Source organism: Haliotis cracherodii, unplaced genomic scaffold (assembly GCF_022045235.1).
Source record: "Haliotis cracherodii isolate W230 unplaced genomic scaffold, xgHalCrac1.p SCAF_8, whole genome shotgun sequence".
In the NCBI taxonomy this organism is placed as follows: Eukaryota; Metazoa; Mollusca; class Gastropoda; order Lepetellida; family Haliotidae; genus Haliotis; species Haliotis cracherodii.
In genome coordinates this window covers 29,448,321-29,520,409 of record NW_027266341.1, presented here as the reverse complement: position 1 = coordinate 29,520,409, position 72,089 = coordinate 29,448,321, and the positions used below count along the sequence as shown (strand labels likewise).

The 72,089-nt window shown below is 40.7% G+C and overlaps 1 protein-coding gene and 2 pseudogenes across 1 annotated transcript; 2 read left to right on the top strand and 1 right to left on the bottom strand.

Annotated features, from left to right (window-relative positions):
• The first annotated feature begins 16,895 nt into the window (after window positions 1-16,895).
• LOC139450921 (histone-lysine N-methyltransferase SETMAR-like) lies at window positions 16,896-20,257 on the top strand. The gene is made up of 3 exons (XM_071232746.1): window positions 16,896-16,997; window positions 19,008-19,181; window positions 19,595-20,257. The coding sequence occupies exons 1-3, from the start codon at window positions 16,896-16,898 to the stop codon at window positions 20,255-20,257; spliced, it is 939 nt and encodes a 312-aa protein (XP_071088847.1).
• A 5,481-nt stretch (window positions 20,258-25,738) lies between these two features.
• Window positions 25,739-57,916, bottom strand: LOC139450920 (uncharacterized; annotated as a pseudogene).
• On the top strand, window positions 42,914-44,339 carry LOC139449759 (uncharacterized; annotated as a pseudogene).
• Window positions 57,917-72,089: the final 14,173 nt, after the last annotated feature.

Here is a 72,089-nt window from a genome sequence, read left to right as displayed (position 1 = left end):
AAGAGTTTGAAGAGGATATTTCGACTCATTGATTGCTATGAATACATTCAGTGACACTTCACTGTCATGAAAACACCTTGGATGCAGAAGAGTTCCATAACATCTCGAGGCATTGATTGCAAAGATTATATTGAGTGGCATTTCATTGTCACGAAGACAACCTTGAGAGAGAAGAGTTTGAAGAGGATATTTCTATTCATTCATTGCTCAGAATACATTCAGTGACACTTCACTGTCAGAAAGAGACCCTGGTGGCAGAAGAGCTCCATGACAACTCGACGCATTGATTACCAAGATTATATTGAGTGGCACTTCATTGTAACGAAGACACCCTTGAGACAGAAAAGTTTCAAGGGGATATTTTTATTCATTCATTGCTAAGGAATCGTTCAGTGCCACTTCACTGTCACAAAGACACCCTGGAGGCAGAAGAGTTCCATGAGGACATTTCGATGAATTGATTGCTAAGAATACATTCAGTGACACTTTACTGTCACGAAGACATCTTGGATGCAGAAGAGTTCCATGACATCTCGAGGCATTAATTGCCAAGATTATATTGGGTGGCACTTCATTGTCACGAAGACACCCTTGAAACAGAAGAGGATATTTCTATTCATTGATTGCTAAGGAGACGTTCCGTGACACTTCACTGTCAGGAAGACACCTTGGATGCAGAAGAGTTCCGTGACAACTCGGCGCATTGATTACAAAGATTATATTGAGTGGCACTTCATTGTCACGAAGACACCATTGAGACAGAAGAGTTTGAAGGGGATATGTCTATTCATTAAATGCTGAGGATACGTTCAGTGACACTTCACTGTCACAAAGACACCCTGGAGGCAGAAGAATTCCATGAGGACATTTCGAGGCATAGTTTGCTATCAATACATTCAATGACACTTCACGGACAAGAAGACACCTTGGATGCAGAAGAGTTCCATGACATCTAGACGCACTGATTATATTGAGTGCCACTTCACTGTCGCAAAGACACCCTTGAGAGAGAAAGGTTTGAAGAGGATATTTCGACTCACTGATTGCTCAGAATACATTCAGTGACACTTCACTGTCACGAAGACACCCTTGAGACAAAAGAGTTCCATGAGGACATTTCGATGAATTGATTGCTAAGAATACATTCAGTGACACTTCACTGTCACAAAGACACCCTGGAGGCAGAAGAGTTCCATGAGGACATTTCGATGAATTGATTGCTAAGAATACATTCAGTGACACTTTACTGTCACGAAGACACCATGGATGCAGAAGAATTCTATAACATCTCGAGGCATTAATTGCCAAGACTATATTGAGTGGCACTTCATTGTCACGAAGACACCCTTGAGACAGAAGAGTTTGAAGAGGATATTTCGACTAATTGATTACTCAGAATACTTTCAGTGACATTTCACTGTAACAAACACACCTAGAGGCAGAAGAATTCGATGATGACATTTCAAGGCATTGATTGCTGAGAATACATTCAGTGACACTTCAGTGTCGCGAAGACACCTTGGATGGAGAAGAGTTCTATTACACCTCGAGGCATTGATTGCCAAGATAATATTGAGTGGCACGTCATTGTCAGGAAGACAACCTTGAGAGACAAGAATTCGATGATGACATTTCGAGGCATTGATTGCTAAGAATACATTCAGTGACACTTCACTGTCACGAAAACACCTTGGATGCAGAAGAATTCTATGACATTTCGTGGCATTGATTGCCAAGATTATATTAAGTGGCACTTCATTGTCACGAAGACACCCTTGTGACAGAAGTGTTTGAAGAGGATATTTCGACTCATGGACTGCTCAGAAAACATTCACTGACACTTCACTGTCACGAATACACTTTGGATGCAGAAGAATTCTATGACATCTCGAGGCACTAATCGCCAAGATTATATTGAGTGGCAGTTCATTGTCACAAAGACACCCTTGAGGCAGAAGAGTGGCAATAAGTCCACTAGAGGCAATGATTGCCAAGATTATATTCATTGATAATTCTCAACGACAACTTGGAGGCAGAAGAGTGGCATTTATCATCAGGAGGTAACGACAGCCAAACATATATTCGGCGTCAAAACAATGTCATGAAGACGCCCTTCAGGCAGAAGAATTCCATGAGGACATCTCGAGACATTGATTGCCAAGAATATATTCTTTGATATTTCTCTGTCACACCTCGAGGGAACGACTGCCAAGAATACATTGAGTGGCACTTCACTGTCACGAAGACACCCTGGAGGGAGAAGAGTTCATTTCGAGGCATTGATTGCTAAGAATATATTCAATGGCACTTCTCTGAGCTTAAGACGGCCCTGAGGCAGAAGGGTTCTAAGAGGACATTTCGAGGCATTGATTGCTTAGAATATATTTAATGAAGGCAGAAGAGCGGAACAAAGCATCTTGAGGCAATGATTGCCCATAATATATTAAGTGCCAATCCACTTTCACTGGAGGCTTAAGAATTCCATGGGGACATCTCGAGGCATTGATCTCCTTTTCGAGGCATTGATTGCTAAGAAGATATTCAGTGACACTTCACTGTCATGGAGACACCTTGGATGCAGAAGAGTTCAATGACAACTCGACGCATTGATTACCAAGATTATATTGAGTGGCAGTTCATTGTCACAAAGACACCCTTGAGGCAGAAGAGTGGCAATAAGTCCACTAGAGGCAATGATTGCCAAGATTATATTCATTGACAATTCTCAACGACAACTTGGAGGCAGAAGAGTGGCATTTATCATCAGGAGGTAACGACAGCCAAACATATATTCAGCGTCAAAACAATGTCATGAAGACGCCCTTCAGGCAGAAGAATTCCATGAGGACATCTCGAGACATTGATTGCCAAGAATATATTCTTTGATATTTCTCTGTCACACCTCGAGGGAACGACTGCCAAGAATACATTGAGTGGCACTTCACTGTCACGAAGACACCCTGGAGGGAGAAGAGTTCATTTCGAGGCATTGATTGCTTAGAATATATTTAATGAAGGCAGAAGAGCGGAACAAAGCATCTTGAGGCAATGATTGCCCATAATATATTAAGTGCCAATCCACTTTCACTGGAGGCTTAAGAATTCCATGGGGACATCTCGAGGCATTGATCTCCTTTTCGAGGCATTGATTGCTAAGAAGATATTCAGTGACACTTCACTGTCATGGAGACACCTTGGATGCAGAAGAGTTCAATGACAACTCGACGCATTGATTACCAAGATTATATTGAGTGGCAGTTCATTGTCACAAAGACACCCTTGAGGCAGAAGAGTGGCAATAAGTCCACTAGAGGCAATGATTGCCAAGATTATATTCATTGATAATTCTCAACGACAACTTGGAGGCAGAAGAGTGGCATTTATCATCAGGAGGTAACGACAGCCAAACATATATTCAGCGTCAAAACAATGTCATGAAGACGCCCTTCAGGCAGAAGAATTCCATGAGGACATCTCGAGACATTGATTGCCAAGAATATATTCTTTGATATTTCTCTGTCACACCTCGAGGGAACGACTGCCAAGAATACATTGAGTGGCACTTCACTGTCACGAAGACACCCTGGAGGGAGAAGAGTTCATTTCGAGGCATTGATTGCTAAGAATATATTCAATGGCACTTCTCTGAGCTTAAGACGGCCCTGAGGCAGAAGGGTTCTAAGAGGACATTTCGAGGCATTGATTGCTTAGAATATATTTAATGAAGGCAGAAGAGCGGAACAAAGCATCTTGAGGCAATGATTGCCCATAATATATTAAGTGCCAATCCACTTTCACTGGAGGCTTAAGAATTCCATGGGGACATCTCGAGGCATTGATCTCCTTTTCGAGGCATTGATTGCTAAGAAGATATTCAGTGACACTTCACTGTCATGGAGACACCTTGGATGCAGAAGGGTTCAATGACAACTCGACGCATTGATTACCAAGATTATATTGAGTGGCAGTTCATTGTCACAAAGACACCCTTGAGGCAGAAGAGTGGCAATAAGTCCACTAGAGGCAATGATTGCCAAGATTATATTCATTGACAATTCTCAACGACAACTTGGAGGCAGAAGAGTGGCATTTATCATCAGGAGGTAACGACAGCCAAACATATATTCAGCGTCAAAACAATGTCATGAAGACGCCCTTCAGGCAGAAGAATTCCATGAGGACATCTCGAGACATTGATTGCCAAGAATATATTCTTTGATATTTCTCTGTCACACCTCGAGAGAACGACTGCCAAGAATACATTGAGTGGCACTTCACTGTCACGAAGACACCCTGGAGGGAGAAGAGTTCATTTCGAGGCATTGATTGCTAAGAATATATTCAATGGCACTTCTCTGAGCTTAAGACGGCCCTGAGGCAGAAGGGTTCTAAGAGGACATTTCGAGGCATTGATTGCTTAGAATATATTTAATGAAGGCAGAAGAGCGGAACAAAGCATCTTGAGGCAATGATTGCCCATAATATATTAAGTGCCAATTCACTTTCACTGGAGGCTTAAGAATTCCATGGGGACATCTCGAGGCATTGATCTCCTTTTCGAGGCATTGATTGCTAAGAAGATATTCAGTGACACTTCACTGTCACGAAGACACTCTGGAGGCAGAAAATTGCCAAGAGGACATTTCGAGGGATTGATTGCTAAGAATATATTCAATGACACTTCACTGTCAGGAAAACACCCTGGAGATGCAAGAGATCCAAGAAGATATTGATTGCCAAGAATAGATCAAGTGGCACTTCACTGTCACGAAGACTCCCTGGAGGCAGAAAAGTTCCATTAGGACTGTCACGAAGACATCCCGAAGGCAGTGGATTTCTCAGAGGACATTTCAAGGCATTAATTGCCAAAAAGATATGCAGTGACACTTTGGAGGCACAAGATCCAAGAAGACTTCTCGAGGCATTGATTGCTGAGAGTATATTCAATGACGCTTCACTGTCACAAAGACAGCCTTGGGGAAGACGAATTCTATTAGGACTGTCACGAAAGCATAATGTGGAGGTAGAAGATATCTAAGAGGACATTTCGAGGCATTGATTGCTAAAAAGATATTCAATGACACTTAACTGTCACGAAGACCCCATAGAGGCAAAAAAGTTCCATTAGGACTGTCACGAAGACATCATGCAGGGAGAAGATTTCTAAGAGGACATTTCCAGTCACTGATTGCTGAAAAGATATCCAGTGACACTTCACTGTCACGAAGACACCCTGGAGGCAGTACAGGGCCAATAAGTCATCTATGAGTTATGATTGCCAAGAAGATTTTTCAGTGACAATTCACTTTCACGAAGACGTCCTGAGGCTCATTAAGCAATGATTTCCTAGAAGATATTTGGTGACAATTCACTGTTAAGAAGACATCCTAGAGCTCTTGAACCAATGATTGCCAAGAAGATATTCAGTGGCAATTCACTGTCACGAAGGCACCCTGTATGCAGAAGAGTTCCAAGAGGACATTTTGAAACATTGATTGCTGAGAATATTTTAAGTGGCACTTCGCTGTCAGAAGTGACACAGACGATTTGCAAGGAGACGTCTGGAGCCAATGCTTGCCAAGAAGCTGTTCAGTGGCAATTGACTGTCACGAAGAAACACTGGAAGTATCAGGGTGCCAACAAGACTTCTGGGGGCATGAATGAACAAGAAGACCTCTACAGGAATATGTCTGCCAATAAGACATCCTTTAGGCAAAAGGCATCACCAGGAGACTCTCCAGAACCAGGTTTCCCACCTCCCATGGTCACTGGTACCCAAATAAGACCTCTGGAGACCTCGATCTAGGGGTCGGGTATGCTTCTAAGGCACGTTAGGTTCAGAGACTTAACACTGCACTAACCTGCACCAACTCGCACTAACAATCTGCACGTAGATGCATTACTTTAAAGAAAGACACTTCCAAATTCTTTAGATTTAGGTTAAAAATCTGGGATTGTTTGGTTGTCAGAGGCAGTGTCAGCCTCTTTGTATCCGCCTGAAGCATGCCCGACCACTGGACAACAACGGTCACACAGTGGAGGCAAAAGAGGGTCAAGAAGACTTATGAATGCAGTGATGCTGCTAATAAGATATTCAGTGGAAATTGAATGCCACAAAGACACTCTGGACACTTCTATATATTTAGTGGAACTTCACTTTCACGATTACATCCTGGAGACAGAAGAATTCCAATCGGACGTTTCGAGGCATTGATTACGAAGAATATTTTCAATGACACTTCACTGTCATGAAGAGGTATGAGAGTTCCAAGATTTAATCTCGAAGCATTGATTGCTAAGAAGATATTCAGGGATAATTCACTGTCACGAAATTATTCGAGACCTCTTGAGGAAATGATTGCCAGAAGATATTCAGTGTCACTGTCACGAGGACACCCTGGAGGCAGAACAGTGCCCTTCAATTCGGTGTCTATTTCTGCAGATATTTGTTAGGTCACAGTGACCTATTTTCAATGAAAAGCATGTAACATATTTTAGTTGTGACATTGGATTACCCCATGAGACTTCATATTTGGTTTTATATACTGGTTAACCCTTGAAAATATTGCAGTTGATATTGATAATGTCAAGGTCACATGTTCTCAATAATAAAAAGCGTTCAATGTAGTACAATTAATTGAAATGACGAAGACTTACTGGAAGGTCCAAATGACCAGGCAATCAAATGCAATTTTCCATAATAATCCCCAAAATGTTTTCAGGTCGAAGGTAAGCATTTATGTTTGTTTGTTTGTTTGTTTTTGTTAAGTGTATTCGCGATTCTCTGGACATGGCACTGGAAAACATTAAAATGACACAAACCAATTAATTCCTACGATCGATTGGTTGGCATGTCACTCATTCAGCAATTGTGATTTTACAACGAGTTATCATCCCCAATAGTGGAAGGACGACGTCCTGAGGGCGGCGCTTTGAACTGGTGAGGTTTTGAGTGACCTTCTAAGAAGATCAAGGTCACTGGATTGGTCTGTCTTAAGGTACTTCTGCTCCTTTCTGTACTGAGGAAAAAATGTGTGTGTATAACATGTTTGTAAGAGCTTACACCTATGTTTTCAACTAAAAATAATCAAACATGTGATTCTCTTAAATTGAGGTCAAGGTCATTACACCAAAAGTGCTTATAACTTTCTGTTTATGGTAGCTAGTGGAATAGCACTTTCTGTTTTGAAGTTGTCTTTCTTTTATTTAACTGGAGGTGCCATCAACTTTCTTAGTAATGTTGGTGCAGAACTGTTTTTAAGTTGTGATGCATTAAGCTTATGTTATGTTTGGCCTTTACTATAATTAAGTCAGTTTGTCTGTTTTCCCATTACAGAGGTGAAGTTATCAAACCAAGAATGCTTACATTGACAGCTTGAGGCACAGGACTAATTTCTACTGCATTTGGCAACATGAGGTATCCGAGATGAACATAAAACATGTATTGATGAGGTCATCTGTCACTTGAGTAGATGGAAGTTAAAATGGGTCATGATACACGTTTGTTGTGGTAAAGCTTTCGCTATTCAAGAAAAATTATGATGGGACTAGTTCTGTATTGCATGTAATTTAATATATTTATTCTAATATGTTTTACATGTTTATCCATGCATCTGTAGGTAGTTGTAGAATAGCATTACTGTTGTAAATATGTAAGCTTAGTGCCATAAGGTAGAAATGGATCCCATACACCTGGGAATATTGTAACAATTTAAACTTTTAAAATTATGGTCGCGGTTGTTTGATCAACAGCCATGGCGAGATGAAGTCTGAAATGCATTGCTTCGATGCTGTCAGTGCCATTCAAATTGATAAGCAGAGACAGAAAGCATTAATCATGAGAAACAAAACGCGCTGATGGCAGAAAATCAATGTTACGACAATTCTAATTCTACATGTCACACATTTTGTAAGTGCTTTCTTGTAACGTTGTCTTTCTTTTTCATTCAGTATGAATCACTTGATTCACCAAGACTTGAACGAGCTGTGGAGGACAAGTAGTTGGTACGTGACAAAGGCCACTGTGATGGACATTACTTGGACTGGGTACCACCTGGAAAACTCGCAGTTGTGGCCTGAATGATTGTGCACCATCCTCTAATCACGCGAACGTGATGCCACACTTACAACTACTGTGAATACTACCACTGTAGGTTTTCGCTGGGGACTAGGTAGTTTCAATATCATACTTGTGAGGCTGATTTTCATGAACTATAGTGTCACGCCATTTTTCTGTATCAAACCATGTATAATAAAAGTATGAAAAATCCACTAATTGGTTTTCATTGTAGCTAATCGGGCATTTGAAGCCATGTGAGAGCATGAAATGATGTGTTGAAAATCTTGATATTATTCCCTAGTCTATCAGGCCAAATGATTTTCTCTCACTGCAAAATATATTGATTGACCACAGAGCCTAATGTTTCAACACCAACTTGTTGTTTACTACAAAAATGACTGCTGAGGGATGTTTTAAGTACATAATACAAAGTGGTAAATAATAAATGTCTGGCAGAAATTTCTGGAGGTATAAAAAAGATTCTTCCAGAAATGTCTGCAGTACAAAACAAATAAGTCATAATTTACTTCAGAAATGTATTTGAGCTCATTTGAGGAACATAAACTTTCCAATGTTATTAAGTGTGTTCCTGTAGGCTCGATCCCTTTATGGTCATGTTCGGACTGCTGACCATTCCAAAGTTGTATCGCCTTTCCTTCATGTAAGTTATATCCCAGAGTGTTACATGTAGGTTCATAGCGGAGGAAACGTCTGAAGCGGTACAGAACGTAGGAGAACCCAAATGTCAGTAAAATGATAAAATATAAAACCTAGCAAATTCGAAAATTAGGCTACAAAAAATACAGTGCTCTCGCTGTCAGTTGACAATGCATTTGTTTAAAAACTAAAGTCCATTTGTTTGCAAACAACTCTCGCAATGCAATTTAATTTTGATTTTCTAACAAAAATGATCACACATATCTTCACACCACCATTAAGTGGTATTCAAGGTGAAATATTCACGTGAAACGTGTGACGCACCACCTGAGAAGGGATGTATCAGGGTGTTTCTGTTCAAATAATATGTTTTCTCATCAACTGACCTGACATAAATGATAAAACGTGCTCCATTCATTCAATGTTTGGCAAGAAATAACATATGTTCTCTTCTATGGAAACTATTTGAAACACAAAGAAAGTAGTTCATGCAGCTTCGTTTTATTGAAAATGTCTCCACTGACGCGTACAGCAAAACTCAGCGTTCTAAATGAGCAAACACCACAACATGGACAGATCAGAATATTTTAGCGAAGTGACTTACGCTCTGAGGACAAAAGACGCATCAACAGCCACTGTTTTATTCGACTATTTAACGTTACAAAAACATCAGTTGAAAAAAGAGGAAGTAAGAAATATAAGGAAACAAAAAGTCAAACATAAAAAGTAGCCATTTCCTGGGACTACATATCACCAATTCTGAGTCACTCGGGTGAATTAGAGAGCTCAGCATTATTCCGGATGTAAAATGTTAAAATTGCAGAATAATCAATCAATGTAGTTTGAACTACGTGCTGCTTGTTGATCAGTTCGGGAAACATGCGTCTACAGGTAATTGATGGGTGATGACACCAGAAACCCTGGATGTGCCTTTGCCTCTGCTTGCTACACAATAATATAAAATACAATTTCCGTCGCTAGCTTGTCAGTTTTTGCTGACTGTGTCGTTAAAGAAAATTCAACATAATATACCACACATCACTTCACGTACAAAAGAATAATTGTGGATATCCTATATTGTGTAAACGGCACAATTATGATAGCTTTTCGTCACAGGGATCAAGTTTTACACATGGTTCTTATTATTGATCATAAGAGAGAAATGTTCAGAGGAGATAATGCCGGACTGCACGTTCCATACTTGCCTATGAATACAATACATTACCACTTTCACATGGCTGTCCAAATCGCCAGACATTAACTCCACAGAACATTTGGGCTAGCTAGGACCCAAAGCCTTCTTCAATCCATGCCGGGACGATGCGGATCAGTTTTGGAGTCACGTAGTGGTGTCAATAGCTACCGAGAACAAGGCCCATTTGTGAACTGACATTATCACTGCTTGAACTTTTATTGACTTATTTACAATTACTAACATTCTCACATTCAGACCATTTTCATGCGAGACGTTGACTTGCCTTTACACGTGTTCGCAATGGGTGGGGCAGAACAATCGCACCTTTTCGCAAACATCTGATGTCATCACTACTTTTCACAGTTACTCATGAACACTTGATATGGTCGCACTCGTAGAATGGACACGAATATCACTTTTATTTCCAAGTTCTAATTTTAGCGGTTACACTGTGTGTAACACTCACGTACATTAATTTAATTTATCAGGGAATGGTGTTGGCGTTTGCAGTATATATCAAGATACATGTGGAATGGAGCAATGCCTTTGATCCCGTTTGTGACATGTATAACACGTTCATCAACTATCCAGTGGTATTATAACAGTGATTGATGATTAATGAACTGTTATAAAAATATCGAGAATCGACATCTGATGTGGACATGGCAAACGTTGAATTACGAATTGTTGTATAAGAGCACCAATTACTGCATTTTTAAGATATCACATAATCCCCAAATTATTAACGATGCATCCAACAATGGGTATATATCCAATCAACAACATTAGTAATCTATGTTAAAATAGAAAACATGTAAGTCTCCTAAAAGCAAGGTTTGACCAACTTACTGGTACATTAACATCAAATAGGATATCAATATGGTCTAATCAATGTATTGATGTACGTGGGGAAACCTGGCCAGCATACATGTGTAATAATATACAAAGCAATATGTCATCAGGTTGGTTCGTGACCAGTGAAGATCCGGGGTAGAATAGATCTTCAGCAGCCCATGCTTGCCGTAAAAGGCGACTAAGCTTTTCGTAAGAGGCAACTAACGGGATCGGATGGTCAGGCTCGCTGACATCGTATCCCAATTGCGTGGATCAGTGCTTCTGATATCAGTCATATATCATGAAACACTGAACATTGAACCATATATGTAATCATATTTGAAGTCAGGATTTGTGTGAGTCAGTGTGTTGGGTTTAACGCCGTTTTGAACAGTATTCCAGTTATATCACGGCGTGCCAGCTAGACGTGGGAGGAAAGCCCATAGTGAGGCAGGTTTCAAACGTTTATCACCTTGGTGAAACCCACAAGCACGGGTGTGGTGCAGACAAACCTAGAAAGGTAATCGGGGCGAACCGGGATTCGATCTCACAATCATATGTTTCCAATGGACCTAACTCTGCACAGTGAATTGCTGCGCCTTAGACAACAGGGCCACCCATGGACTCAAATCAGAATTTGATCAACAACTGTTTATGTTTAAAGCAACTGTTTAAAACGACGTCCAAGCTAATACTTGATTATCTGTTATTCTATGCATTGAACCAATGACCTGCATGCACAAAACATGATAATGGTGTATGATGAAACTATTCCCTTGTCAGAATGGATGTTATGTGTGGATAGTGCTTGAACAGGATCAGACCCGTGCAGATCCGGGGTCGAATAGGTCTTCTGCAACCCATGCATATCGTAAGAGGCGACTAACGGGATCGGGTGGTCAGGCCCGCTGACTTGGTTGATGCATGTCATCGTATCCCAATTGCGTGGATCGATGCACATGATGTCAATCACCGGATTGTCTGGTCCAGACTCGATTATTTACAAACCGCCTTCATATAGCTGGAATATTTCTGAGTGCGGCGTTAAACAACAAACAAACAAACCAACAAACAAACTGTTGATAGAATTTTAGATCTTCACAATCCCCGGATGTGACCATGTAGACAGAATCTCGTTAGGGTTTGTGATTTTTACATTTGCCCAATGACAATGGTGAGTAAGTATTGTTGGGGATACCAAGGGTGACAGTTTACTACTAGCGGAAATTGGTTGTGAGTACTTATACCATTTGGATAGGATATCTTTAGGATTTTAATCCTTTCTTTCTCTGTGGGTAATCATTTCACGTTGATGTAAGGAAGTCACTCAACATGACATGTCATGACAATGGATATTCGCAAGGCTCGGAATCGCGAAAAGATCACTGAGGTGTTGATGGAGGCTGGACATGCAGCAAACAGAATTTCCAATGTAGGCGGGCACTTCGTCTGTTTTAAGTGGGTTAAAAATCATCGTTTTCCGATATAAACATATTTATTTCCATAAAGTGGAGGGATTGGCAAACAAGCAAATTTTGCTTATCTGAATGCCTCTCCAAAACATGATACATATACAAATAGCAATGTATTGATAGTGACATGAGAAAAAGCATACATTGCATAATTGACATTAAAGGTAAGTATTGTTCTGTAAGTGTTTAATTACTGGATTATCCTCCATAACTACAGTTACATTATTATTTACATTCAGCACAACAGCATCGCAATATTATATCATCATCACAGACAAAATCTCTAAAGAAGATAAAATAAAACTGTGCACCGATTTCAAAATTTCAAGATTTGTTACTGTCGTTACATTTGAATTACCATTTAGAATTGAATTTAAATCGTAGCCTTTTACGAAATAATACATGTTTTGCCTTACTGTAGTGTTTAAGGGACACGTAAGAAAGAAATGAAGTGCATCTTCCGTATGATAGCCACAACAACATCTCGGGCTGTCGGATATAAATCTGGCAAATGTGTCGGCGTTTAGATCACTGCAGCCAAGCCTGAGACGGGAGTGTATAATCTGACAGAATCTTGATCCATAATTTGTATCAAAGTATATACCATTCCTATCATTGCGTTTTATAAAACTTTTGAAAGTTCCTAAGCTACTGGCATTGGTATATTCAATAGGTAGTGAGTTCCAAATATTAACTGTATCTGGAATAAATGATTTGGCATAATTAATTGATTTACACTTTGTGGTTTGCAGCTGTGAGCAGTTTCTCAAATTATAATCAATTGCATCCGACACTCTATTTGGAACTAAGAATGAGAGATAGTCCGGTACAAGATTGTTAACCATTTTATAAAAAAATATTAAACTTTTGAAAATGCCTTCTTTCTTCTAATGACGTAAGATTTGTTTCTTTATAAAGTTTACCGTGACTTGTGCCACGAACAGCCCCACAAATAGTTCTGAGTGCATCTAGATTTATTTTTTCAAGTAGTAACGCCTGTTCTTTTGTGCAGTTGTCCCATATGTGGCAACAATAAGCAAATATCAGTAATATGAAAGATTTATACATAGTTTCCAGTGTTTTTACTATTTAAACGATACTTGAAACTCCTGAGACAGTTAATCATTGGGCTGACTTTCTTGACTAGGCTATCAGTGTGATCGTTCCACATACAATCTTCTTGGAGTGTAAGTCCTATATATATATTCTTTATTTCCTCCAGAAGTTAATCCGAAGATTATACATAATTCATCAAACGTATTCACACAAACTCATATTACCTTTACATATATACAATACAAGACAGTAGCACCAGTGTCATGCCATCCACACAGTACAAAAGGTTAGATCAGATTACATAATCAAGGTAAGGCTTTAGTGTAAGTACATAAGCAGAAAATATCAGTATAACAGATTCCCATGTAACTATATCAATACATTGTGAGAAGTGAGTATCAGCACCAAAGAATACTGACAACATATCTTCTTCATCTTGTAATTACAACTGGACATAGGTTTCAACATCAAGCAGATCAATAAAAGTTGAAGACAGTCAGTCATTGTTGGAAACTGAAACACCGCCACCTTACGGGCTATTCATAGTCAGGGTGAGGTTTTAATTGCCATTGCTTGTAAAATACCAATACTCATTGTTAATTCTCAAAGTGTACATTTACTCTCAGCCAGTCTAAACGATCTGTGCAGCTATGTCACTTCTCATCCTAATTATTACATGAACAAATGTCACCCGTGAAGATCAGGGTTAAAACAGGTCTTCGGCAACCAAGGCCGTAGTTAATTTGCATGGTATTAACAACGCGTGTCGGTCTGACGTTGATTAATGAACAATTTGCATACTCGTATATGCAAAGGGGCCGACGTATGGTTCTCAGTAGGAAGTGACAACTTGGAGACGATGGCATGCGGTATATACAGTTTTACTTTATACATGTTGATATATACGTACAAAAGACACTATGTGCCAGGTCAGCACATGGTGGTAGTGGTTGTTGTCTAGGTGCCCCGGAGCACCCAGCCTAACCCTAGCTAGGATAAGGGTAAGAACTTTTTTTCTCCTTTCTCCTTCGCTCCTCCTTCAATCTCTCTGGACCAAGGCTTATTTAGCCAAGGTCACCTGACATTTAGTAAGTAATAAATATAAATGTAAACAGTAAATCATCAGTGACATACTTGCACATCCTGTTCAGGATGGCAGACGGTCGATGTACACAAAAATAGGGATTAACAAATAGGATTAGCATCTAATAAATAACAGCAATTAAGTGTTTCAAGGCATATAGATGTCATGGCTCCAGGGTAATGAGCCTTTGCAATCAAATGTTCTTCAGACAATGGATGACGTAAATCAGTCGCTATGACAGTATCTCAGAGGGCTAGCACTATAAATCGCCATCAGTCCGGATTAGTATAAGCACACACACACACACACACACACACACACGCACACACACACACACACACACACACACACACACACACACACACACACACACACACACACACACACACACACACACACACACACACAGCTGCATGCACGTCGCTATGTAAGTGCAATAATCCAGGACGCGACGTGAAACCCCATTTCACCATCACGACCACCCAAGGCCACACCTAAGGAAATCTGGGGCTGGAACCATCCTAGCATGCATCTCGAACATTATGCTTTTATTCTTGTCAACTTGCACTTATGCATTCAAAAATGCACGACCATCTGTTCTTTTTCACACCACAAGGGACGGTCGGGTAGCCTAGTGGTTAAAGCGTTCGCTCGTCACGCTGAAGACCCGGGTTCGAATCCCGACATGGGTACTAAGTGTGAAGCCCTTTTCTGGTGTCCCCCGCCGTGATGTTGCTGGAATATTGCTAAAAGCGGCGTAAAACCATACTCACTCACTCACTCACACCACAAACAAAGCTTCAGTGCAGATATGTTGAAATGTCTGTTCCTAAACGCAAACATGTTATGTCAGTGGTGAAAAACTATTTTGATTTTCTGTAACAATAAACACAGAAACGTATTTTAAATGCACATCCGCCGTTCGTTAATATTAAGTCATAAACAACATAATAGGAATGGTTATTGCGACTGTTTTTTCGAAATCATGTATGAATAAACTGAATTTACATGATTTAACTCATCTATTTCATCTGAAACCGACGCTTCTTCCAATATTTGCCCACGGACCTCATGTGATACAGTATTTGGAAAATAAAGACCCTGTGACTGATAGTTTCAAGCTTATATCAAGTATTTATATGGCCAGGTGTTTTCTTTGTGTGATGCATGCCACATCTATTCACCAATAAAGGCGACAAAACCCTCTTCATATTCGTAGTGAACTTCTCTGCTAAAAGCAGAGAGCGTTTTCCGCAAAGCAGTATTTTGTCTGTCACGTTGTTTAGTATTAAAATGAATAGCTTATCTAAGGTTTTAAACGATTCAATTGCTGGATCTCTATTCGTGGATGATTTCAATATTTCATGTCGTGGAAGAAATATGAATACTGTCGAAAGGCAACTAGAATTGTGTCTGAATAAAATCAATAAATTGTCAGTAGAAAATGGTTTTAAATTATCAAAATCAAAAACTAATTGTATCCACTTTTGCAGACAATACAAACCTCATAAAGACCCTGATTTAGTTTTAGATAGCACTCCAATAAAAGTTGTAAAAGAGGCTAAATTCCTGGGTAGTATTTTTGATCACCATTTAACTTTTTTACCACACATAAAGTATTTGAAAACTAAATGCCTGAAGGCCCTTGACTTGTTGAAAGTTGTTTCAAATTCCAAGTGGGGAGGGGATCAGAAAACCCTCCTCCAACTCTACAGAGCCCTTATCCGCTCCAAAATGGATTATGGCTCCATCATCTGTGGTGGAGCCTGTAAAAGTAATTTAAAAATATTAGATGCAATTCATAATCAAGCCCTGAGACTTTGCCTTAGTGCATTTAGAACACCCATTGATAGTCTGTACGTGGAGGCTGATGAGCCATCTCTGAAACAACTTCGTGTAAAACTATCATTACAATAGCTCTCAAAACTATTTTCCAATCAATCTTATCCAGCCTATTACTGCGTTTTTCGTCCTCTGTATGAGGATCTGTATCAAAAGAAACAATCCATTATTCCACCCCTTGGAATAAGAATAAAACCTGGAATATCTGCTGCAAAAATTGACCTCAATAACATCTCTCCTACCCAAATACTGTCGTCTCCCCCTTGGCAACTGGTAAGGCCACAAGTAGATCTTTCCTTAACTAAATTCAAGAAATCAGACACAAACAAACTAATGTATCAACACGAATATAATCAATTAAGAAGCCCTTCCAAATCTATATTTACTGATGGATCCAAAGATGTTGCCAGCGTAACTGTCATTGGTTCTAGAACAATATCATCCAGATAACCAAATGACAGTTCAATTTTTACAGCAGAATCACGGGGAAATTAACAACTCTCAAATATATAACTACTCAGTCTAAATATAAGCAGTTCAGCATATTCCTTTTCCTGTTTTCAGGCAACTAAGAATATTTCATCTGAACATCCACTTCTACGCGAAATTATAGAATTACATAACGATATTGCGACTGGCCAGTACGACATCGTCTTTTGTTGGTTACCTAGCCACTTTGGAATTATTGGTAAGACAATGGCCGATGCTGCTGCAAAAGCAGCACTCAACAAATCTGTGACACCACTCCTTATCCCATACAGTGATTACAAACCTGTAGAAAAGAAGAGGGACACCCAAGTAGGTATCAATAAATAAGATGAAATAAAACGAACTATTGGTTACACCTACTTGGGTTGTCAGTCCAGATTTGAAGAGGTCATTTTACGACGATGTCGTATTGGCCATTAAAGATATACACATGAATATTTATTAAAAGGTGAAGATCCTCCATTCTGTATCCCTTGTGATGAGAGAATCACGGTCAAACATGTCCTTCTTGACTGCGTTGATTTTTCCATCATAAGGGATAAGTATTTCAAAATTACACCCATAAAGGATATTTTTAATCAAATCAGTGCTCATTCAATCATCGTTTTTTTTAAAAGAAATAGAATTAATAGATAAATTTTGATTATAATATGTATAGTACAAAGTAAATGATTTTTAATTTAGTGGAATGAAATCATAACTAAGATTGCTAGTGGCTGTATCTTCACAAGGGGTTGAAGTATCTTAAAACAATTGTACCCCTGGGAAGGTACGTAAGACCGGTATCATTCAACGTATCTTTTCATTTCTCTGTGATTTTAATCATAGTATTTTTGTTGATTCTAACTCTTTGGCTAATCTTTCTGACCATGGCCTGCAGTGGCCAGAGGGATGGTGTTAATCCTGCTGGGGTACCATGTAGGTAGCAGAAGTACTGTTCGTCCCCATGGTCCCTAGTGTGGCGGACTAACTTTGGTTGCTGGTGATCTACAGCTCGTTTTTATATTGTATCGTCTGTTATAATCTGATTATTTTATTGTTCTAAAACTAGTTTTACAATTATAATCTGTGATATATTGCTAGTTGTTGTACTGTCCTTCGACGACAGGTCTTAATATATTAGATAAATACATAACTTGATCAAGTCACGATATGGCTGAAATAATGCCGATGTGACTTTAAATATTAACTCACTCACTCACTCACTAAAAGCAGAGCCCATTGTACGATTCCGGCTATATCATGAGCATGTGTTGATGAATCACTATCAAACAGCGATGGTGCCAGGTGTTTGCGGAAAGGTAACGTAACAAACAAATGCAAAGGCAAGACATCTGCTCACCTGAAAAAGCAAATGGTCAAAGACATGAGTCAAAATAAGGAATTGCATCGGGATTGTCATCTTCCCGAGGCAAGCGAGTTAACTGACTTTAAAAGTCCAGTTTCCACCCTTGCCGAACTAGGCTTGAATTCCTGGGCTCGATAGTAGCATCAAATCATGTGAGCACCTGATTAAAATCATGAAAAGATTTGGAAAATATCTGTTAACAACGAGTTAGCAGTGCACATGCTTTGCAAATCCTGCAATCGATCGAAATCAGCACGATAGTTTACGAACAGGATTTCGTTGCGCGATTTCGTTGCGCGATTTTGACTCGTTAGCACAGCCAAACTGTAACTCCATAATACCAGCCTAGTTCGGCAAGGGTGGAAACTGGACTTTCATAGTCAGTTAACTCACTTGTCTCTCCTCCACAGGTCTACCATTAAACTTTTTGAAAGCTTCATTGATGCCTTGAATGCCGTAGCTGAGGTGTTGTGTGGTGAGGTGAAATAGGGATTAACGTCGCGTTCAAGATTATTGCACTTATATAGCGACGTGCATGCGCATGTGTGTGGATGCTTGTTCTAGTCCAGACCAATGCCGGTTTAATGGTGCCATGGCCCACGCCGTGCCGCAGTTTAACATGAATACCCACTCAAAGTATTCTTTGTTTCAGCCCCTCAATGACGATATACGAGGGCCATTCAATATATAACCAGCCTACGCTATTTTTATCAGATCTTAACGGTTGCATGTTTGTCACGTGCTGTGCACCAATGTATGTCACGTGCATAGACAAAGTTTCACTGAGGAAATTGTATTTGAAGTCACACACGTGATCTATAAAGATGGCAAGGGTAGATTCTGCCAAATTTTCGTCAAAGGTTGAATACAGGGCTGTTATTAGGTACCTCTACTTAAAAGAGAAACCGGGAAAGGAGATACATGATGAATTGCCAGATGTTTATGGTGACAGTGCACCTTCGTATGCACAGGTCAAATTCTGGGTTGCAGAATTTAAGAGGGGTCGGGTGAACCTGGAAGATGAGCCACGCCCTGGCAGGCCTGTAGAGGTGACCAATGACCAAACCAGTGAAGCTGTGAGACAACTGGTTGTCAAAGACAGGCGAAAGAAGGTGTCAGAAATGGCCAAGGCCTTGGTCATTTCAGTGAGTGAGTGAGTGAGTTGGGTTTAACGCCGCTTTTAACAGTATTCCAGTTATATCGCGGCGTGTCAGCTTAATGTGGGAGGAAAGCCCGAAGTGATGCAGGTCTCAGACGTTTACCACTTCGGTGAAACCCACGAGCACGGGTATGGTGCTGACAAACCTAGAAACATAATCGGGGCGAACCGGGATTCGAACCCACAATCATAGGTTTCTGGCGTGTCCAAGGGACGCAACTCTGCACAGCGAATCGCGGCGCCTTAGACGACTGGGCCACCCGTGCCCCCTTGGTCATTTCAGAGGGAAGTGTCCATACCATTTTGCATGATTGTCTGGGTATGAGGAAGCTGTCTGCCCGATGGGTCCCGAAATGTCTGAGTGATGATCAGAAGGCTGTACGTGCGTCAATTTGTCAGGCACTTTTGACACAATGCAGTTGGGATGCAGACAACTTTATGGAGAGAATTGTTACTGGTGATGAAACCTGGGTACACCACTATGACCCAGAAACCAAAGAACAGAGTAAGCAGTGGACTGGCTTTGCTTCACCCCGTCCGAAAAAGTTTAAGACTCAACCATCGGCTGGCGAAGTCATGGCAACCATCTTTTGGGATACCAAAGGGGTCTTGCTCATTGACTACTTGCCACGTGGCCAGACTATTACTGGAGAGTACTACTACGATCTCCTGGACCGTTTGCGGACTGCTATTCTTGCCAAACGTCGTGGAAAGATCACAAAAGGTGTGTTGCTCCAACATGATAATGCCAGAGTGCACATATGTCGACTTGCGGTTGCCGCAGTGAAGCGGAACGGGTTCAAAGTATTGCCTCATCCACCTTACTCACCAGACCTGGCACCAAGCAACTACTTTCTCTTCCCAAACTTGAAGAAAGAACTGCGTGGACGTCATTTCTGGTCCGATGATGAACTCACGACAGCAGTGGAGGGGTGGTTACACGAACAACCCCATGGTTTCTATCACAACGGGCTTTTAGCTCTCACACATCGCTGGACAAAATGCATAGACCTCAATGGTGATTATGTGGAAAAAGAAGAAGTGAGGAGCAGTAGCAAATAGGTTAGGCTGGTTATATATTGAATGGAACTCGTATCATCGTCACTCAACCTGTGGGATATGGAATACTTGTTATGACTCATTAGCCATGCTTAGCAACATTTTCGTCAAACTGTTTAAATATAAGCACATGTGTAAGAAGAGGGGGGTTGAGTTTGAGTTGTCTGACTTGTGGTCCTCCAACTGACTACATGAGTTAAATTCTGTTTGTTTGATAAGTTATTTAACGCAGCCTTTCTTTGGAGGGTTTAGATCTTGTCGCAAATATCCAACCTACTCTAAACACCTCCAGCACTAGTTTGGGCTTTGGGCATTACCACATAGAGAATTGAGGTTGAAATGTTGGGATTAAAAAAGCAACTTGGCCTTGAGCAGCGATTTCATGGATCAGGATTAGACACAGTTGATAGTGTGTCATTATACCCCAGTGGCATGTTACGTTATTCATAATATCAATCAATGGATTGTCAGAGTGAGTGAGTGAGTTGGTTTTAACACCGCTTTGAACAGTATTACCCTGATATCACGGCGTGTCAGCTTAATGTTGGAGGGACGCCCGATGTGATGCCGGCCTGAGACGTTTACCACTTTGGTGAAATCCACGACAACCTACACACATAATCAGGACGAACCGGGATTCGAACCCACGACCACAGGTTTCTGGCTTGCCCAAAGGGTCGCAACTTCACACAACGAATTTTGGCGCCTTAAGACTTGGCCACTCTTTCACCCATCCACATGTGATTATATACAGGCTATCATGATATAGCAGGACCATGCAAAGTGCGTCTGTAAACAATCAACAAAAATATTGTCATATTTGTCTCAAAGATTTCATTCATTCATGTCTGGCTGCACCAGGCACTTGCATTCTACTGGGATGTCGTCTTCCATTCTTGGGTAGAATTGCCTGTCGTACAAGCTGCTTAATTACGATTCGGTGATCAGACTATGCGTCTGACCTTATTTCCTTTGATTTCGTTTCCTGTGGCCAAATACCATTGTTGGTGAGTTACATCACTACCATTGTTAAGATGCAGAACAATGAAACCATTGTTGTCCATTTAGTAACTACCACTGTTGGGCTTCAGTTGGCAATTGTAGTCACTATCATTGTTGGTTGGCTGTACTTTTGTACCATTGTTCACAGTTTCAGTCACTACCATTGTGAGCATGCAGTACCACTGTAGCCTTGTTGGTATTCCATATATGGTTTGACCATATATACTCCCTAGTCCTTAGTCGTTAGAGTGAGTGTGTTGGGTTTAACACCGCTTTTAAGCGTAATCCAGTTATATCATGGCGTGTCAACTTAATGTGAGAGGAAAGCCCGAAGTGATGCAAGTCTCAGGCATTTACCACTTCGATGAAACCCACGAGCACGGGTATGGTGCTGACAAACCTAGAAACATAATCGGGGCGAACCCACAATCATAGGTTTCTGGCGTGCCCAAGGGACGCAACTCTGCACAGCGAATTTAAGCATTTGAGACGACTCGGCCACCCATGCTCCTTCATGTAATGGAACATACTGTCCTGTCAGTGTGGTTTGAATACATCATGGAGTCAATAAGGTCTGAGATGAAGAAATATAATTTATATTTTTTGTTTTTTGTTTCACGGCGCCTTAGTTGTTAGAATAAGTAAGCGACAAATTATACAGTAATTAGAAAAAAACATAAACAGTTTGTTTATTATCACCAAGTGCACATGGAGTTCAAGAAAGTGACAAACAATCAAGTGAAAATAAACAGGAATATGGAACCTGTCAAAGAGGAAGGACGAAGATAATTACAGAGAAATGTACACAGTACAAATTATGTCTAATGTTGGTCAATAATTATACAATGATTATCAGTACATCTTAATTATGTCTCAAAGTATCAATTTAACTCCAGTCACGCAGGTCCAATCATATAAACTTGCCAAACAATGACAATGCAAAGTGCCAATCGACTACACAGAATCCAGTCTCTTACGTGCTTATGTAAGGTCAAGTTTGCTCCTGCAAATACATTTACACATTTACCCGTATACAATATAAAAAGTCAACACCAGAGCACAATCATTCCTGAATTGCTGCCGAAATAATGTCTACAGGCTTCTAGTGGTGAAAATTATATGTCAGGATCGCTAAAAATCACTGATGACACCAGGTGTTTGCAAAAAAGTTCGCTACCCGTGAGTAGCAACCGCCACTCAAACAATTTGCATGAAAAATAATGTGTTTGTTGCCTAACACCAAGTTGTGGCCAGACAATCAAGTGCGAGAGAGTCTGAACCAGACGTGTCAATTTTACTACAGTCAGTACATGTAGTTTCATGTACTATGTGCCTGACCCGTTCCGGGGTAGAATAGGTCTTCAGCAACCCATGCTTGCCGTAGAAGGCGGCTATGACTGTCGTAAAAGGCGACTACCGGGATCAGGTGGTCAGGCTCGCTGACTTGGTGGATGTATGTTATTGCATCCCAATTGCGTGGATCGATGGTCATGATGTCAATCACTGGATTGTCTGGTCCAGACTCGATTATTTACAGACCGCCGTCATATAGCTGGAATATTGCTGAGTGCGGCGTTAAACAACAAACAAAACTATGTGTCTATTTGGAAAGCGTAAACTTTACTGTAGTCGGTACAGTAGGATTGTATCTTTCTATAGTCATTACATTTCCAGTGTGTCCATATCAACACTCTGCTACAATAATTAAAGTCAATATTCACAATGTGTACAAAAGTATAATGTAAGCATAGTGTCAACTTTGTCCTAATGGGTACAGTCACAGTGCATCTGTCTACAAACTCTTTTACTTCATCCAACATATGAACAATGCATCTATGTACAACTTCAATCTAGCTGTACATATATTTACAAACTATAACAAAGAAATATTATTTTGTGAGTCAACTTTCCTCTGGTGAGTACAGCCACCATACATCGGTTACACATTTATGTACAACGTGTTAACTTTACTCTTGTCAATACAGTAACAATACATCTATGTACAAAGTGTCAACTTTACTCCTGTCAATACAGTTACAATGCATCTATTCACAAAGTGTCAACTTTACTCTAGTCAATACAGTTACAATACATCTATGTATAAAGTGTCATCTTCATTCCTGTCAATACAGTCATAACGAATCTATGTACAAAGTGTCAACTTTGCTCCTCTCAATAGAGTTACAACACATCTACATGTATGTTCAAAGTGTCATCTTCACTCCTGTCAATACAGTTACAATACATCTATGTTCAAAGTGTCATCTTCACTCCTGTCAATACAGTGACAATACATATATGTACAAAGTGTCAACTTTACTGCAGTCAATACAGTGACAATACATCTATGTACAAAGTGTCAACTTTACTCCTGTCAATACAGTTACAATACATCTTTGTACAAAGTGTCAACTTTACTTCAGTCAATACAGTTACAATACATCTATGTGCAAATTGTTACCTTTATTCCTCTAAATACAGTTTCAATGCATCTATGTACAAAGTGTTACTTTTACTCCTCTCAATACAGTTACGATACATCTATGTACAAAGTATAAACTTTATGCCAGTCAATACAGTTACAATACATCTGTGTACAAAGTGTCAACTTTACTCCTCTCAATACAGTTACAAAACATCTATGTCAAAAGTGTTACCTTTTCTCCTCTCAATACAGTTTCAATGCATCTATGTACAAAGCGTCAACTTTACTCCTGTCAATACAGAGTCAATGCATCTATGTACAAAGCGCCAACTTTACTCCTCTCAATACAGTTACAATACATCTATGTCAAAAGTGTTACCTTTTCTCCTCTCAATACAGTTTCAATGCATCTATGTACAAAGTGTCAACTTTACTCCAGTAAATACAGTTACAATACATCTATGTCAAAAGTGTTACCTTTTCTCCTCTCAATACAGTTTCAATGCATCTATGTACAAAGCGTCAACGTTACTCCTGTCAATACAGACTCAATGCATCTATGTACAAAGCGCCAACTTTGCTCCACGCAATACAGTTACAATACATCTATGTACAAAGTGTCAACTTTACTCCTGTCAATACAGTTACAATACATCTATGTACAAAGCGCCAACTTTACTCCTCGCAGTACAGTTACAATACATCTATGTACAAAGTGTTAACTTTACTCCTGTCAATACAGTTACAATACATCTATGTACAAAGTGTCAACTTTACTCCAGTAAATACAGTTACAATACATCCATGTAAAAAGTGTTACCTTTTCTCCTCTCAATACAGTTTCAATGCATCTATGTACAAAGCGCCAACTTTACTCCTCTCAATACAGTTACAATACATCTATGTCAAAAGTGTTACCTTTTCTCCTCTCAACACAGTTTCAATGCATCTATGTACAAAGCGTCAACTTTACTCCTGTCAATACAGACTCAATGCATCTATGTACAAAGCGCCAACTTTGCTCCATGCAATACAGTTACAATGCATCTATGTACAAAGTGTCAACTTTACTCCTGTCAATACAGTCACAATACATCCATTGTGTCAACTTTACTCCTGTCAATCCAAAACAAACCCTTCATCCTCACAACTGATGCATCTCAAACTGCAATGGGGTACATTTTAGGCCAACATGATTTTCATGACAGAACTTGTTTGATGTACATAATGATGTTAACATTTCATATCTTTTGACAGTGAACACATCTTCCTTGACATGGGTCCTGTTCTGTTTTTAGGAATAAACAATGTTGGTTGGTAACGTTTCTATTGCTCGCCAATTTAGGTTATTGCAATAAACTATTTATCTTTATACATATGTTTATATTGTATTTCTTTTCCAAGTTAGGGTAAATGATGCTGTTTTGGTCATTTCACATCGCAGTCAACAATTGTTAATGGCCTCTTGAAATGAAAGATTTGAAATTATTATTAATAAATGCAGTTACAGGCATACTGTTTCTCATGATCATTTCTCACTGTCAAAGATTATGGCTTTGCTCACGATATACTCTGTATTGATTAGCACAGCCATATCGCGGTCAGGACTATTTTATTGAGGCTTAGTTATATTTTTTCAAGCAGATGTAGGCTGAGTTTCTTATTTATACACAATTATGAGCTGTGTTTTTTCTCCAAACCCCCTCTGCACCAGTGATGACACCAGGTGACAGAAATTTGATTTCAAATTATGATTACATAAGCATCGAACAAATTAAACAGTTTCATTTCATAAAGATAGAATATATATGTTTACTTTCCCGTCAAACAAATTTCACCCGCTTGTCTTGCTTCTGTGATATGAACAGCAGGAAATGCCAAATAATTATTGCCTCTGCTGCCACATGAATTGTCTGGGTTTTTTCTTGACCTGGTGTGTACATCTGCCCCTTGTCAAGAAAGAGATGACATGTTTCATGGTCTGAATGTTTAAGCCTTCCACAAACAATGAATGACTGCAACTTAGATAGTGTAGTGTTCCCCATCCTGATCATTTATCAGACAATGGTAGCAAAACATGTTTCACAATTTCCCTTTGCTGCCAAGTGCAGAGCTGTCTGTCCTTCCTTGTTCTTTATGTGCACATCTGCCCCACTGTCAAGAAAGAGCTGATATGTTTCATGGGCTAAACATTTATACCATACATAATAATATGTTTCATTGTGAATGAGATAGTGCAGTGCAGTGTTCCCCACCTCATCCTGATCATTTACATCAGACATTGGGAGAAATATTTCCACACATCTTTCACAATTTGCCTTTGCTGCCAAGTGCAGAGCTGTCTGTCCTTCATTGTTCTTTATGTGCACATCTGCCCCACTGTCAAGAAAGAGCTGATATGTTTCATGGGCTAAACATTCATTCCTTCTATAATGATATGATTCATTGTGAATGAGATAGTGCAGTGCAGTGTTCCCCACCTCATCCTGATCATTAATATCAGATATTGGGAGCAATATTTTCACACATCTCTCACAATTTGCCTTTGCTGCCAAGTGCAGAGCTGTCTTTCCATCCTTGTCCTTCATGGTCACATCTGCCCCGTTGTCAAGAAAGAGCTGATATGTTTCATGGTCTAAACATTCCTTCCTTTCATAATAATATGATTCATTCTAAATGAGATAGTGCAGTGCAGTGTTCCCCACCTCATCCTGATCATTTATATCAGACATTGGGAGCAAATTTTTCGCACATCTTTCACAATTTGCCTTTGCTGCCAAGTGCAGAGCTGTCTTTCCTTCCTTCTTCTTTATGTGCACATCTGCCCCATTATCAAGAAAGAGCTGATATGTTTCTTGGCAAAAACGTTTAACTTTGGTCGGATAATAGCTTTGATAATGATGCAGATAGTGCAATGCAGTGTTCCCCAACTCATCCTTATCATTTATATCAGACATTGGGAGCAACATTTCCACACAGTTTTTACAATTTGCCTTTGCTGCCAAGTGCAGAGCTGTCTGTCCTTTCTTGTCCTTCATGGTCACATCTGCCCCGTTGTCAAGAAAGAGCTGATATGTTTCATGGTCTAAACATTCCTTCCTTCCATAATGATGTGATTCATCAAAATGTGATACTTTGGGAATGAGATAGTGCAGTGCAGTGTTCCCCGCCTCATCCTTATCATTTACATCAGACAGTGGCAGCAACATTTTCACACATCTTTTACAATTTGCCTTTGCTGCCAAGTGCAGAGCTGTCTTTCCATCCTTGTCCTTCATGGTCACATCTGCCCCGTTGTCAAGAAAGAGCTAATCTGTTTCATGGTCTAAACATTCCTTCCTTCCATAATGATGTGATTCATCAAAATGTGATACTTTGGGAATGAGATAGTGCAGTGCAGTGTTCCCCGCCTCATCCTTATCATTTACATCAGACAGTGGCAGCAACATTTCCACACAGTTTTTACAATTTGCCTTTGCTGCCAAGTGCAGAGCTGTCTGTCCTTCCTTGTTCTTTATGTGCACATCTGCCCCATTATCAAGAAAGAGCTGATATGTTTCATGGGCTAAACATTCATTCCTTCCATTATGATATGATTCATTGTGAATGAGATAGTGCAGTGCAGTGTTCCCCACCTCATCCTGATCATTTATATCAGACATTGGGAGAAATATTTTCACACATCCTTTACAATTTGCCTTTGCTGCCAAGTGCAGAGCTGTCTGTCCTTCCTTGTTCTTTATGTGCACATCTGCCCCACTGTCAAGAAAGAGCTAATATGTTTCATGGTCTAAACATTCCTTCCTTTCATAATAATATGATTCATTGTAAATGAGATAGTGCAGTGCAGTGTTCCCCACCTCATCCTTATCATTTACATCAGACATTGGCAGCAACATTTTCACACATCTTTTACAATTTGCCTTTGCTGCCAAGTACAGAGCTGTCTTTCCATCCGTGTCCTTCATGGTCACATCTGCCCCGTAGTCAAGAAAGAGCTGATATGTTTCATGGGCTAAACAATCCTTCCTTTCATAATAATATGATTCATTGTAAATGAGATAGTGCAGTGCAGTGTTCCCCACCTCATCCTTATCATTTACATCAGACAGTGGCAGCAACATTTTCACACATCTCTCACAATTTGCCTTTGCTGCCAAGTGCAGAGCTGTCTTTCCTTCCTTGTTCTTTATGTGCACATCTGCCCCATTATCAAGAAAGATCTGACACATTTCTTGGCAAACACATTCAACTTTGGTCAGATCATAGCTTTGATAATGATTCAGATAGTACAGTGCAGAGTTCCCCAACTCATCCTGATCATTTATATCAGACATTGGTAACAACATTTCCACACAGTTTTTACAATTTGCCTTTGCTGCCAAGTGCAGAGCTGTCTTTCCTTCCTTGTTCTTTATGTGCACATCTGCCCCATTATCAAGAAAGATCTGACACATTTCTTGGCAAACACATTCAACTTTGGTCAGATCATAGCTTTGATAATGATTCAGATAGTACAGTGCAGAGTTCCCCAACTCATCCTGATCATTTATATCAGACATTGGTAACAACATTTCCACACAGTTTTTACAATTTGCCTTTGCTGCCAAGTGCAGAGCTGTCTTTCCTTCCTTGTTCTTTATGTGCACATCTGCCCCATTATCAAGAAAGAGCTGATATGTTTCTTGGCAAAAACGTTTAACTTTGGTCGGATAATAGCTTTGATAATGATGCAGATAGTGCAGTGCAGTGTCCCCCACCTCATCCTGATCATTTATATCAGACATTGGTAGCAACATTTCCACACAGTTTTTACAATTTGCCTTTGCTGCCAAGTGCAGAGCTGTCTGTCCTTCCTTGTTCTTTATGTGCACATCTGCCCCATTATCAAGAAAGAGCTGATATGTTTCATGGGCTAAACATTCATTCCTTCCATAATGATATTATTCATTGTGAATGAGAGTGCAGTGCAGTGTTCCCCACCTCATCCTGATCATTTATGTCAGACATTGGGAGCAAATTTTTCGCACATCTTTCACAATTTGCCTTTGCTGCCAAGTGCAGAGCTGTCTGTCCTTCCTTGTTCTTTATGTGCACATCTGCCCCATTATCAAGAAAGAGCTGATATGTTTCTTGGCAAAAACGTTTAACTTTGGTCGGATAATAGCTTTGATAATGATGCAGATAGTGCAGTGCAGTGTTCCCCACCTCATCCTGATCATTTATATCAGACATTGGGAGCAACATTTCCACACAGTTTTTACAATTTGCCTTTGCTGCCAAGTGCAGAGCTGTCTGTCCTTCCTTGTTCTTTATGTGCACATCTGCCCCATTATCAAGAAAGAGCTGATATGTTTCATGGGCTAAACATTCATTCCTTCCATTATGATATGATTCATTGTGAATGAGATAGTGCAGTGCAGTGTTCCCCACCTCATCCTGATCATTTATATCAGACATTGGGAGAAATATTTTCACACATCCTTTACAATTTGCCTTTGCTGCCAAGTGCAGAGCTGTCTGTCCTTCCTTGTTCTTTATGTGCACATCTGCCCCACTGTCAAGAAAGAGCTGATATGTTTCATGGGCTAAACATTCATTCATTCCAAAGTGATATGATTCATTGTGAATGAGATAGTGCAGTGCAGTGTTCCCCAACTCATCCTGATCATTTATATCAGATATTGGGAGCAATATTTTCACACATCTTTCACAATTTGCCTTTGCTGCCAAGTGCAGAGCTGTCTTTCCTTCCTTGTTCTTTATGTGCACATCTGCCCCACTGTCAAGAAAGAACTGATATGTTTCATGGTCTAAACATTCCTTCCTTCCATCAAAATATGATACATTGTGAATGAGATAGTGCAGTGCAGTGTTCCCCGCCCAATCCTGTTCATTTATATCTAACATTGGTAACAACATTTCCACACAGTTTTTACAATTTGCCTTTGCTGCCAAGTGCAGATATGTCTTTCCTTCGTTGTTTTTTATGTGCACATCTGCAATATTGGCAAGAAAGAGCGGACACATTTCTTGGCAAACACGTTCAACTTTGGTCAGATGATAACTTTGATAATGATGCAGAAAGTGCAATGCAGTGTTCCCCAACTCATCCTTATCATTTATATCAGACATTGGGAGCAACATTTCCACACAGTTTTTACAATTTGCCTTTGCTGCCAAGTGCAGAGCTGTCTGTCCTTTCTTGTCCTTCATGGTCACATCTGCCCCGTTGTCAAGAAAGAGCTGATATGTTTCATGGTCTAAACATTCCTTCCTTCCATAATGATGTGATTCATCAAAATGTGATACTTTGGGAATGAGATAGTGCAGTGCAGTGTTCCCCGCCTCATCCTTATCATTTACATCAGACAGTGGCAGCAACATTTTCACACATCTTTTACAATTTGCCTTTGCTGCCAAGTGCAGAGCTGTCTTTCCATCCGTGTCCTTCATGGTCACATCTGCCCCGTTGTCAAGAAAGAGCTGATATGTTTCATGGTCTAAACATTCCTTCCTTCCATAATGATGTGATTCATCAAAATGTGATACTTTGGGAATGAGATAGTGCAGTGCAGTGTTCCCCGCCTCATCCTTATCATTTACATCAGACAGTGGCAGCAACATTTTCACACATCTTTCACAATTTGCCTTTGCTGCCAAGTGCAGAGCTGTCTTTCCTTCCTTGTTCTTTATGTGCACATCTGCCCCACTGTCAAGAAAGAGCTGATATGTTTCATGGTCTAAACATTCATTCCTTCCATCAAAATATGATACATTGTGAATGAGATAGTGCAGTGCAGTGTTCCCCGCCCAATCCTGTTCATGTATATCTAACATTGGTAACAACATTTCCACACAGTTTTTACAATTTGCCTTTGCTGCCAAGTGCAGAGCTGTCTGTCCTTCATTGTTCTTTATGTGCACATCTGCCCCATTGTCAAGAAAGAGCGGACACGTTTCTTGGCAAACATGTTCAACTTTGGTCGGAAGATAACTTTTATCAGGATGCAGATAGTGCAGTGCAGTGTTCCCAGCCTCATCCTGATCATTTATATCAGACATTGGGAGCAACATATCCCCACGTTCTTTACATGGTGAATTTGTCTGTCTCATAATCACATCTGACCCTTTCCCAACATGGCAGGCATGTTCACGTGATTCATCTCTGTGGCTTGAAGCTCCTTCATCAAATGTACAGTGTACAGGATTACCTGCATGATCCTTACTTACATCAACCTCCCTGAGCAAACGACTGATACACACCTTACACTGCCTTCTTGCTGCAATGTGGAGAGGTAACTCACCACTTTTGTTCTCTATGTGTCTGTGATTCGTCTTTTCCATTAATAATTCTAACATTTCATGGTCGTGATTTTCATCAGATTTTATCATGCAGTGTAAAGCTGTGTTACCATCACTGTCAGTTCCTTCCACATCTGAAATCAACATCTTGATACATATCTTGCACTGACTCCATGCTGCTTTATGCAGAAGAGTTTTCACAGTTCTGTTTTTTATTTGTACTGGAGCTAGTTTGTCGATCAAAGATTCTAACAGTTGATGGAACTTCTTACTGTGACACACACTGGATTGTATATCATCATGATGAGCAGGGGGAATCTGAAAGCCCACATGGATTAATTCTATCAATGTATCTGGGGCGTATTTTTGAGTTGCGAGAGTAAACATTTCATCAATATCCATGATTCCCCCCCCTTCCTCGTGAAGAAGTGACATAACATCAACAGCTCTGGAAAATGTGCTGGATATATCTTCAGGTATTTTGTTGTTTAGCTTGACAATGTAAAATGTTTTGGATGCAACATTTCTATTTAGAATTGTACAAAGACCTAAAATGGCTTGGCTGTAAATATGTTTGGGATTTTCCAATATTTCAGTGCACATTTTAATTATAATTCTGAGGAAAGTTACATTGCAAAGCAGAACTACACTGAAGAAAATCAGTTTCAAGCGATCTGGTGTTGGTTTGATCATTTTTACCAACTTTGAAGAATTATCAAAATTCATTTCTGGTGAAGCACTGAGAACATCAAGACATAACTGTGATGGTTGTGCTCCTTTTCTAAGCAATATGTCAACTACACTGTTTTGGCCCATGCACACAGCACACACTAAGGCTTCATCAAACATAGACTGGGTTTCAGCATCAGTGGAAGTACTGACTTGGTGAATGATGTGTTCAGCAAACTTTGTCATACCTGCCATTATGGCATGGGAGAGGAAATAACTATAGCTAATGTGATTGATGTGTGACATATCAGAAACAGAGATTTCACATACATTACAGACAGTAGAAAATTCATCGTCCATATAAAACTTCCACAAATTCTTTTCCACTCGCAATGGTACCATGCTAATATTCCATCCTCTAAAAAGCGTTACAATTTTTTCATCCTTAAGTGAAGGGTGGGCCAATACAATGTATCGACTGTCGTCGTCCAACAGATATTCTCTCAGTTTGTTTGCCAGTTTTGGATAATATTCTTTATCCAAAACAACCACATTTAGCATTTCACATCTACGATCTGTAGTTCGAACATATTCAACTAACATAGATGGCGTGCTCATGTCTATTCCCAAATCAGGGTATGACTCACATAAATCCACAAACAAGACATCATGTATTGACCTGTGTGAGAACTGATAACAATTCCCATCGCTGTCCAGGTAAACACCACACAAAGATTGAAGAATATCCTTCATATTTGGTTCCTCCTTCAAACCAGAAGCTTTCATCATTTGCTTACATCGACTTGTAAACTCTTCAGGAGGACTAATTGTTTTCACAATTCCTTTTGGAAGCTGTCCATCATATGCCAGAACCATGAGCAACACACAATAGCTATCTTTTTGACTCCTTTTCACAGAATCAATCTCTTGTTTGATAAATTCAAAGGGATTGAGGAAAAAGGCTAAGCCTCTTTCCTGTATGTGTTTATGAGAAGCAAAATACATACAACATTGTGGAAAGCCAAGAGCAGTGTCTGTCTTTGCTATCCAAATTCTTTCCTCACATGCTATAAATTTTCCACACAGTTTGTCCAAAAATTCAAATTTTTCGTCTTGTGTGAGACAGTGTAATTTTTCATCCAAAAGAATACTTCTTGAAGATGTAAATATGTTATACCTATGAAAGCTTGATCCTGCCAGGGTAATTATTTCTGGTCTTGTTGTTAACACTAACCAGATTTGTCCAGATTCCACCTGAGGCCACACAAGGTCAAACTTCTGTCTCCACTGGTCCAAATTGTGTTGAATCAGATTAGTAGATCCGAAAATATCATCAATCATGACAATGTATTTGTCAATAGCAACATCAGATTTAGGATTACTTGATTTGGGTAGATAGTTCCATTCATCAGGTGATGAGATCTTTACTGGTTTCCGTGGGAACTGCTTCGATGCCCTCTGTAACAGAGTGTATCCCATGTGGGATTTCCCAGATCCTGATCTTCCCCTGATGACCACACAGCCTTGTTCCAGCAGATGCTTGTAGGCAGCACCCTCTGCGTGTGTTGACACGTGCTTGCTGGCATCCATTGAGTTAATCATTAGTCCTGTTTCAGCTGAAAACCAAACAATTGCTAAAATGCATTCACATGTTACTGTAGTTAAACTGGAATATAATGTAACATAAAACCATGCATTGTCATAGTTTGGTCAGCACACTATATGTACTTGATGTAAAGTATGTTTACAGCTGCTTTGTCTGTACATGTTATTTACCTCATGTAATACAGCCCATTATCATACCTTCATCTCAGAATGATTGGTTCATGTGATCTTGATAAAATATTGTATAACCCGCTTTGGAGGGAAATAATTTCTCAGCGGGAGAATAAATCCCTTATACTCGACTTCAAAACAAAACGCTTGACGCTTTTAACAAGTCATTTACAAGCTAACTTCAGCTCATTCGACAGCTGTTTTCTATCAATTTTGAATTTGTTTGAATTCTTTTACAATGTAATTTTAAGCCATGTCAGTAAGAAATATTGGTTGCAGCAGGATCATGATTTGTACATATGGTTTTATGGTCCCTCTTTAGGTTTTATACCACTTGCCTCCAGCTCTTGGTATAAAATCAAACGTGGGACACATAAAACCACATGTATCCCTCATGATACTGCTACAACTTAAATTGTTTAATGTACCGTATTCACTAGATCAAGCATGTTAAGCACCCTGCTCCAATAAGCACCTCCTGACCAACTTCCACACCAATCTGTAAGTAATCTATGTACGCACCCCTTACTAAGACCGCATGTGACAGTCCGCATTTTCTTGTGCATATTACACATTTCTAACAGAAATGCAAAGTGTCACATATGCATGACAACACACAAATATTTTCTGTTTATCATAATTTTACCTTTGAAAGTACCTTTTTAGGCTAATTGCAGTGTCGGGATAGGCTAGATTAGGTAGATTTGCAATATTTTGATATATGCCATTTACATAACCCTGTGATCTGAATTTGTTAAATGAAGTCAGGTAAGCACATTTCTAGCATTTTCGACAGTACTTTAGGATTCCTTTCCTCACTTGTCTTTCCAGCAGCATTAGCAAGAAGTGTTAGATGTTCCTTCTTTGAGTGGCATTTAGAAGTTGGTGTGATGAAGTAAGACAAGTTCTATGGATGAACAACTATATTGGCACTTATTGTAATATTGTAATAAAGAAGTTGTTCATCCATAGAACTCGTCTTACTTCGTGTTAGATGTTGGCAGCCAACAAATAACATCAGGTCTTTGAAAGGCATTTAGAAGTGATACACATAAGGAAGAGAATATATGGATGTCAACTTCTTTATTATGAGTGAGTGAGTATGGCTTTACACCGCTTTTAGCAATATTCCAGCAATATCACGGCGGGGGACACCAGAAATGGGCTTCACACATTGTACCCATGTCGGAAATCGAACCTGGGTCTTCGGCGTGACATTCTTTATTATGAGGAACAGAACGTTACGGAGTATATGCTTACTCCTCATCAGGTGAATGAATGCCATGCGGCAGAGAGTGATTCTGATAGGTGATGGAGCTGGTTTGGGCCTGGGGTAGGAGTTCTTGAGGCTCTTACGGATGGTTTCGGAGACTAGGTGGGCAGGATAACTGTTGAGGGAAGTGAAGTAGTCCAGTTCACTGCTGAGGGCATCAGTGTGGCAGATGGATTTGGCACGTCAGGTGAGGGTGGTGATGACAGCTTGTTTTATCTGTGGATGGTTTCAGGTGGCGCCTATCAGAATCGATCACCATACCCTACCAAGGCCCCGTCACTCATCAGATTTCCCGCCTCTTCAAGAACAAAGCAAGCATAGATGTCACCTTCTCTAGAAGCAAGTCAATCAAGACCTATCTACAAGCTAATGGCAGAGGCAAAAACAGCGCGAGTCCAAACTCCCGAGGATGTATATATCAGATCCCCTGCAACTGTGGCCACCAGTACATTAGAGAAACCCTCAGACCCCTCAACACAAGACTTAAAGAACATCGGACCTCCATTAACAAACTCGACCTGAAATCCGCTATTTCTGAACACATCGTGAAGAACAAAAAACATAACATCATTTGGGAAGCCACCAAAGTATTGTCTACCAACAACAACAACTGGCGGCTGGCGACAAAGAAAACTACAAGAAACCATTGACATCAGGAGACACCAGCCAGCCATGAACCGTGACCAGGGAACCTATCTGCCTTGTGCTTGGGACTTATTGCTTAGATCTCTGTCGGGGCTAATTACCTAGCTGGCCACAATTTTCTTAAGTGCTAATTACCACCCACACCCAACCCCTCCACCCCGATTTGTCCAGTGGCCAGTACCCATTACCAATTACTTAGCTAAGATAATTTAAGTGTTGGCTTCAATTGTCTATTGCTAATCACCTATCAGTGCCAATCATCTGTTGGCTTACTTTGTTAGCTTCTACCCTTTGTTATTTTCCACCTTTTGTTATCTTATTAATTCTGTTGTCCTTACATGTACATATACATGCTCTCTGCCTCATGGCATTCATTCATAAACACACCAAATCTAGAAACAAACGGTATCCAAATAACAAATAACAACCAAAAAATTAATATCATAAATATATACCACTGGGTAGAAAAGCAGGTCAAACTTGAGGATTTAAACACCCTCCTCCAAATAGGCAATAAATCTACAATCTTCCTAGGAGACTTTAATGCCCACCACCCTACCTGGGGTATAGAAGATAAAATTGATAAACACGGAAAACTCATCTCAGAATGGATAGAACAAAATGACCTAATACTACTAAATAACAACCAACCTACTAGATACGACAAAATACACCACAAAATGTCGGCTATCGACTTAACCATATGCACCCCAGATTTAGCCCAAAGTGTTCAATGGGAAGTACACGGAGTACCACTAGGTAGTGACCACTTCCCTATAAATATAACTATAGGAGACATAAACATCCCAACACCAACCAAAAACCAGGAATCTAAATTTCAATACACCAAAGCCGACTGTGACAAATTTCAGGAAATTTGCAACCAGGCTAACCTAGCTGACCTAGAAAGTAATGACCCCGAAATCTACTGTAAAAACCTAACTGACTATAAAATAAACGCAGCTAAAAACTCCATTCCTTTCAAAAAACCAACATAGGCAAACCCTCGGTTCCTTGGTGGAACGAGGAGATAGAACATACTAGACGTAAACGCAAATCCGCATTCAATAAAGCCAAACGTGACTTCAAACGCCTAAAAATAACACACAAACTAAATCACAAAGTACAAAGCTTAGTTAAAACAGCTAAAACTAAAGACTGGAAATTTTTTGCGAAGAAATTAACCATCATACAGACGCCAGAACAGTTTGGCGCAAAATCCATGTCATTAGGGGCAACATAAACAATTCAACAAACCCCACTCAAAAGGCTAATAACCGAGCAAATCACTTCTCGGCCGTCAGTAGCAACAGCAACTTCAACCAAAAATTCAAGGAACAACTAAAATCAGAAACCAAATTTACCAAAGAGCCAAAAGATAATAACCTAGAAATTAATCTCCATTTCACAATGGAAGAACTACTCCACGTCCTACAAAATAGGAAAAAGGGCACAGCCCAAGGCTTAGACCTTACTTCATACCAGATAATTAAACAACTACCACCAAAACTACTCCAAACTCTTCTAAAACTCTATAACCTCATATACCTAAACGGACAGGTCCCATCACCTTGGAAACAAGCCCTGGTCATACCAATCCCCAAACCCAATAAACCACCTGACCAGGCTAATTCATACTAACTTCTAACTTATGCAAAGTAATGGAATCAATGGCAAAAAACAGGCTACAACTCTACTTAGAACAAAACAACATAATAAATCCAGACCAAAGCAGTTTCACCTCTGGACGCTCAACGTTAGATTACCTCGCCCAACTAGAGCAGGACATTAAAACAGGCCAACTTTACAAACAATATACTACAGGCATCTTTCTAGACTTCTCCAAAGCGCTCGATATGGTTTGGCATAACGGGCTAATACAAAAACTACAAAAAATAGGTCTTAAAGGTCAAATAATTAACTACATCCAAAGTTTCCTAACAAACCGCAAAATCATCGTGGGCATAGACCAAATGCTATCGGACCAATGTCCGCTAGAAAATGGCACTCCCGAGGGAAGCATCCTGAGCCCGACACTCTTCAATATAATGATTAACGATCTATTCGAGGGAGTATCCCCCAAAGTAAACACATCAAAATTCGCAGATGATGGAGCCCTCTAGATCCGCACTAAAAGCATTAAAATGGCCCAAATCTTACTACAAAAATCTCTAAATAAAATACAAAAATGGGAAGACAAATAGGGCTTCTCCCTAAACTCAGAAAAAAACACAGGAATAGTATTTAAACACAACAATATACAACCCGCCTCCCTAAACCTCCAACTAAACAACAAACCAATCAAATTTCAAAAACAAACCAAATTCTTAGGATTAATCTTCGATGAACATCTCACCTGGGATGCTCACATTAAAAACCTAGTAACCAGATGCAGCAAAGACCTAAACATGTTAAGATGCCTATCCGGCTCCAACTGGGGGGCCTAAAAAAACACCCTCCTCTCACTCTATATATCACTAGTTACATCCAAACTAGACTATGGCAGTGCCATTTACAACACCTTAAACAACTCTCTCATTAAAAAACTAGACTCAGTCCAGTATCAGGCCCTAAAACTAATCACACAAACTCAACATGGCACCTCCTCCACCTCACTCCAGGCCTTAACAGGAGAAATGCCACTTAAACTACGTAGGGAACAACTTACCTAAACTTCTGGGCCGCTTCCCAATCAAATACTCTAATCGAAAACTTAATAAAAAACAATATTAGCCCTAGAAACCAAGCCCTAGCCCGGAAAAATCCACTACTTACTCCAATTTCCCAAAGAATAACCAATTACCCAAATGAACACAAAATAAATAATCTTAAACAAAACCAAAATCATCCAATATCTTCACTCCAAAACTTAAAATACCAAAAATAGACACAACACTAGCCGATACACTAAATAAACAGACCTATCCTAACATCGCTAAAACCACCACACTAGCATACATACACGAAAATTGGCCAAATTGGTGTCACATATACACAGACGGATCCTCAGATCCGATCTCAAAACACACAGGTTTCGGAGTCCACATCGCACAACCAACCAAAAACACCCAATCTTACCGACTCCCAAACAACCAATCCATATTCACGGCCGAACTCATGGGCATGGCCTCAACACTACACAATCAGCAATCTAAAAAACACCAAAAAAATCCTCATCCTAACCGACTCCCTCAGTGGACTACAAGCCCTCAAAAATAAAAACACTAAAAACCGCCCCAAACTAATAAATCAAATACTCAAAAGCTAAAACAACTTAACTAAGGTAGGTAAACAAATAGAGTCTATTTGGATCCCCGCCCACATAGGAATCTTTGGAAATGAAAACGCAGACAAAGCAGCAAAATTATCCCTTAAACTCACAGAAATAAGCTTAAACTTACCCAGCTCAAAGTCAGAAATCAAAAGTGTCACTAAACAAAAAATCAACAAAAAATGGCAAAATATATACCAAAACTCAAATAGCCAAATCAGGAAAGTACTCAAAAAAAAACTAACTAAACTAATTAGTCGCATTTAAACCCCAAATAAAATAATAAAACCCAAACTACCTAATCTAACAACCACCCATCACACACAGCTCCCTTAGTTCGTCCTCCACCCACTCTTGGCATTCATTCCAAATCTCAAAATTACTATATAAGCAACCCCTAAAGCCCCCTCCTGGGTTGCACAAACTCACTTTTCCCCTTTTCGGAAACACATTAAATGGCCTGGCCGGGCCCGTGTGCGACATACGCTTGCAGTCGGAAAGCGCACGTTAAATCTCCAATATAAGTAAGTAAGGCACCTGACACGTTGTGTTCCTCATAATAAAGAAGTTGACATCCATATATTCTCTTCTCTAACAAATAACATGCTGTTTCAGATGAATGAATGTGCTTGAAGTGTTTACTGTGTGTATAATAGTCCTGGAAGCTACATCAACAAATATGATTGTTTGATGTGAATGAAGTGTGCTGAATTATTCCAAATATTTAGGTGACTGGTTGCAGGTGTCAGCTGCTTATTTGTCGATGTACATTTATTTGTTGATTATCCACACTTTTATACAGAAGAAAACAAATTTAACCTTATATGTTCAACAAAAGAATAATAAACACTTTAAGGGATGCAGAAAATACTCACAAATAAGATTTTGAAGATGATGGCATGTATCTGCAATAAAAGAAAAGCTTGTGTCATATAAACCAGGGAAGTACATTAGACAAGTTAAAGACAGTTGATGTCTACTGTAGTAAACCTACACATGCAAACACTTCGTTTTGCCAAAATTACCGTGCTAATAACAGTGCATTAACCAATCAACATATCAGTTAATCCTTAAATTCCAAATGCAACCACTCATTGCTACATATCCTTGACACCCTTAGAGGCAGGGGTGAACGTTATTGAGATAGTTTGCATAGTGTTCGGCATGTTATCTGAGTAGTTCCACCACAAATAATACCTGTAATAAAGTCATTAACTGAGCATCATGTGAATAACAAATACATAAGTGTAGGTTTAAACCATGAAACATGAATGACAAGAAGGGAGTATTAATTGTTGTATAATACGAAATTTGCCTGAAAAAGAAGGGTTTTGACGTTTTGAATATATGAACTGAACTTTATTGTTGCAAAAATAATACATACACATATTGCTGTATACTAAACTACATAATTTTACATATACTTTTACACATGCAGACAGATTTTGCAAGGTGAAATGTTATAGTAAGCATCGACCAATCAAATGCAAGCATTTAAGGGGATTCCCCGTCGCTGTCAATGGGTTTTCACAATTTTGCCCTTGCTGTACTGAAGCCCATTTTGTTGAGTCGTTGGCATCTAGTGATTTGCCGGCTGATTAAAACGGTGGTGCCACTCACCATCGATAGAGCGGGACATGCTTACCCTATTTCACAAACATCTGGACTATTAACTGATCTCAGTGATCCATTCATATTATTTTTTATCACTAATTTGCCATTTACACACTATGGCATGTGATTTTGCAGATACATGTACTCCAGATGCCGAGATGTTGACTTTTAATTCAGAAGATATCATGGTTATGATTGTTAAGTTCAATGTTTACACTATAGACAACTTTTCCATTAGACGGAAGGTTGGTCACATGACTGCAAAATTGACGTGTTGACGAGACCATGTTCTGGAAATGACATAAACACTGGACACTAAATAAAATTGTGTGTAGATCTAGATCTTCATCCTTCAGATAAACAAGAGGCCGACAGGGCCTGTATCGCTCACCTGGATATACAGTAAACTATGTTTATAAGGAACATGCTTATAACAAACTGAGGGATACAACAAACTGGTCTTTTTGGTTCCGGCCATTTGCTGTATACATTTGCTGTATATGTTGCATACATCCTTATAACGAACAACGGTTATAACAAACTAAAATTAGTGGTCCCTTTGAGTTCGTTATAACAGTAGTTTTTTGTATACGCAATCATGACATAATACACATTTGCATTGTACATGTATATAATACTGCAAATATTTCGTAATTTTGACTGTCAGCATTTAAAATGTGTGGATGGCAAATCTGACAGCATGAACGTGTATTTCTCTACATACAAATGTTACATAAAGATCTGAACCGTTTCCATGTTATGATCCAGGATATATCATATCAAAGGTATTAGTCTTTTCATAACAAACAAATGTATACAATGTATCTGTTTATTATAGGGTGGGGATAATATTGGTTTGCATGTTATGGTCAAGGTTCTAACTCCTTTGGGAGTGCCAGACAGATGAACAGAAGGGCCAATCCTTGTAGCATATGTGCATTCCTCTCATTATACTCTCAATTGTACATAGGGTTATAGACCCATGAAGATCCGGGGTAGAATAGGTCTTCAGCAACCCATGCTTGCCATAAAAGGCGATCATGTTTGTCGTAAATGGCGACTAACGAGATCGGGTAGTCAGGCCCGCTGACTTGGTTGATGCATGTCATCGATCCAAATTGAGTGGATCGATGCTCTTGATATCAATCACTGGATTGTCTGGTCCAGACTCAATAAGCCCCTCCATTTGTACAATTTTGAATCATCACCTCCAGAGAATGCTTCCAACTAAATATGGTTGATATCTATCTCTTTGTTCCAGAGAAGAAGTGGCTTAAAGCAATATAACCAAATTACCCCTATTTGGCCCCACCCCTCAACCCCTTGGGGGGGGGGTCAGACCCTCCATATGTACAATTTTGAAACCCAACCGCCTAGGAATGCTTCCAACCAAATATGGTTGATATCTATCTCTTAGTTCCAGAGAAGAAGTCGTTTAAAGCAATACAGCCAAATAACCCCTATTTGGTCCTGCCCCACAGCCCCTTGGGGGTTAGCCCCTCCATTTGTACAATTTTGAATCACCATCACCTAGGGATGCTTCCAGTCAAATTCTGTTAATTTCCAGTTTGTTTTTTAGAAGAAGTCGGTTGAATAAGTTGTTGACGTATTGACGACGGATGACGGAAGGACAATGGACAGACTGACGACGGACGGACGACGAATGGATGACGAACGCCACAGTATCCCATAAGCTCACCTTGGTCCGAAGGACCCGGTGAGCTAAATATAGTGACAATAAAAATTATAAGTCAATTCTTAAATTGTTCCTTCATAATGCTATTACAAAATGCTTTATACCTGAAAATTGTTTATTTTACATTAATATTTAATAATTATCCTGTCTCATACATTGCATTTGTCTCTTTTTCTTGTCCTCTGAAGCTGAAGTCCAATCGGATGAGTCGATCCTGAGAAGGGTTGGACTGGCGGAAATATATCCAGTGAGACAGGATAAGTATTAGATATTAAATTTAATTAAAGTTTTACAAAATTACTTTTCCTGTCTCACACATTGCAAACTTTAAGCGACAGTCAGGATTGAGGGGGGTCGATTTGTCCAAGAACATCTGATAGCAGTAACATAAACCTCTCAAGTGAGACATAAAAGTTGATTTACGTCAATGTAACCTCAATGTGTACCCAGCCTCGACTACGACGAAATAGTCTTATATCATATAACTGTGTTATCGTGCCAATGACTACAATAATTACATTTAGTACTAACTACTAAATGACTTTATCATGCGTATCCAAACCATGGGCTAATTACGTCTGTAACCCAATCACCCCTCATAACTCAATCACCCCCGGGCCACCACTTGGCACCGTGCCCGTGGAATAATCCCGCGCAAGCATCATCCCGCCCTTTGTTAGTCGGTCATTCGCGAACAGCCCTTCTCCAAGTACACACGTGTGTCACTGTATCTAATCGCTTTCGCTTTGTACGTTTCCTTTGTACCCAGTCGCGACGGTTTTGCCGATTAGGCTTTGAATACCATCTATTCCAACACTCGCCGTATCGCATTGACACAATCGTGACCGTTTCGCCGATTACGCTTTGAATACCATCTATTTCAGCACTCGCCGTATCGCATTTATTCCGTTCTACTCCCAAACTTCACCCTCAGGACAATTTTATGCTTGTGGTATACCAAATCACCACCTCGACCTTTCGTGATGCCTCCCAAGAGAAGAGCAGCCGTCAACCACAAGCTTGTGAGGGGAGCCAAGCAGGCCAGGACAACCAGAAGACAAACCCCGGGAGTACGCATTGTACAGGAGGCAACAGCTGATGGTGAGTCTGCCAATTACGGAAATATCGAAGGTGGCAACAGAATTAACGTGCAATCGGCGCAGCTTGTAAATGCCGCGCAGGCTGCCAACTCGGCTACCCAGGTAAAAGAGCAGCTGGAAAAAATACTCCAGTTACTGGAACATTCAGCGCCCGGCCCGGTTAGCGCAAACCAACAGGTAAGGCTTGGTTTTAGTTCTCCCGCCATTTCGCCCAACATAGGGAGAATCCCTGATGCTCACAACGAGGCCGACGGTGACGCGGCTTGGCCAGCCAATCACATCGCAGGATACGGGGATTCCCTATCCTTCCATGCGGATGGAATAGACGTGCACGTCAAACAACAGGTGAGGGAAAAAATCTGGCGTGGCGAGTATGTCGACCTCGGCACAATACTACCAAACACCGAGGGAAGTCACGAGGACGGTATGATTACCATGGCGTACGACTCCTCAGGTAAGGTAATTTTTAAACCAATAAAGCAGCAACCAAAGCGCCTGTCCCTGGCAAGCTGGACTTCAGCTTTCCACATTTTCATGTGTATATATGTTAGTAGGCACAACCCAGGGTTTGCTGTCCTACATGGAAACCATAAGAACGGCGGCACTTCGATTCGGGGGGGATGCCTGGTCAACCTACGACCAACAATTCCGACACAGAATGTCAAGGGACCCCTCACGACGCTGGGACAGCATCATCGGGGAGTTGTGGCTGAAGTACATGGTCACACAGCTGGTACGACAACCAGAATCAGGCGGACGGGGCGCAATGACACACGTACAGGGGGACATCGCCAGTCAGGTATGCGGGGATTTCAATAAATTTGGCTGTAGCAGGGTCAACTGTAAGTACACTCACAAATGCGGTAAGTGTGGCAAACATTCCCATAGCTCTAGGACCTGCTTTCGAGGGAATGGGGTCCAACTGAAACCATCCAAGCCCAATCAGCCTTACCCTAACAGAAAACCAGCCGTCAAGGCAGGTAAATTCAATGGCCCCTTCCCCCGTGGTTCTCAATGAAATGGCACCCTGGTTACGCCAATATGCTAGGGTCAATTACAGAGATGCAAATTATTTATGGGTAGGTTTTAGCTTTGGCTTTAAGCTCGAGTTCCAGGGAAGCCGCACGGGTCGCCTGGCATGAAACTTGCACCAAGACACAGCAGGCTACGTGAAACAAAAACTACAAAAGGAAGTCGACCTTGGCAGGATGGCAGGCCCCTTCAAGGACACCCCCCTGGACAACCTCCAAGTATCCCAAATAGGCCTGGTGCCCAAGAAGCAGCCAGGATACGGTCAGCACCTGGGTAAGCATGCGGAGGAATTCTGTCTAATTCACCATCTATCCTATCCCAGGGGTAAATCTATAAATGACTTCATAGACACAGAGGCCTGCTCCGTTGTGTACGCAAGATTTGATGAAGCTACCCATATGGTTCAACAACTGGGAAAGGGAGCACTACTAGCAAAATTCGACATTCAGTCGGCCTTTAGAATTATACCAGTCCACCCATCCGATTTCGAGCTGCTAGGCATCAGATTCGAAGGTGAGTTCTATTTAGATAAATGCTTACCATTTGGCTGCTCCATATCTTGCGCCATATTTGAAATGTTTAGTACCTTCTTGCAATGGTGCATGCAATCGCATCTTCCAACGTGTCAGATCATGCATTACCTGGATGACTTCCTAACGGGGGGCACAGCAGGCACCAGCCACTGCTCAGACAACCTCAACGGATGCGTAGAACTAGAACAGCTTGGGGTTCCTATTGCACACGACAAGACGGTGGGCCCCACAACCAAACTGACATTCCTAGGGCTGGAAATCGACACCATTGCAATGCAGATCAGAATCCCAGAGTCCCAAGATCAAGGAGGCAACAAGGGAAATCCAAGACATCCTGTCAACAGGTAACATCAAGGTCACAAAAAGTGCCCTTCTGTCCTCATAGGCAAGCTTAACTTTATGTGCAGGGCTATACCAATGGCAATACCAATGGCAAGGGCATTCAATCGATCTGCTTAGCAAAGGTAAGCAACCATTTCACCACATTAGGATTACCAACTGGGTCAAGGAAGACCTACAAATGTGGTGAACATTTCTTACGAGTTATAACTGCATTTCAGTGTTTCAGGACCAACTATGGGTGGACAGCGATTTCCTCCAGCTGTTTTCAGACGCAGCGGGTGGGGCCGGCTTTGGGGCCTCGTGCAGGGCAAATGGTTTAATGGCGCATGGCCACCCCAGTGGGTGACGGATAGAACTACACGGGACTTGATGCTCCTGGAGCTGTTCCCCATCACACTGGCCATCCAAATCTGGGGCAAGCAACCCGCAAACAAAAAGGTCCTCTTTTACTGCGACAACCAAGCCGTCGTAACAATAATCAACAAGCAGTCAACCAAGGCCCCCAGAGTGATGAGCCTACTCCCTCGCCTAATCCTGCAGTGCCTCCGATATAATATTATGTTTAAGGCAAAGTATGTATGTCCACTGCTAACACTATTGCCGATGCTCTCTCGAGGTTTCAGCTCAAACGCTTCCGAGAGGCAGCACCAGCTGCGGACCAGAACCCCACACCTATCCCGTGCAACATATGGCTGATCTGACGCAGGAAGCCGGCAGACTCCTACAACAATCTCTGTCTACTAATACATGGGCCACTTACCAAACAGGCATCAATGCCTTGCACCAGTTCCGGTCCGCACACCAGCTACAAGAGTTTGGATGGTGGGATCCAGCTACATGGCCAGGGTACGGCAGTACTTGCTCCTGAAGGGCACCAGTCCGAACCAACCGAGGATGCTATGGCTGGCACGAGGGGGGATGAGGTGGAAGGAGCTGGACACCATTCTAGATGCACAGGTCAAGGCGACACGGCGCAGCACCAGAGCTCTCATCATTCACCTGGGCTCCAACGACCTGTGCTCGGCCAAGGGCAGCCAACTCTACCTTGACATGGTGGCATCAATCCTTCGGATACAACTCCAGCTTCCTGACACCAAGATCATCGTATCCTCAATGCTGCCCAGGCACTACTGGCACGATGCCAGGGACCCACTAAAGATCGAGGGGATGCGGAAGAATATCAACCGGCGACTGGCCAACTGAGTCAAAGAGCTTGGCGGTACAATGGTGCCACATCCCCAGATTCTGGCATCAGACAAGACATGGTACGCCTGGGAGGGCGTCCACCTCAGTGACAAAGGACTGTGTGTGTTTACGGACAATTTGTTGCATGCCCTGGCGCTTGTTTTGCGCCAGTAAGGATATTATCTCCACAGGTTAGTGTTTCCTTTCAGTACATAGGCAAGCCGGGCAACATTGCTATCTCCGCGTATCGCGTGGCCATGGATGTGGGGTAGCACTCTGGTGCTTTGTGGCGGGGTTAACTTGCTTCCAAATTAATACTCGTGCTTAAGGCTACCTGCTTTTCAGCGGGAACCTTACCGGGGTTACCTGCTTCTCAGTGGGAACCTTGTCTTTCCCGACTTTTCAGCCGGGGAATCGTAAAATTACATATGTTGGGGCAAACAATTGCCACGTATATGGGCCCGGCAGCGGAAGTCGTCTTGTCAAGCGGCAGCTGACAATTGGGTCCGCGGCGGGAGACGCACAATGGTTTTGCTAATGGGGCCGGGCAGTGGGATCTGCTTTGGCCGGCTACCTGGGGCCGGGCAGCGGTAGTCTGACTTAGGCCAGCAGCGTGGGAGTTGCCAATTAATGGTAGCATTTAAATATGCTACCGTGGGGGCCGGATAGCGGTAGCAGTCTCAGGCCAGCAGCGCTTGCTGCAATCGCCGTTGGCCACACGCGTGGCCATGGCAACGGTAGCATTTTGGTATACACAATTAGCAGCTAAGTAGCCCACTAGTACCTGCACACCCTCGACCATTTAACCCAATCTCATCTTGTGTCTTTATTATAGGCACGGGCATCCATGGCTCAGTGGCCCATGCCTCTCCTTGGCATATCGCGGGATAATTCTCAAATCAGAATAACCATGTACATCAATAAGACCTCATGCCTGAGTGAGTGTGCTGGGTTTAACGCCGCTCTTAACATTATTCCAGTTATATCACGGTGTGGACAGCATGACTGACAATCAAGACTTTAATGTAGACATTGCTGTGTACGGGTAGAACATTCAGGAGGAAATTTTCATCTTTGTTGACTCGACATTCACTTGCAGTGGCAGTACCTAGGGTCCAAACTGTTGAAGACCAGCAACGTCTTCGATGCCAGAAGCATCCAGCCATGATAGCAATTATGATGCAGAGTCAATGTAGAGGCGAGTGCACACATCTCGTGCCGACTGTTGGTACTGGGAGGTAGCTCTGTATAAAATCGTCCAGGTACAGTTCGAATCTTATTCCCCTCAGGTGGAGGAAGGCAATGTTAGGCTTCGTGATTCAGATTACAAGAAACCCATCCATGGAAATTACAAATGGCAGGTCCGACCACTGGAAATGTCCCTGGAAGTAAACCAGAGGTAACTGCAGTGTAATGAATTTATTTGATCATGCAAAAAGGCATTTTGAAGATCTTCACTCACCATATAATTCTTTGGATGGTGTGGAGTCAGCTGACAGAGACACTGCAGAAGTGAGGAGGACATTCCAGGTACGGGGTGTTAAAGATCTGCATATTGTACATCATACAAACTTGTGGACTCTTCTTCGGCACTGAATATCGGTGCGAAGATGTTGTTGATGATGGAGGCTGGGTTCAAGACTTGAACAGCATGCTTCATGACCTGTTTTTTGTATGGTGTCTCTGAGAATTGGCAGTCTGGCGGGAGGATAATGAATAACGAGGGGCAGTTCTGTTGTTGGCAGCAAACACCCCTCCTTCGGGAAAGACGTGACAAACAGTCGCCCAGGATGGTCAAGCTGGGCCAAAACAGCAGGACGATAGCACGAGCAAAGTCCCAGTTGTGCAGCACAAGAGAGCAAGTACATTGGGGTGGCACTGTTGGCCTTCTGTCCCTGGTTCCGTCCTCTACCACCGGACTGGTCAAAGTGGGACATTGATCATTCTTAGCTCGAAGAGACTCCGAAGGCAGTGAAAGTGAGGCGACCTCGACCTGAGGAGTGGAAAGAAGATTTAGCCTCCAGTTAGTTAAACAGCTGAACAATGAATTACCTCTGTGCTGTATCACCGACTTCCTTTTGAACATCCCGGATGACCTGATTGAATGATTAACCATGAGTTGCCTAGTATGTTCAGAATCCCAAGAAGACTGAGCTATATATCCCCAACAGCGAATTAAGGTACACATACCTGTAGCATGGGCCAAGAAAGAAACAGCGTTAGCAAGGTGTTGTTGTTGAAAATACATCTCAGAGAAAAGCTGTGCCTCATGCAACATCATGGGGTGGTCGAGAGCAGCAAGTAATGCCTGATTTGCCAACATGGCGAGGGAGAGAAGCAAGTGTGAATGGCGGATGAGTGTCAACGGAAAACAGATCCCTGTCATACACAGGGAAGGAGGAGGATTGATTACCCAAATTATGTAGCCAAAGACCGCAGTCAGTGGACAGGGAGAACATCGGAAGGTGAGCACTCTCTGGGAGTCTTTTTCCTTAGTCACGCAAAGGACTTTTCCTGGGAAGATGCAGTGAACCGGTTCAAGCCGGTTGATGCCAGTTGAAGCATTAAAATGGTTAGGTCATCACCCAGCATTTCAAACATCGACGAAGGGCCCAACGTCTGAGGTGAATCCAATGAGAGCTTGGACACCATCCAACAACAGCAACCTATTTACCTATGGACTTGTCTGAGGTGAGGCAAAGGATCTCAAAGGACCCTTAAGAGTGAGTGAGTATGGTTTTACACCGCAATATTCAAGCAATATCACTGTAGTGTTGCTGAAGAGGGAGACAGCAAATACACCAGAGGGCGGGAAGGTACTTGCCCGATACGGGGTGGTAGCACGAGGTGATTGCACGAGGTGATGACGTCGAGGCAGATTGGCATCCCATAGAGGTGGACATGCAGGGTATGACAGCAGACGATATCAATGGGTCCATGGAGAAGGGTGTGGCGAATGGAACCATCTCGTCAGGTACGGGAATGGCCTCTGGATCGAGGAGTTGAGGTAAAAGTCAACTGTTGTCAAGTCCAAAAGAGGGAGAAAGCACAAAGCATACGTGCCTGGTCTGTCTTTTCAGTCTAGGATCCATGGAGGTGAAATATGAGGTAGAAGAGCTTTCTCAACTAATACGACTAAGGTCGGACAGATTGACAGTCATTGTAGAAGTGAAATATGGCGTATAACTCACTTTGGCCAAGTTAGAATATTGATCTACTGCAAAATACAGGTTGATAAAATGTGAAAAAAAAACACATAGTTGGCAAACAGCAGGCTTATCCAGGTCTTTCCTCTATTTGGTGATGAAGTGTAATGGGGAACAAAAGTACATGGTTTGAAGTTCAAACCATGTACTTTTGTTCCCCATTACACAAACTTACATCAAACTTTGAACACACAAGATTGAAGGCTTGGCTGCATTTTGGGTAGGGTGTTTCAAGTTGCAAATGGTTGTGTTTGCGATCAAAGGATATGTATAAATGGCTAGCTTAGCACACTATCACCCCTCAAATTGTTATGCCTGAGTCGAGTTTCTGTACCTTACGAAGTTGCAAAACATGGCATCCTCATGATTCAATTTACATAATTTTACTTACCATTTACATGTATGTTCTGACCATAAATGTTACAGTTCTCTGCATGTCCGCCACTCATACCAAAAACTGAAACCAAGGAAAGAGATTTAATGAGTGAGTAGTGGAAACAAATATGTTTCATATTTATATAATATTGATTTTGGGATTTTTTTTCTGTGAAACTATGAAATTATTAGAATGTTTGCACTTATGTAACCAGCTATAATTAAGAGCATTGTCATATGTACACTTATGTAGCCCGCTACAAGATAGGGCATTATATTATGTACACTTATGTAGCAAGCCGCACGATAAGGCATTATTATATGTACACTTATGTAGCAAGCCGCACGATAAGGCATTATTATATGTACACTTATGTAGCCAGCTGCACGATAAGGCATTTATAAAAAATAAAAGTGCTTTAATAAAATGCGCCGCCGCAAGCTATATTCAGTAAACAAATATTCAAAACTCTCCACAGCGCTTGGCGTATTTAATGACATTTCGTGTAGAGATGATAGATCACTAGGAGGAGCTTATGCACACTCAATAAACCCTGACGTCACAGGGCATTGTTTCGCCGGTGTGACGTATACTACATATAACGTCATAGGGTATTGTCACGTAGTTGAAAAGTTTGTGGTACTGTATTCTAAAGGTAGGCCCCCCGCATTATTATATGTACAATTATGTAGCCAGCTGCACGATAAGGCATTATTCTCGTATGTACACTTATGTGGCATTAATAATGCTGTGTCTTGTAGCTGACTGCATAAGTCTACATATAATAATTTCAGGTCTTGTAGCTGGCTACATAAATAAATAACTAAATGCTAAAAGTGTACATATAATAATGCCTTATCTTCCACCTGGCTATATAAGTGTACATAAGTGTAGAACATAAGTGTAGAACTTGGGGATGGTAAATATCCTGCATTAGGAATAAACATTGTATTTAGCGAGCCTTGGCGAGCAAAATACATAGTGTTTATTCCTGATACAGGATATTTACCATCCCCAAACACACAAGCGTGATAACCTCTTTATCATATAATGTCATTCTTTAATTCTGTGCTTTAAAATCGCTTTCCCTCTCTCACAAACGTTACCGAAATATTGCGAGTTTTCCTGGAATGGGCGCATTAATATTTAGTACGTCACAGGGTAAGTGATGTGTCAGTCGGACAGTGACAGTAGCCAATATAGTTACAACTGAAATCTGTTTCTTATACAGTGGTGAACAACATATACACAAAACAACAGTTGTTTTTAATTGCCTTTCGCGGCAATCCATCGGTCTGTCCGCTAGAGTAACTGCCCTTTGTCAAAGGGAAGCTACTCTAACCTTAGTCTATGAAACGTCACGGCCACGGTCAGACGTTGTTGACAGTCGGTCTGTCCTGTTAAAACGTTAAGAAGTGTAGTCAGATGTACACACAGCGACTAAACGAAACAAGGTAACAATTCAAACATATTTCGGCAAAATCCAACTACTTTAATTTGTGGAGAAAGTTTTAAGTCGCAGAGGTCTACAAGCACAGATATGGCTACTGATCCGACTTGGCTAGGCCTCGTGCCCTCGCAAAATTGTTTCGAAATTTATATCTCCAAAGTTGCCAAAACTTATAAAATGCCTTAGCTACATCACAGTTAGACACTGATTTTCAGTATATTAGAGTGTTCTTTTGATAATGATAGCAATTATCCCTGTAGTTTATCCAGATTCCCGATGGTTAATTCTGACTGGATCGCCGAATGACGAGGGCGACGCCATGTTTGTTTATAAACAGCAAAAGTAGTCCTACTTGACCTTTGATATTTGCATCTCTATCCGCATATGACCCCAACGGATATCGTTTTTAGCCGTTGGCTTTATCCTGCCGAGAAACCTATCCATTATATGATAAATACAGTTATGAAGCCAGCTGCACGATAAGTCATTATCAGATGTGCACCAATGTAGTCAGCTGCAAGAGTCCTGCAACTGTGGAGCTGCGCATTCATACGATAATGCATGATCTATAAGTGGACGTACCATTTGATATCGATGTCCTGGTGGCTTCTGGCAGGCTATCTGATCTAGCTTGTTCTGTTTCAGGTCGTTTGTCTTTGTCACTCCTCTTGCCTTTCCCATCCATCCCTAATGTGAGACTCTGAATTATAAGGAGGAATTAGCTATTATTTGATGGGAGTGTATGGAACATTTGTAATGGGATATCTATTCCCCCACAAGAAAACTTTTTGCCAAGGATATTATTTCCTTTATCATTTTTTTACTAACACTGGAATATTTTCCCAGATGTATATTCTTTCCATTACAAACTGTTTGACCCCGAAACATGAATCGTTTGCACATTCACAATCTGCTGACTGTTCCACGAAGACCTACGGGAGGACTGCAGTATTCGGGTCCACAAACCAGAACAATCTCTAGATCAAATATGTTCTTGTGACACAAGCAGACAACAAATGGAGGCTAAAGGGACTTACTACAGTAACCAGAATGAGAGCTGTGGTTGTATGGGGTACCGAGTAATGAGTAACAACAAGCGACGTATGTGTCTCTCACATTCACTATGATCTGCACATCAGAGAGAAAGGATACATGGATTTTGGCACAAATACTTGCAATTCCAGTCGGAACAAATACTCCATGTGTGAAAATTCCTTTTTGATATTTACGTTAACATTTTGAAAACTTAAGGGGAGACAACTCCCATCCGAACATCAAACGCTGATGTAAACACAGGCACAAATATGTTATGTTTTTGTCTGGGCTTGTTTTATAGCAAAATTTTATTTTGGAATATTATAGGAATCTAAACAACATAGATTTCATTAGTTCATTTGATTAAGATCTTATCCAATGATGTGCCAATTATGAGTTTATTGGAGTCTGTGACTCTTTTGATCATTATGATAATGACATGTCAGATTATTTACATGGCTTCCCAACATTTAATACGTCCTTAAGGACTAGAGTGTCTTAAAGAGAAGACATATGCGGCCTTGAGGGCTTGTAGAACTATCACTACTAACTTAGATACTTATCATGCTTATAGGAGGTCATGAAACTATTTGAAGAAGCTGTCTTTCCGAAAACAAAAGAGTATTTGGACCTGAAAAGAACGGTCTCTATTAAAAAGGCAAGATAGGACCCTAGGTGAAATTGGAAAATCATAAAAAGAGGAAGAAGCAGTCATACAGTCACCATGACTATATCAATTGAACAGTAGTGAACGTCAAACTCTAACACAACTGTTTAATAAATAGTGTATGTGTGTGCATGCGTGTGTACTGGTGTGTGTGTGTTTCTGTGTGTGGTGGGGTGCATGCATGTGTGTTGGGGTGTGTGTATTTCTGTGTGTGTGTGTAGGGGGGGGGGGGGGGGTGCATGCATGTGTGCTGGTGTCTGTTTGTGTGTGTTACCTATGTTCACTATTATTTAGACCGTCTGGGTTAACCTCTTTAGTTGAAACTATTTCCATTAGGAACCTGGATTTCACACTTGCCTGTTTCTGGACCTTTTTATTCTCTACTGTAGCTTGTAGCTCATTGATTTCAGCCCGGAGTTGTTTTCTGCGGGCTCTAGTCAGGCGCTTCTCTTCAGCGAGGAGACGTTCCTTTTCCCTCTCCAACTCTGATTCTGAACTAGAACTCTCTGTTGAGTCGCTGGCATGCTCCCTCTGCTGACTTACTTTGGATACGGTCCCCTCCAACAGATCGCCGGTCTCATGGATTTCTGCACTGTCCATTTCAACATAATGTTGACCTTTGGAGAAAAAACGTTTATAGTTTATCTCTGACAAATTTCGTATTTAAACAGTTTTCCCCCATAAAAGTTGGGGCCGTGTCACAAGTTATGTATAATCAAATGTTGCTGATGAAAATTATTGTTGACTCTTCTCTATGTGATTTTGAGTTGAAAGTGTGGACTGCACGTGCACTTAGTGTCTTATGTGTCTTACAGGAAACGGGATAAAGGGAAATCTGAACCATGGACATTACCGGAGCAACACGAACAAGTGAAAGGCATGGTCGTTGGTAATTAAGCACTTTGCCTTTATTATATTATAAATTATAAGAATGTGAAAAGGTAGCAAGTATATTTAGAATCAACTCTGGTTTAACAAGGGTCCTGCAACTGTGGAACTGTGCATTCATACGATAATGTATGATCTATAATGGTACGTATACACACCTGAAGGAACATTTGATGGCCTGGTGGTTTCTGGCAGGCTATCTGATCTAGCTTGCTCTGTTTCAGGTCGTTTGTCTTTGTCACAAACCAGAACAATCTCTAGATCAAATGTTCTTGTGACACAAGCAGACAACAAATGGGTCTAAAGGGACTTACTACTGTAACCAGAATGAGAGCCGTGGTTGTATGAGGTACCGGATAATGAGTGAGTGAGTGAGTATGGTTTTACGCCGTTTTTAGCAATATTCCAGCAATATTCCAGCAATATCACGGCAGGGGACACCAGAAATGGGCCTTACACATTGTTCCAATGTCGGGAATCGAACCCGGGTCTTCGGCGTGACGAGCGAACGCTTTAACCACTAGGCTACCCGACCGCCCCTACCGGATAATGAGTAACAACAAGCGACGTATGTGTCTCTCACATTCACTTTGATGTGCACATCAGAGAGAGAAAGGATACATGAATTTTGGCACAAATACTTGCAATTCCGGTCGGAACAAATACTCCAAAATTCCTAATTGATATTTACGTTAACATTTTGAAAACTTAAGGGGAGACAACTCCCATCCTAACATCAAACTCTGACACTGAGGACGTAAACACAGGCACAAATATGTAATGTATTGGTCAGGGCTTGTTTCATTGCAAAATATTATTTAAAAATATTAAAGAAATCCATAAACTTTGGATTTCATTAGTTCATTAGTTTCAGATCAATGATGTGCCAATTATGAGTTTATTGGTTTCTGTGACTCTTTCGATCATAATGGTTATGACTTGTCAGATTATTTACATGGCTACCCTACATTTAATACATCACAAAGCAGAGTGTCTAAAACAGAAGACATATGCAACCTTGAGGGCTTGTGGAGCTACCAATACTTACTTTGATGCTTTAGGAGGTCATGAAATTATTTGAAGAAGCTGTCTTTCAGGAAACAAAAGAGAATTTGGAACTGAAAAGATCAGTCTCTATTAAAAATGTAAGAAAGGACCCTGGGTGAAATCGGAAAATCATAAAAAGAGGAAGAAGTAGTCATAAAATCACCATGGCCATATCTATTGAACGGTGGTGTAAGACTAACTCTTACAAAACTGTTTAATAAATTGTTTCACGTGGAACATTCCTTCCCCAGTGGGAAAACAATATTATTTGTCCACTGCACAAGGAAGGAAATATTCAAGCACCAAGTAATTATAAAAGTATATCATAGACTCATAATCTCATTTTGAGAAATACTGTCTTGTGTAGGAGAAAAGACTTTTGAGATGTGGTTTGATGAAAATAACACGTTATCTGAAATCCAAGCCAGACAGATTATTCAACTGTGAACCAGATTTTCTGCTTGTAGACTATGTAATGATCCAAAAATATATAGCTGAAAAATGCGAAGATTTTGTTGTACGCGGCTGTTGTGTAAACTTTGTAACGTTAATTTGTGGAGTTATTGTTGAAGTTATTCAGTTCGAATGTGTATGTTGTCAGAGACCATCATATGGTTTCTGATGTTGTGCAGTGGTCTTAATTGGTCGTTCAATTAGACAAAGGTAAATAACCACACCTGTCTCCAAACTGAAAGTGAAACTAGCCCTGCCGACTGGTTTGATTAGTGCTTAAGCATGCGTAGGAGGTGGGGGATATAGAAGAATATACCCTTGAAGGATTAATAGTAATGAAGCAGACTGACGTCATACTCACCAGCGCTCAGCACTGACAGTTTAACTTCGAATTAATTCGTATAACTTCATGACGATTGCTTCCCACTTCTCCCTTCCTCGTTCATCCACGCTATTCTCATAGGGGAATGCCCATTTCTCCGGAAACGTTCGACTTTTTCACTGGGCGTCATTCATAGCTCCATGCAGCAATACGCAATAGTTACATGCAAGCTCCTTACCAGCGCGTGACACATTCTTTACCCGCCATATATCATATTATAGAGGGACCCACAAAAGGGCTATCGCTGTGATGAGCTTTGTGTTACCTGTCAAGCGACGTGTGCTGAGGTGAAGTTAGCATCAACAGTAACGTTGGTATTGCGTTTGAAATGCGCTGACGCTTTTACAGTACAACAGTACACAGCGCGAAGCAAAGTTAACGGAAAGATTGAGACAGAAACACGTTAGATCTGAGCAGAGATCTTGCATTGAATAAAAATCGTATGACCCATATGTGTTGCAGGCGTGAATATATTTTAGCAATAATACATATAAACTAGACCTTAAACTTACAAATAAGGGCTACCATCGTGTTAAAAACCCACGATTTCAAGGAATTAAGTAAAATCTTTCTAACTTTCAAGATTATGCACATATTTCCTCGGTGAATAAGATGTGTTTGTTTGTTGTTTAATGCCACATTCAGCAATAAATTATTCCAATTATATGACAGCGGTCTGTAAATTATCGAGTCTGAACAGACAATTCAGTGACTGACATCATGAAAATCGATCCACGCCATTGGGATCGATGGCATGCATCAACCAAGTCAGCGAGCCTGACCACCCGCAAACATGGGATGCTGAAGACCTATTCAACCCCGGATCTTTACGGGTCCACAATTCAGGAAAGGAAACTTTATTAAGTTTGCCTTAATTCAAATCAAAATGTTGTAAATAATCAGCGAAACGAATGCTTCGATCTGAAAGCTACAATCTGGTCACGTGATCTTGTGCAAAATGGCCTTAACCGTGAAAGTTTGATGCACGTGCAACACGATTTTATTTGGACAATTAGGGTATAAAAGTGATGTAGCTGTTACCTGTGGCAACCAAATCAGTTTCCTGACCACCAGGAAAGGACAAATCATCTCAAGTCGTCTGTTAATGTTGACACCTTTATTCCTTCCAGACGTACATGCGGGTTGCCATGATCTAATTCCCGTCAGCCCCTGTTCGTGTTACAACGTTTAACCATACTAACAAATTAGCGTAAAAAAACAAACGGCACTGCAATGGCTATCAAAAGAATAGAAAGAAAGGTAATAAGTATGATGTCAAGAGTTTTCGGTTGTAAACGCACTACAAGCGCGATAGGTTGATGACACGTTACAGGCACACTAAATGCTAGTAGAGGAATGGCGCCGCATTTCACCTCAAGTCATTCGACGTCTGATGTACCCCTCTCGCCGTCGAGTGAGAGACTGTATGAGTTTTGCATTGATGACTATGGACTGGTGGACTGGATAACCCTGCCACCATGACTGACCTTCAACGGTTTAATCATTTATGCATGAAAGACCACGTCTTTCAAAGTATATTTATTTCGGCCACGTTTTTAATAGTAGTATAAATGTTCTTTTAAATTGTGGCTAAATTTGTCAATAATCTGGCTTGTGTTGTTTCAGGTCGTTTGTCATTGTCACTCTTGCTTTTCCCCTCCATCCCAACTGAGAAATTCTGAATTTTGAAGAGGAATGAGAATTTATTTGATGGGAGTGTATGGAACATTCAGCAATCTTTTAGTATTGTAACCACAAAGTGTGTTTTGTGTGTGTGTTGGGGTGTGTGTGTGTGTGTTGGGGTGTGTGTGTGTGGGGGGGGGGGGGGATGTGTGTGAGCGTGCGTGTGTGCTGGGGTGCATGCATGTGTGCTGGTGTGTGTGTATTTCTGTGTGTTGGGGGGTGCATGAAGTTGTATCCATAATCCATGTAATTAAGAGGGAATGTATTACGAATTACAATACGGATTGGCGATATTGCGAGTAGGTATACAATGCTCTTATGTGAGGGCCAAAGGTGAACTCGGGAAATAGCATGAGAGCTAGCCAGGTACCTTGCTCTCGTCTTGTTGTCACTACCTTTCGAACCAGAAACTGATCTCAGCACCAGAGTTTAGACCGAGATTGACGATTTGCTGCTGAAGTCTCTTATTAAGTGACAAATAGAAGGGTTGGACCAGCACCACAAAGCTGTTGACAAAGGACATCCTCTTGTTATTGTTGGGGGAACTACGGTAAATGTCGAAAGGGCCTTCGAGTACTGACACTAGTCTACTGTTCCTCTCGCACATCTCAAATCGTCAGGATTAAAGAACGAGGGTATATGTCGTTCAGGTAAAGGAACGTCAATCTAGATGTCCGCAACTAAACCAGAACACAAGAGACCTTCAAATTACCGTTAATTATCATCGTAAAAACACCTTGGACACGTGGTGGATTCATGCGGGTAAGATATTACCTGTGAGCTACGATTGACATCACGGACGTGGTGATTGCACAAACAGAGAACCCGTGAGGGTAGACCCTGCACAATGGAATATATTTATTTTATGAAAAGAAATAAATCTAGAAACGCATACAAAAGCAAGTCCAGCCAGCTCAAGCTAGCTCTAAATCAGCATGGGGATTTTTTAGAGTCGGATATTGTGTAATATAAGATTTCAGAGACTAAATGTTAGTCTACTGTGAGGGTGCCAGTAGGGGTTGTGAGTTGACTGTGTGGCGGTTGCCAGTATACCAATCTAGCATTACACCGGTTCCAGTACATATTCCAGTTCCTAAGTAAATAGGAACCCAGCTCAGACAATTACAAAAACAGTTTCCTTACAACATTACCCATGGCTCATTATGATGGAAGAGACTCATTGGCAGCCGAGGCTTGGCTAAAGAAAAGTGAGCGCTGTTGTAGTGTATATGGCTATTCAGATGAGGAAAAACGATAACTATTTCCTCTATACCTATCCTTACAGGCATCACAATGGTTCCAGGAAACACTGGCTGGAGATAATACTTCTTGGCAAATCTTTAAAAAACGTTCTTACAATGATATGCCCCAAACTCAATCGTTTTGCTGAAAGGGCAAATGATCTTATAGACAGGAAACAACTGCCAGAGCCGTTTGCCGACTATACTAAAAGTAGACCATAATATATATTGGCTCCAATGGGTTAAAGTGGACACTAGTAGATGCTATATAAACGTACCTTCATGGAGTATTAAAAAATGTAGTAAGTGTTCAACCTTGTCGGTGACTACGCTAATACATTCATTTACATACAAAATACTATTATTGTTATTTTTATTAAGAACCATACATTCTATGCTTTGCCTCGAATTTCCATTGTACGCTTTCATTTTGGACTATTTGAGTTTATCGTACCTAGTTGTAGTGGGATACATAGGTTTTATGCGTTAGGTTTTATACCACGAGCCTGCTGTATTGCATTTTTCTTACGGACATGTTTTAATATGACATTGTAAAAGAATCAAAACAATATCAAAATTGATAGAAAACAGTTGTTCGATCGAGCTACGGTTAATTTGTGTTATGTTGCGTCTCTTTTCTTGACTCGGAGAAAGCCGGCCTATCCATCCACACTAAAAGGTTCACCAACAACTGATGACCTTACTTTAACACCCAATATCATCTAATTCCTACTGTCACAACGCTGTCTGTTTACGTCGATATCCTGCAAATCTTGCGGGTATATCTGATAGAGGGTTTCCACTCTATCAGATATACCTCTCACTCTCATCTCTATAACGCTATTTGATATCCTGCTATAACAGTATTTGACAAAGTCGATATCCCGCCACTCTCACTGCTGTAACACTATGTGATAAAGTCGATATCCCGCCACTCTCACAGCTGTAACACTATGTGCTTAAGTCGATATCCCGCCACTCTCACTGCTGTAACACTATGTGATAAAGTCGACATCCCGCCACTCTCACTGCTATAACACTATGTGATAAAGTCGATATCACGCCACTCTCACTGCTAAAATACTTTGTGATAAAGTCAGTATCACGCCACTCTCACTGCTTTAACACTGTGTTATAAGGTCGATATCCAGCTACTGTTATAACAATGTGATAAAGTCGATATCCCGCCACTCTCACTGCTGTAACACTATGTGATAAAGTCGATATCCCGCCACTCTCACTGCTGTAACACTATGTGAAGAAGTCGATATCCGCCAATCTCACTGCTGTAACACTATGTGAAGAAGTCGACATCCCGCCACTCTCACTGGTAAAATACTTTGTGATAAAGTCGATATCCCGCCACTCTCACAGCTGTAACATTATGTGATAAAGTCGATATCCCGCCAATCTCACTGCTGTAACACTATGTGAAGAAGTCGATATCCGCCAATCTAACTGCTGTAACACTATGTGATAAAGTCGACATCCCGCCAATCTCACTGCTGTAACACTGTGTGAAGAAGTCGATATCACGCCACTCTCACTGGTAAAATACTTTGTGATAAAGTCGATATCCGCCAATCTCACTGCTGTAACACTATGTGAAGAAGTCGACATCCCGCCACTCTCACTGGTAAAATACTTTGTGATAAAGTCGATATCCCGCCACTCTCACAGCTGTAACATTATGTGATAAAGTCGATATCCCGCCAATCTCACTGCTGTAACACTATGTGAAGAAGTCGATATCCGCCAATCTAACTGCTGTAACACTATGTGATAAAGTCGACATCCCGCCAATCTCACTGCTGTAACACTGTGTGAAGAAGTCGATATCACGCCACTCTCACTGGTAAAATACTTTGTGATAAAGTCGATATCCCGCCAATCTCACTGCTGTAACACTATGTGATAAAGTCGATATCCCGCCACTCTCAATGCTGTAACACTATGTGATAAAGTCGATATCCCGCCAATCTCACTGCTGTAACACTATGTGAAGAAGTCGATATCCGCCAATCTCACTGCTGTAACACTATGTGATCAAGTCGATATCCCGCCAATCTCACTGCTGTAACACTATGTGATAAAGTCGACATTCCGCCAATCTCACTGCTGTAACACTATGTGAAGAAGTCGACATCCCGCCACTCTCACTGCTGTAACACTATGTGATAAAGTCGATATCCCGCCACTCTCACAGCTGTAACACTATGTGATAAAGTCGATATCCCGCCAATCTCACTGCTGTAACACTTTGTGATAAAGTCGATATCCCGCCAATCTCACAGCTGTACCACTATGTGATAAAGTCGATATCCCGCCAATCTCACTGCTGTAACACTATGTGAAGAAGTCGATATCCCGCCACTCTCACTGGTAAAATAGTTTCTGATAAAGTCGATATCCCGCCACTCACACAGCTGTAACACTATGTGATAAAGTCGACATCCCGCCAATCTCACTGCTGTAACACTGTGTGAAGAAGTCGATATCCCGCCACTCTCACTGGTAAAATACTTTGTGATAAAGTCGATATCCCGCCAATCTCACTGCTGTAACACTATGTGAAGAAGTCGATATCCCGCCACTCTCAATGCTGTAACACTATGTGATAAAGTCGACATCCCGCCAATCTCAGTGCTGTAACACTATTTGAAGAAGTCGACATCCCGCCACTCTCACTGCTGTAACACTATGTGATAAAGTCGATATCCCGCCACTCTCACAGCTGTAACACTATGTGATAAAGTCGATATCCCGCCAATCTCACTGCTGTAACACTATGTGATAAAGTCGATATCCCGCCAATCTCACTGGTAAAATAGTTTCTGATAAAGTCGATATCCCGCCACTCTCACAGCTGTAACACTATGTGATAAAGTCGACATCCCGCCAATCTCACTGCTGTAACACTATGTGAAGAAGTCGATATCCCGCCACTCTCACTGGTAAAATAGTTTCTGATAAAGTCGATATCCCGCCAATCTCACTGCTGTAACACTATGTGAAGAAGTCGATATCCCGCCACTCTCACTGGTAAAATACTTTGTGATAATGTCGATATCCCGCCACTCTCACTGGTAAAATACTTTGTGATAAAGTCGACATCCCGCCAATCTCACTGCTGTAACACTTTGTGAAGAAGTCGATATCCCGCCAATCTCACTGCTGTAACACTATGTGATAAAGTCGATATCCCGCCAATCTCACTGGTAAAATAGTTTCTGATAAAGTCGATATCCCGCCACTCTCACAGCTGTAACACTATGTGATAAAGTCGACATCCCGCCAATCTCACTGCTGTAACACTATGTGAAGAAGTCGATATCCCGCCACTCTCACTGGTAAAATAGTTTCTGATAAAGTCGATATCCCGCCAATCTCACTGCTGTAACACTATGTGAAGAAGTCGATATCCCGCCACTCTCACTGGTAAAATACTTTGTGATAATGTCGATATCCCGCCACTCTCACAGCTGTAACACTATGTGATACAGTCGATATCCCGCCAATCTCACAGCTGTACCACTATGTGATAAAGTCGATATCCGCCAATCTCACTGCTGTAACACTATGTGAAGAAGTCGATATCCCGCCAATCTCACTGCTGTAACACTATGTGATAAAGTTGAAATACTGCCACTCTCACTAGTAAAACACACACATATCCTGTGTAGATTCTTATTGGAAGCAGAAAGAATATGTTTTAAGTTGATTGAAGAATTAAAAATTAGCATCAAATATACTTAACAACAAAAGTTCCTGTGACACCAATATTTTAGTGTATTTTTTAAACAAGTAAAGTTTGCTTTTCAATATTGTAGTACATGTATTGAATCAAGTCACAAAAACGCAACTGCTACAGAAAAGCATTGATTCCATGCAAAAGTTGACTTTTTTGCAAGCCTCATGCATTTCACTACCCAAGAATGGGTATAAAAACATGTGCGTTAACGAGATTCCATATGCATTGTTGAGCATCGTGCTAACAACCACTCAGAAAAACAACAAAATTACGCAATTATTCAACATTACGAAATGCCACGTCTGTCCGAAAAAAATGAGCGTCTGCGAGCCATTGGTATGCTTGATGCAGGATCGAGTCAACATGATGTTGCAAGACAGTTTAACGTCCATAGAAACACCATTTGGTGTTTATGGCAACGTTGGAAACAGACGAATGCAGTCAGAGACCATCCTCGGAGTGGCAGGCCACGCATAACCAATAATCGTCAAAGACAACTGGATTTGAACACCTACGAAATCGATTCAAGCCAGCAACAGGGACTGCAAGAAGCATCCCTGGCCTTCGACGAATATCTTCACAAACCGTACGTCGCCGCCTCAGATGTGCAGGGATTGTCGTCAGAAGACCCGCTAGACGTCCCATTTTTGACAGGAAACCACCCTCAAGCACGTCTACAGTGGTGCAGACAGCGTCTACGCTGTGCGGTCTTGCAGTGGGGACAGGTTCTATTCACTGACGAGTCTCGTTTTCATCTCAGCCACAGCGATGGACGGATTCGAGTGTACCGGCGTCGAGATGAACGTTATGTCAATCATTGTGTCATGGAAGAAGATTGGTTCGGGGGCGGCAGTGTCATGGTATGGGATGGGATTACAGCAAGACAGAGGTCCCGTTTGATAGTGGTTCCTCAATGGATAGTGCTACCGCAACGAGATCATCGACCCTGTTGTTCTACCGCTTTTGCGTCGTCATGGCCAAGGCATTACATTTCAACATGACAACGCCCGGCCTCAAATTGCTCGACTTGTTCAGGATTCTCTTCAACAAAACACCGTAAATGTCATCCCCTGTTCGGCTCGCTCCCATGATCTCTCACCAATCGAGCACATTAGGAATGAGATGGATCGGCGCCTTCGACGTCGACCACGTCTTCCACAGACAACTTCGAAACATGCCCCAGCAGATATGGACAGATATCCCACAGGACTTTGTGCGACGCCTGGTCCATTCCATCAGACGAAGATGTGTTGCTTGCCTTGCAACCAGAGGTGGACATACACGCTATTGATCTGTAAATTGACATTTTTGCATAATCATGTTTTTTTTTATGAAATCACGCATTTTCTGAAGTCAGTATGGCAAATTAAACCATTTTAACACTTACAGGAGTCTTTTATCTGTTGCAAACCTAAATTGTTTCAGATTTGGTAAAAAACATAACTTTGCATTAAATCTTATTCAATGTCACAGGAACTTTTGTTGTTCAGTATATATCTTCAGGAACGCCGAACTATGAAGGCTGTTCTCGACACTCTGCCAAATGAACGTATCATGTTTGAAATGATTGCTGTGGTAAGATTCCTCAGCATAACCAATGCATTAGGTTACTTCGAAACGATCTACAAGCAAGACCAAAAGGCCGTCTAGATCCGGCAAGAGTAAACGTTTGCGTAAGAGGTTTCTGAGGCTACTTACATAGGTCTTGTGTCAGCAGATCATATCTTTTCATGCACACTTTCACCTCACTTACTTTTTATTGTGGCATATCTTCGCCAATGTTCAGTTTTAATCTTTAAAGGGTATTCATCGGTATATGACGTGTTCATGTTCGGTGGAAGTATTGACTCTTCAATCTCGATTACTGGTACAATAATGTAAAGATAGAGCATCTTTTTCCGAATATATGCTGTCATTTTATTACGATTACTCCCAGATTTCGCATGGAACTTGCCATTCACTGCAGACAACAGAGTCGGATTCCAGCCTACCTCTCCTTCCCCAGCACATCTCGCGTCATACCAAAAGACGTTAAAAGATGGTACTTGTTGTTACCCTGTCTGGCACTCGGCATTCAGGGGCTAAAGCAAGAAATGGTCGGCTCGGAGTCAGTACTGTGTCTGAGTGGGGTATTCATGTTAAACTGCGGCATGGTATCTCAGTGAGCAAGTACTATAAATCGGCATCAGTCCGGACTAGTACAAGCAGACACACACACACACACACACACACACACACACACACACACACACACACACACACACACACACACACACACACACACACACACACACACACACACACACACACACGTGCATGCACATCTCTATATACGTGCAGTAATCCTGGGCGCGATGTTAAACCCAATTTCAAATTAACACAAATATCCATACCAATATAATCATAATACGATATGCAATGTATAAGGCAAGTTCATACATATTGACAATAGAAGTTGTTCATCAACTATCCAACAAGATACAGACTCCAGCTACGAAACTGGATATAAGCAGTTAGGAAAATATTTCAATGTTGTACATAATAAGTACGATCATAGCCAGTATGATCAATGTGTCTCAGTCTGTGTGTTGCAGACTTTGGAAAAGGTTTCTGCAGACACAAATGGGTTAATTATCGACCCCGCAAAGGGCGTCAAGAACACAAGTCCAGGATCGATTTATCAGAACACTGGCTTGGAGAAGTCGAGCGCAAAATCGCTGGTCCCTTGCGCCAGACCACAGTAGTTCAAGTTTCTGACCAGAATTAGATCAGAAATCGTCTGCATGCTCAGCGACCACATGTTGTACCACTGTCTAGCCAGACGCCAATGGTGTTTATAGCGTAGAAACTTGGGGAATGACCGATGGTCTCTGTAATGTTTTAAGATGAGTCGAGATTCACTTTGATCAACACATCTCAAACGTTCATGATCAGACAAGAAACCACCTTACAATACACAACCAACATGTTCTGCTTACTGTCGTGTTACGCATAGTTCTTCCTTATTATATATAATATCCATCCATTTTACAATCACTCAAACCCCTTTTTATTTCTTTAATCATTTTTATTTAGAGTTTATTATAGCAGTTTTAATGTCATAACCCATATCAACCCGCGACCCCATTATCAACCCTCTGGCCCTCGACCCATGGGCTGATGTGGGGGCCTGGGGTTTATTTGGGGGTAGTCTTGTTATTACATGCCATGACATAAAATTGTAAAATGTAACTACTAGTATTTGCAAGTAAACACAAAACATTTCCACCTAGTTTGGAAGTCATTGTCCCGGGAAACGGGAGTTCCCTGACAATTCAACCATACACGAGTAACGGATGTTCCCAAATAATTCAGCTATACAAGAGAAATGGGTGTTCCCAAACAATTCAACTATACATGAGTAACGGATGTTCCCAAACATTTCAACTATACAGGAGTAACGGGAGTTCCCTGACAATTCAACCATACACGAGTAACGGATGTTCCCAAACAATTCAACTATACAAGAGAAACGGGTGTTCCCAAAAATTTCAGCTACACATGAGTAACGGATGTTCCCAAACAAGTGAACTTAACAGGAGGAACGGGTGTTCCCAAACAATTCAACTATACAAGAGAATTGGGTCTTCCCAAACAATTCAACTATACATGAGTAACGGGAGTTCCCAAATAATTCAACCATACGAGTAACGGATGTTCCCAAACAATTCAACTATACAAGAGAAACGGGTGTTCCCAAAAATTTCAACTATACATGAGTAACGGATGTTCCCAAACAAGTGAACTTAACAGGAGGAACGGGTGTTCCCAAACAATTCAACTATACATGAGTAACTGATGTTCCCAAACAATTGAACTAAACAGGAGTAACGGGGGAGTTCCCGAACAATTCAACTATACAAGAGAAACGGGTGTTCCCAAAAATTTCAACTATACATGAGTAACGGATGTTCCCAAACAAGTGAACTTAACAGGAGGAACGGGTGTTCCAGAACATCTCAACTATACAGGAGTAACGGGTGTTCCCATACAATTCAACTATACAGGAGTAACAGGTGTTCCGCAACAATTCAACTATACATGAGAAACTGATGTTCCAAAACAATTCAACTTTACAAGAGAAACGGGTTTTCCGAAACAATTTAACTATACAGGAGTAACGGCGAGGGTTCCAAAGCACTTCAACTATACATGACTAACTGATGTTCCCAAACAATTGAATTATACAAGGGAAACGGGTGTTCCCAAAAATTTCAACTATACATGAGTAACGGATGTTCCCAAACAATTCAACTATACATGAGTAACGGGAGTTCCCAAACAATTCAACCATACGAGTAACGGATTTCCCAAACAATTCAACTATACAAGAGAAACGGGTGTTCCAAAAACTTTCAACTATACATGTGTAACGGATGTTCCGAAACAATTAAACTTAACAGGAGTAATAGGGTAGTTCCCAAACAATTCAACTATACAGGAGTATTGGGAGTTTCCGAACAATTAAACTATACAAGAGTAACGGGAGTTTCCAAACAATTCAACTATACAGGAGTAACGGGAGTTTCCGAACAATTCAACTATACAGGAGTAACGGGAGTTTCCGAACAATTCAACTATACAGGAGTAACGGGAGTTTCCGAACAATTCAACTATACAGGAGTAACGGGTGTTCCCAAACAGTTCAACCATACATAAGTAACGGGTGTTCCCAAACTATTCAACTCTACAAGGTAAACGGGTGTTCCCAAACAATTCAAATATACAAGAGAAACGGTTGTTCCCAAACAATTCAACCATACATGAGTAACGGGAGTTCCCGAACAATGCAACTATACAGGAGTAACGGATGTTCCCAAAACAATTCAACTATACATGAGTAACGGATGTTTCTATACACCTCAACTATACAAGAGTAACGGTAGCTCCCAAACAATTCAACTATACAGGAGTGACGGCGGGAGCTCCCTAACAATTCAACTATACAGGATTAACGGGTGTTTCAAAACAATTTAACTATACAGGAGTAACGGGAGTTCCCAAACAATGCAACTATACAAGAGTAACGGCGGGAGTTCCCAAACAATTCAACTATACAAGAGTAACGGCGGGAGTTCCCAAACAATTCAACTATACAAGAGTAACGGTAGCTCCCAAACAATTCAACTATACAGGAGTAACGGGTGTTTCAAAACAATTCAACTGTACAAGAGTAACGGGGGTTCCCAAACAATTCAACTATACAAGAGTAACGGGAGTTCCCTAACAATTCAACTATACAGGATTAACGGGTGTTTCCATACAATTGAACTATACTTGAGTAACTTGTTTTCCGAAACAGTTCAACTATACAGGAGTAACGTTGTTTCAAAACAATTCAACTGTACAGGCTTAACAGGAGTCCCCAAACAATTCAACTATACAGGAGTAACGGGTGTTTCAAAACAATTCAACTATACAGGAGTGACGGGTGTTTCCATACAATTCAACTATACAAGAGTAACGGTAGCTCCCAAACAATTCAACTATACAGGGGTAACGGGAGTTCCCAAACAATGCAACTATACAAGAGTAACGGGAGTTTCAAAACAATTCAACTATACAGGAGTAACGGGTGTTTCAAAACAATTCAACTATACAGGAGTGACGGGTGTTTCCATACAATTCAACTATACAAGAGTAAGGTAGCTCCCAAACTATTCAACTATACAGGAGTAACGGGAGTTCCCAAACAATTCAACTATACTGGAGTAACGGGGGTTCCCAAACAATTCAACTATACAAGAGTAACGGGAGTTCCCTAACAATTCAACTATACAGGAGTAACGGCGGGAGTTCTCAAATAATTCAACTATACAGGATTAACGGGTGTTTCCATACAATTGAACTATACATGAGTAACTTGTTTTTTCGAAACAATTCAAGTAAACATGAGTAACGTTGTTTCAAAACAATTCAACTGTAGAGGCTTAACAGGAGTCCCCAAACAATTCAACTATACATGAGTAACGGGTGGTCCGAAATAATTCAACTATACTGGAGTGAATATTCATAGGTATAAAAATAGCCCCACGTGACAGACGACAACATTGCGATCGAAGCTGTCTAAACAAGCATGTTTGCAGTAGGACCAGGAGATGATGATGTTTTGGGGAATCCCATTCCATCTCCCATGAACAAATAAGCCGTAAGTAACATTAATTAATATTCAGAAAATTGAGTAATAGGGCTACTGTCAGTGCCAAAGCAATGTCTACCATACCATTATAGTCATAGTAGAAACAGCCAACGTCCTTGTTTATTATTTCATGAAATATGAATCTTAGAAATGATTTGAAAGAAAGGTTCGTTTGATTGTGAAATTGTAACATGTCTACTTGTGGCCTACATGTTCGTTTACTAACGCGCAGTAAAATTAATGAACAATGTCTTTGTAAAAAAATGAAAATTATCTGAAAGGACACACTGGTTCACACGTTTTGACCTGAATCCATATTTTAAAAGGAGCATCATGTGTCAGTTCTTATAAATCTAAAAGATCAATCTTATTTTGAAATAGTAAAAATGAATGAATTACATGTTTCATGCATTTTATATGTTATATGTTATTGACATATAATTAAGAATGTAGATAAACATGTATTATAACTTACTAAGGACAAAGTGGAGTGGCTATGCACCAATCGATTGTTGTTGTCCTTGTGCAAAATGGGTTGGAGGGTCAGCATACTGAACAAATGTTCCCTTACCGGGCGGGAGCTATGGCCAAATTATAAAAGAAAATTTGCCATAATTGGAATGAAGCAAAGTTTAGAACTTAACACTAACCCGCTAGCCTGGGGCTGGTACAGATACCTTTGGGCTTGTACAAATTTCTAAATTTCGCAATTGGTTTAACATAACTTTCTCTTCATCTGGGCTAGTAAAGGTTTTGATTTTAGTTCTAACCCTGGAAATGTTTGTGTCATGATTGCACAATTGTTAACCTGTGGCTACTCAAGGAAGCACTTCATTTTTCATTAATAAACATTTAAGCATTTATAGTGAGTGAGTATGGTTTTACGCCGCTTTTAGCAATTTTCCAGCAATATCACGGTGGGGGACACCAGAAATGGGCTTCACACATTGTACCCATGTCGGGAATCGAACCCGGGTCTTCGGCGTGACGAGCGAACGCTTTAACCACTGAGCTACCCGACCGCCCCCTATGCATTTGTAGGAATATTTTTCAATTAATAATTGATATATAGAAATGATAATCTATTATCCAATTTTATCATAACCATGGACGTACATACATCTACACAGCTATAGCAGAGACCATATAATATCTATTATATGGTCTCTGGCTATAGCAACTAAATGTTTTTGGCTTCTAGTCCTTATCATGATAAACCCTTAAAAATGGCACATTTCTACGAGTCTAACTATTGGGCAGTTTGCCAAGGACTGTTGGACAAGTGCCAACTTCTAACGCTGCTACACATATATAACATGAAGTTCGCTCCACTGACATAACGTAATTCATAAATTTGAGCGGTAAATGCAACGTGCAAGCGCGGATGTGAGCGAAGACAGCAAGTCATGAACGTATTTGTCACGGCTTACGTTAATCTGAAATGTCCGTTTTTTCGGGCGGGTAATATGTGACTTCCTTCTTTCAAATTAGTCAAACATTACCAGACATACAAAGTTTGATTTGCATTAAAAATGTACGATGAAATGATGTTAACCTTTTACTTCGGATAACAGTATACATAACAGGCTACCACGATCGCCATGGAAATCAGTCGTCAAAATGTTCCTGACAGATAGATTGATTATAGATCCAGAGTTCAATTTCGATTATACTTTGAACATTTCATGACAAAAATCACACACAAATCCAACTGATAAATAAATGATGGCTAATACAGGTCCTTTGGATTTGTATTCAGTGTTCCATGTCTTGAATACTGCTTGATGGTCATGCAGTGGCTGATGTTGTAAACGGGGATGGAAATGGAACTCGGGAATATATGACCAGATCGCAACGTTAGAATCTTTGATGAATCAATGCGTTTATCATCTACACATTGCGACAGATTTCAGACCATCACTAGAACAGTAAGCTATGCTTACAGACTGATGTTCAAATATACTTACTATTTCGGTTGCTGTCACAGATATAGTAAATCCAAAATCCCAAACAGCGCTGAACACGATCGATATTTTGAAATATTAAAAACTAGAGCTGTCGACAACACAAAAGGCATTTTCGTTTTGTTTCTACTTCACGTGAATTTTTATTGTTCTGTGATTGTATAATCGTTATTAGTAAAATATGAAAATAAACCAACGTTATTTAGGATTCATAAAGATACGAGACTAACTCGTCCATTCGTCTGTAAGCAAATTTCCGTCGACGTGTCCGCCATCGCCCGGCAGAAGTATTTTCAGTGAACTGATTTACATGAGCCGTGAGGAATACCTTTCGGTGCCATGTAAGTTAAAATATGCCATGCATAAGGGCATGTTCTTTGCAGATTACCTAATGTGATTCTTTTACTAAAAAAAGGAATAATGCCCGAAAAGAATAATGATTTATTGCAATGAAGAAAACAAAACACGGTGTATAACTTTTATTATGAAATGCGGTTTCGTTCTCTTCTTTCTAAAAGTACGTAATTATAAATTTCATAGTTAAAGCTACACATTACAATTGATATGAGCATGTAGATAATAAACCACAGATTTTAGGCATAAGATTTCATTCCTTTATTATAATATTTTTTCCATTATTATGCATGTTCCGACATGATATGCAAACGATAACGTTACAATTGCACTGATTTACGGACAAAATGGCGTCACACATATTTGAACAAATTCGTAATCGACGATTTCGCTGACTATTTTCCACGGAGATGTTTCATTTTCACCACAGTAATCGGAAAACAAACAACCTTACGCATAATGTTTTTGGTTTTTACATTATTGGAGATTTACAACCTGACGAGACGCACTAAGTATCCAGTGCGCAATGTCAACAAAATAGCCGCCATGGACATTTTGTAAAAAGACGCATATTCAATACGTTTGCCAAGCTATAAACTACTGATAACCACGTTAAGGCTTTACAATAGTCAGTTGGGGAAATGGTTGAACTTTTATAGTGTGAAATTTGAAAATATTGTGAAAACTCGCAAGTAAACTCGGCACAGCGATAGTACACAGGCTATTGTATGTGGCAGCCATAGGGTTAAACAACAAACATACGAATCGTGTGTATGGTCATTTACTCCAACATTGATGTCATTTATAATTAAATATAAGATAGCTACGCGATAAATCGCAAAGAACAATGACGAGCGAAGCGTCGTTTATTTCACGATAAAACAATGTTCTATTATGATGTAATTTCTGGAGATTCGAATATGCGCTCTCAACTTGATGACGTCATATATTGGACGACGCTATTTTTGAGAGGGAAGTGTCTAGCAATTTGTTCCCCATAGATGTAGCTGGGCTACGCAGATAAACGCAGAGGCCGAACGATCGCTTCCAAAAGGGGAGAGATATTACAATCGGTATTAGTAGAAAAGGACCAGATAATCGAGGTGAGAATTGTGAGAATATGCGGGATATACCAAACTTAACCCACCTGTTCGTAAAATGGACTTGTCCGACATTTTCAGGGTCGGATTGTATTCAGGGAGTCATCATTATTAAAAATTTGGTAAATATATTTAAAGCTTGTTCATTTTATCAACATCCTTAAAGAGGCTGACTGAACATAATGTTTATCT

Bases quoted from the DNA above. Each gene is read 5' to 3' on its own strand.
- LOC139450921 (XM_071232746.1), top strand. From the start codon at position 16,896: ATGGCCGATGCTGCTGCAAAAGCAGCACTCAACAAATCTGTGACACCA. The intron at 16,998-19,007 runs GTAGGTATCAAT...TCGTATGCACAG, and splicing joins AAAAGAAGAGGGACACCCAA to GTCAAATTCTGGGTTGCAGA. The intron at 19,182-19,594 runs GTGAGTGAGTGA...TCAATTTGTCAG, and splicing joins CCAAGGCCTTGGTCATTTCA to GCACTTTTGACACAATGCAG.